Genomic DNA, 72089 nt, shown 5'->3' on the forward strand with positions numbered 1-72089 from the left:
TTCTTGTGTATCCCATGGTGGCCTTAAATTCGCAGAAATCCAGCTGCCTCTGTTTCCCAAATTCTGGGATTAAAGATGCTTGATACCTCTGCTTGGCCTCTAGTGACTTAGTTTTACCTCTGATTATCAGGCGAGTTTTATTTCTAGAACATACATAAAGTGGGAGCGTGGGCACCCTGCAGAAGAGTTGAAGAGAAGGGGAGGGTGAAGGAGGGGAGCAGAGAAAAATGTAGAGCTCAATAAAAATCAATAAAAAAGGTTTGCAGAAATCTAGAACACAAAAGGCACAAATTAGCAGAGACTGGTTGCAGACTATTAATGACTTTCAAAGATGGTTAGGAGACATTTCCAGTCTACAACCAGCTGCTGGGAAAACACCTGATCTTATAATTCATTTAGACATAACCTTAGATGGTGATAAAGACTTGAATAGTCCCAGAGAATTAACAGCTGAAGCAGAAAAGAAATTGACAGCTGTTGAGGAGAAATTACAGGAGGCACATGTGGAATAGGTGAATCCAAGTCTTAATTGTATTTTAATCGCATTGCCTTCCAGAATTTCTGCTACTGGAATTTTAATATAGAGGGATGATATTATCTTAGAATGGATATTTTTAACACATAAACCAAATAAAAAGTAAAAACTTATATTAAGTCAGGTCTCTGAATTAATTATAAAAAAATAAATTGAGACTTTATCAATTAGCAGATATAGACCTAGCAGAGATTATAGTGCCTTTCAATACTGAGGAAATACAAAATTTAGGGGAAGACAATGAACTATGGCAAAGATCTTGAGCCACTGGTCATTAATATCACTTAATATCAATGGACTCAATTCACCTGTAAAAAGGCACAAGTTAAGAGAATGGATACGAAAACGTATTCAACATTCTGCTGTTTACAAGAAACACACCTCAACCGCAAAGAAAGACATTTATTTAGAGTAAAGGGTTGGGAAAAAGTTTATCAATCAAACGAACCTAAAAACAAGCAGGTGTGGCTATACTAATATCTAACAAAAATGACTTCAAATTAAACTCAATTAGAAAAGATGGAGATGGACACTTTATACTCATGACAGGAATAATTAATGGGAGGAAGTCTAAATCCTGAATATCTATGCCCCTTATATAAAAGCACCCACATATGTAAAAGAAATATTAATAGAAATCAAAGCATACATCAAACCCCACACTCTAATAGTGAGATACTTCAACACTCCTTTCTCACCAATGGGCAGGTCAACCAGACAGAAACCTAACAGAAAAATAAGAGAACTAATGGAGGTAATGAATCAAATAGATTTAAGTGACATCTATAAAACATTCCACCCAAATAGGAAAGAATATACGTTCTTCTCAGCATCTCATGGAACCCTCTTGTAAATTGATATCATACTAAATGGCAAAGCAAACTTCCACAGATGAAAAATAAAATTAGTAACCACCTGTGTCTTATCGGATCACCATGGAATAAAGTTATAATTTAACAGCAATTCTACCCCAAAAAAGCCTACAAATTCATGGAAACTGAACAGTCAACTACTGAACCACCCCTGGGTCAGGGAAGAAAAAAAATTAAAGTCTTCCTAGAATTCAACAAAAATAAACACACAACAATCCCAAAACTATGGGACACTATGAAAGCAGTGCGACGAGGAAAGTTCATAGCTCTAAGTGCCCACATTAAAAATCGGAGAAAATTCACATTAAAGACTTAACAGAACAGCTGAAAACTCTAGAACAAAGAAGAAGCAGTCTCAGCCAGGAGGAGTAGAAGACTGGAAATAAGCTGAGGGCTAAAATCAACAAAATAGAAACACAGAAAACAATCCAAAGAATCAATGAAACAAAGAGCTGGTTCTTCGAGAAAGTCAACAAGATTGAAAAATCCCTATCAAACTAATCAAAAGTCAGAGAGAGAAACCACCAGTTAATGAGATCAGAAATGAAAAGGGGGACATAAAAACAGACACTGAGGAAACTCAGAGATTCTTTAGGTCTTACTACAAAAACCTGTATGCCACAAAGTTGGAAAATGTAAAAGAAATGGACTTATTTATAGATAAATACCATATACCAAAATTAAATCGGGACCAGGTGAACAATTTAAATAGACCTATAAGTTGTGAGTAAATAGAAGCTGGCATAAAAAAAAAAAAAACCTCCAAACGAAAAAAAGCCCAGGACAAGATGGGTTTAATGCAGAATTTTACCAGAACTTCTAAGAAGAGCTGAAACCTATATTCCTTAATGTGTTTCACATAATAGAAACAGAAGAGTCATTGCCTACTCTTTTTATGAAGCTACAATTTTTTGGATAAAATTAATAGCAATTATACCAAAAGCAATAGAATTAGCCTTATTCAGGGAACTTCTTGGATGCTTTCATGAATTGTATGTAATGCTCCAATAACTGGAGCCCGTGCATTTCATACTGATGCAAATAAATCAGGGAAGGCAGGATCTAAACCAAAGGGTTACCAAATGAATGAAATCAGACATATGGATGTATTCGACTTTACAGAATAAGGAAAATTAAAATATGTACAACCCACCATTGACACTTATTTTGGTTTTCAGTGGCAAATTCTTTAAGCTCAGAAAAGACTGAGTGAAACTAAAGGCATGCCCCTCCACTGTCCAGCGAAGTCTTAGTCTTTAAGTTACATATGTATTAAGAATTACAGATCAAAATCATCTATGTTTGTCATACTTATTGTAAGACTAACCAGGTTCTTTAGATACATGGAGATTGTATTCTGCATAGATAAGAAATCTTCAACCACTTCAAAGAGCTGTAGAATATGGCCTTTTAATAACTTAGGGTTCTGTTGAAGTGATACATGATTGTTCCTGACAGCACTGATCTATTACCAACAGAATATTGAGCACCAAAGACACTCCACTTGGAGCTTGTTTGCTTCTTGGCAAACTGGCCTTCGGGCAAGGAACTGCCCATGCCTCAACCACTGACAAGGTACATGGTATATAGAAATGGATACGCAGGACTGTCAAATCTTTCCAAGACAGAGTAAGATGGTTTTGAATAATTTCCTGACTCTGAAAATGGTATGTCAGTCACTCTAGGCCTTAGCCAAAGACAGTTGCTTCAAGGTTGCAAATGAGACTTTGGGTGATTGCCAAAGTAGCCAGTTGTCCCTGTCACTTGTTGCACATGTTAGAAATTGCTTGACTGCACTTCCTGATTACTCAAGTAATGTTATTTCCCTTCTCAGATCTTTAATGGGGTTGAAGACTAGATAGTTGTAGTTCTTTCCTCTCATGGCTTGTCCAAGTTATATATTATACAAGTCTTAAACTCATTAGAATAGGACAATTATTGAATATATTTGTTCTTATTATATATAATTTCCTATTAGGCTTAGAACTCTTATTCATTTATTTGTTTGTTTGGTTGGTTAGTTGGTTGGTTGGTTGGTTAGTTGGATTTTCAAGACAGGGTTTCTCTGTGGCTTTGGAGTCTGTCCTTGAACTAACTCTTTTTGACCAGGCTGGCCTCAAACTAACAGACATCCTCCTGCTTCTGCCTCCCAAGTGCTGAGATTAAAGGCATGTGCCACCACTGCCTGACAAATTATCTTATTTAAACAAAAAGGGGAGGTGCTGTAGGAAATCATACAGGAAATATCCCTTAACTTACCCATTCATTGGGGTGAGGCATCTTTACTATTTGTGCCATTATAAAGTATGGATCTACTCTCCTTTCTGGCTGTGGGATTTGGTTGCTCTACACTATCCTAACAGAAGATATTTACTTATGAGTCTACCCTATCCTCAGCACTTTTGATCTCAGCCACTTGGACAGGTGTAAGATGGCATCTCAGAGTCATTTTGATTTGGATTTCTCTGATTGAAGGATGTTGACCAAACCCTGAAATGTCTTTTGGCCATCTGAGATTCTTATGTTGAGCATTCTCTGCTTAGATCTGGACTCATATTGATTGGATTATTTCGTATTTTGACATCCAATTTCTTGAGTTCATTATATATTTTGGAGATCATCCCTCTTCAGATCTGGGATTGATGAAAATATTTTTCTATTCTGTAGGCATACATACACACACACACACACACACACACACACACACACACACACACACACTAAGTCCTTTAGCGTAGAGAAGATTTCCAGTTTCAGAAGGTCCCATTTATTGTTTTTTCCTCTCAGTTTCTGTGTTCTTGGTGCTATATTTAGGAAGTAGTCTCTTGTGCCAATGCATTCATGGTTCATTCCCATTTTCTCTTCTTTCACGTTCTGTGTAACTGGATTTATGTTGAGGTCTTTGATCCACTTGGACTTGAGTTTTGTGCATGGCAATAGTTATGTATCTGTTTGTGATCTTTTACATGACAATATCAAGTTATGCCGGCACTATTTGTGGAGGAAGCTTTCTCTTTTTCATTGTAAATTTTGGTTTCTTTATCAAAAATCAGGTGTTCATAAGTGTAAGGGCTAATATCAGGGAATTTGATTCAATGACTTTGGTCCCTACATCTGTTTTTATGTCAATACAAAGCTGGTTTATCAGCCAGTTGGTGGTGGAACAAGTCTTTAATTCCAGTACTCAGAAGGTAGAGGCAGGCAGATCTCTGTGAATTTGAGGCTAGCCTGGTTTACAAGAGCTAGTTCTATGATAGGCTCCAATGTTAAAGAGAAAACTTGTCTTGAAAAACCAAAATAAAATTACTATAGCTCCATTGTTGAGTTTGAAGTCAGGGATGGCAATGTCCCTGAAAGTTCCTTTCTTGTACAGGATTGTTTTGAAGAATTGCCTAGGGAATATAATGGGAATTGCCTTGATTCTGTGGTAAGATGGCCATTATTATTATGTTGATCTTACCTATCAAAGAGCATGGGAGATCTTTCCATTTTCTGATTTCCTCTATTTCTTTCTTCAAAGACTTAAAGTTCTTGTCAAATAGATCTTTCACTTCCTTGGATAGAGTTACCCCAAGATACTTTTATGCTGTTTGTGACTATTGTGAAAGGTGATGTTTCTCAGATTTCACTCTCTGCTTCTTTGTTGTTTGTGTATAGGAGGGATATTGATTTTTTTTTTAGTTAATCTTGTATTCTGCCACATTTCTGAAGGTGTTTATCAGCTGTGGAACTTCCTTGGTAGAAGTTTTTTGGTCACAAATATATATCTGCAATTAATGAATGTTGGACTGTTTTGATGCTTATTTATGGCATTAATAGAGAATGGATCCCATGATTTTGAATGATAGTTTTCTGTAGAATAGACTCACCTCAATAGCATGGGGACACATCTGCTCAAGGCCCTTAGTACAGAGAATCATGGCATGTACTATCTCCTCAATATTGTTCACCTATTTTATATTACACCCGATATCCATTTATTCATACTGGGTAATACTGAGTGAATCTGATAAACATTTTTTCTTCTACAAGTGAGTGACCAGCCTCCCAGTTGGACAGCCCAGATCACAAAATTTTCACATGTTTATTTTTATTTTATATTTTTATTTATATATTTGTTTTTTGTGTTTCAAGGCAAGATTTCTCTATAGCTTGGGGACAATCATAGAACGAGCTCTTGTAGACCAGGCTGGCCTCAAGCCTACAGAGATCCACTGGCCTCTGCCTCCCAAGAACTGAGATTAAAGGTGTGTACCACCACTCGTGGCCCATGTTTATTTTTAAATATACAATAAGATCTGAGGAGAACACTATTCCTGTTTGCCTCATCTCAAATACTAAATAAGTCATATCACCACCCACAGCAAAACACTTGCCCTAAGTTTCTGCTCTTTCTCTGGAGTCCATTTCCACCAAAAGAGGCTCTCCAGCCCACACTCCCAGAACACTCTCACACTGTTAAAATAAAAACAAAGTAGAATACTAGGAAAATGGTACAAGAAGAATTTACACATAAAGATAGCATCACTTCCCAGTTTCTCTTTGCTTCAAATACACTAAACAAGACTTCTTTATAGGCGCTACTGGATTACATAGTGAGTAAAATAATGCAGGAAATCAGAGAAAAACCAGAAGAAGTGGGTCAAAACACAGTATTGATATGCTTGAACTGGGGATCATGAAGGGAGATCATGTTTAGAAATCTAATACTCAGCTTCTTATTAATAAGGATTGGCTGGGAAGAAGAGTGATAGGTCTTGTGTAGTATTAGTAAAGAGGCATACAGGTCTGGTTTTCTCTCTGATCTTTTGAATACATAAAACTCAACATTCAGTATGGAAATGAACTGCGGTCCTATGATGAGGTGGGTGTTTTGGAGCAGGAGAATTCAGAAAATTTCCGAGGTTGGCTTTTTTATTTGTTTTCAAGACAATGGAAACTCAAGCTTTGGCTCGATATTTTGGACCTGTCAATTGTGTAGAACAGGCCAAACTGTGTGTGCTCTATATTGCTCAATTGCTCTAAGCATGAAACTGCTTTTCCCTGACATGGACTTTATGATATAGTGCCCAGTGTGGAACCATGAATTCTGACTTTCTAAATCCTCCTGAACCAATGATGCATGTTTCACTGTGAATCATCTAACAAAATCCACCAACATCATTTATTTATTTGTTTTTATTGAGCTCTATATATTTTTATGATCCCCTGCCTGCCTCTCCCCTCTCCCCTTCAGTCCTCCTCCAAGGTCCCCATGCTCCCAATTTACTCAGGAGATCTTGTCTTTTTCTACATCCCATGTAAATTAGATCTATGTAAGTCTCTCTTAGTGTCCTCATTGTTGTCTGAGTTCTCTGGGATTGTGGTTTGTAGGCTGGTTTTCTTTGCTTTATGTTTAAAACCCACCTATGAGTGTATACATGTGATAATTGTCTTTCTGTGTCTGGGTTGTCTCACTCAAATAACGTTTTCTAGCTCAATCCACTTGCCAGCAAAATTCAAGATGTCGTTATTTTTGTCTACTGTGTAATACTACATTTACTGTGTAAATGTACCACATTTTCCTCATTGATTCTTCAGTCAAGGGGCTTTAGGTTGTTTCCGGATTCTAGCTATGGCAAACAAACCTGCTATGAACATAGTGGAGCACATGCCCTTGTGTTATGATTGAGCATCTTTTGGATATATACCCAAAAGTGGTATTATTCAGTCTTGAAGAAGGTTGTTTTATAATTTTCTGAGAAATTGCCACACTGACATCCAAAGAGTTTATAACAGCTTGCATTCCCACCAGCAATGCAGAAGTTTTCCCCTTTCCCCACAGCCTCGCCAGCATAAGTTCTCATCAGTGTTTTTGATCTTGGCCACTCTTATAAGTGCAAGATGAAATCTCAGAGTTGTTTTGATTTGCATTTTTCTGATGACTAAGGATTTTAAGCATTTCCTTAAGTGACTTTCAATCATTTTAGATTCATCAGTTGTGAGTTCTCTGTTTAGGTCTGTACTCCATTATTTATTGGATTATGTGGTTTTTTTGGTGACCAATTTCTTGAGTTCTTTGTATATTTTGGAGATTAGATCTCTGTCTGATATGGGGTTAGTGAAGATCTTTTCCCATTCTGTAGGCTGTTGCTTTGTCTTGTTGACAGTGTCCTATGCTATCCTGAAGCTTTTCAGTTTCATGAGGTCCCAGTTATAAATTGTTTTTCTCAGTGTCTAGGCTACTGATGCGATATTTAGAGAGTGGTTTTCTGTGCCAATGTGTTCAAGTGTACTTCTCACTTTCTCTTTTATTAGGTTCAGTGTGGCTGGCTTTATGTTGAGGTCTTTGATCCATTTGGACATGAGTTTTGTGCATGGTGATAGATATGGGTCTATTTTAATTCTTTTACATGTTGAAATCCAGTTATGACAGCACAACTGGTTAAATATGCTTTCTTTTTTCCATTTGATATTTTTGCTTCTTAGTCAAAAATCAGGTGTTCAAAGATGTGTGGATTCATAATCGGGTCTTCTATTCAGTTCCATTGGTCCTCCTGTCTGCTCTTATGCCAGTACCAGGCTGTTTTCAGCACCGTAGTTCTGTTGTAGAATTTGAAGTCAGGGATTGTGATGCTTCCAGAAGTTCTTCTATTGTACAGTATTGTTTTGGCTAACCTGGTTTTTTTCCATATGAAATTGAGTTCTGTTCTTTCAAGATCTGTTGAAGGAGAGAGGGCTCTTTGTTCTGTCCTATCCAGCTAGCTTAACCCTGAAATACCGACACAGAAATTGTATTAATTAAATCACTGCCTGGCCAGTGTCTCAAGCCTCTTATTGGTTAACTCTCACATATTAGTTTACCCATTCTTCATTAATGTGTATCACCACTTGACTGTGACTTACTGGCATGAGTCTAGCCAGCATTCGTCTCTGGCAGGAGAAACATGGCATCTGCCACTCTGCCCTTCTTCCCAGAATTCTGTTCTATCTCCCACACTACCTGAGTTCCATACCATCAACTAGGCCAAGGCAGTTTTTTTTAATAACCAAGGAAAGCAACACAAATACAGAAGGACTTCCTACACCAGAGGTCTGTGAAGAATTTTGCTAGATTTTGATGGGTATTGCATTGCATCTATAGATTGCTATTGGTAAGATTGCAATTTTTACTATGTTAATTCTGCCTACAGAAGAGCATGGGAGATCTTTCCACTTTCTGGTGTCTTCTAAAATTTCTTCTTCAAATATTAAAATTTCTTGTCATACAAGTCTTCCACTTGTTTGGTTAGTTACTCTGAGATATTTTATGTTATTTGCGGCTATTGTGAAAGGTGTTGATTCTCCGATTTATTCTCCAGTCTTTTTATCATGTATTTACAAGAGGGCTACTGATTTTTTAAGTAATCTTGTATCCTGCTACATTAATGAAGGTGCTTATAAGTTGCAGAAGTTCCTTAGTAAAATTTATGGGACTGCTTATGAAAACTATCAAATCATCAGCAAGCAGTGAGAATTTGACTTCTTTTTTTCCAATCACTGACATCATTTCTAAAGGTGTTTACTTAAACACATTGGTAAGGCAATCATGGGACCTAATTTTCAAAACTGGCACAAAAAATGAGTGATATCATAAATACTACCTTAATTGTCCTTGTATATATTTAGAAACAAAATTTCATCCATGTTTTTTGGAAATCAGATGCAGAGCCCCAGGGAAGAAAAAGTCAATGTTTTCTCAATGGATAAGAAAACATCTGCCCACGTTTAAAAAAAAGGATTCGTGAATGCTTTAGTATTTTCTCATTTGGCCACAGAAATAAAAGCAGGAGGCCATACTCAGGTGCCGATTTGATGTGCTGATCCACATGGCCTGTCATAACTCAACTTCCCAGGCTTAGAGCAGAAAAACATGCTGACTTTGGTTTTCTTCTTCTTTCTCCAGAACATTTTATCTCAGGAGGCCAGTTTCATCCATCCCAGGTGCTTTTGGAGAATGAAGCAGAAAGAAGAGTATGATAAAGAATCACGACCACATTGTACCTTTTTAATTCTCCCAGACAATACAACAGATGCTTCTGCGTATTTCCAACTCATTTTGCATGCAATGTAAGTGCCTTTGTATTTTCTATGTAAATGTCATCATGGATATTCCATGAGGGGTCAAGAGGGTGAACATCTGAACAATGCCTTGGATCATCTGCCCTGTTCTCCCAACCTACACACCAATAAACAACACTACATTCTTTTAGAGACTACACGATATTTTTCTACTTTTTATTTTTCCGGAGAATGTTACATTTTTCTCCCAGTTACCCTCCAAATTACCAGACTGGGTGCTATGTGAAGAAGTACTCTATACCTATTCCATCACATATAGCCTGTCTCTTTGCTGCTTCCACAGCACAATAGCAGGTGATGCCTCATCCAAAGATAGTTAGTGTTTGAGATTCACAAGTTCTAATCTCAGATTTCTGTTGCATGTGGCTGAAATTTTCAATGATATAATTTCTGTGTGGTAATAAAGAATATTCTAAAACATTTATTTTGAAAATATATAGATAAATGTCTATTTTCATACAGAAAAACACCACAGTGGTACAGTTTCTAAGTGGTAAAGTGATAGTATTTAATTTTGAATGAATTATTCAAAATAAAAATGTATGTGTGATGTTTACTAGTCAGATGATAGGCAAAGAGTTAGGAGGAAACAGCCATTTTTATTCTTCCCATACACAGAAACACAAATTGGTATCATTTTTTTCCAAATGACTCATGACCCCATTTTATCACATAAAACTGCATAAATATTTTCCATAGTTTACAACTAAGGTCTTCTATTTGGCAAACGTCTAATACTGGCACATACAAATCCCAGTAGAATACCAATGTTGTGTTAGGTTAACTGGAAAGATAATTTCCAGAAGAAAATTTATGCTGGTGGGATACACTCAGTGTGAATATATGGTATACTGGTATAAACATAAAATAGGTGAGCAATATTAGGGAGGAATTACATGCCCTGAATTTCTTCACTCAGGGCCTGGAGCAGGTATAGCCCCATGCCTTTGAGGTGAGTCTAGTCTACAACAAAAAAATCATTCAAAACCATGGAATCCATTTATTATTTATGGCCTAAATGTGCATTAATACTGTCTATGTACACAGATGCATACAGACATACATATTTACAAAATACATCTCTGGTATTTAAATACATTTAAATATATATCTTTAAAATGATTTAATGCCTGAAAAAAGATAATCAAGAAACCAGAAATAAAAAGATGAAGATGTATAGGATGGGATATGTTAAGTATATTGCCCAATGAATATAAATAATTATAAGTAGAAGAGCCAAATATTGCCCGTACTATTTTACACACATCAGACATTTTGACTGCCTTAGCCAATTCAGTTAATTTCACAGAAAATTCAGTAAATCCAATGGTTCACACATCACATGCATTTTTTATTGTTCAATAATTTCAGAATGAAATCATGACCAGGTTTACTCTTTGGTCAAAGCCTGTGGCCTTATCTTTACCTTCTGAGCAAGCACTCAAGAGATGCATAAGGGTCTTTGTAAATGATGACGATGGCACAACTTCTTTTTGGAGTTGCACTATCATAAAATTTTAAAGTTTTTTCAAGCTTCCATCTTCTCATGTCATCTGAACATCACAACGCAGAAGATACCTTTCAAACATTGGGGTGGCAGTGGTTGGGAATACCATTCAGTACAGATAATCCTGTATTGATTGTACATGATTTTCTGTAGATCTCTGTCCTATTAAAATCTTTATCATTTTTGCAGAGAACCAATGGAAAAATATAAGTTTGAATTGGCCTTAAGTTTTTCCTTGGATGAAATCAACAGGGACCTTAATCTTTTAACAAATAATTCACTAATATTCTTCCCTCAGACAAGTCATTGTACGAGTGTGTCACAATCAGAAGATTGCCTTCCAAGTTTGGTCGTCATTCTTGGTAGTTATCCTAATTATAACTGTCAACAAGAGAAGGGATGTTTAGTTTTGATTTCAGGACCAAGCTGGGTAGGATCGTCTAAAAATTCAAAACAACTGGACTTACACATTTCTCAGCAGGTGAGGTTTTGTGTGGTTGTGGGTTTGCAAGAAATCCTGTCTCCATTGGTGCCATTCTCAGTGCTAAGAAAAGTGTGAGGAGGAGACTGGACTTACACTTATGTCAAACTGTGTTGTCCAGGGGTATTATTCAGATACTTTAGGGGCCTTCTGTATTTATTTTTTTGAAATAGAGATGAAGAAAGGAGTAACAGGAAGAGGTTGTTTCAGAACCCTCTGCAGAAAGAGTGTGTTTAACAAGTCCTGAGGAGTGCATGATACCTCACAATGCTCCCTGTTTCCTCTGTTTCCTAGTTCCTTCATCTTACCTTTGGACCCTTCCATCCTATCCTGAATGATCATGAACAATTTCGTTTTCTGTATCAAATGGCCCCTGAGGACACATCTCTACCCCTGGCCATGGTCTCCCTCATACTTCACTTCAGCTGGAACTGGATTGGGCTGACCATCTCAGACAATGATCAGGGTATCCAATTTCTCTCATATTTGAGAACAGAGATGGAAAAAAATACTATCTGCTTTGCCTTTGTTAACATGATTCCGCTCAACATGCATTTGTACGTGTCAGGAGCTGAAGTGTATTATAACCAAATCTTGACATCATCCTCAAATGTTGTTATCATTTATGGTGATACAGATAGTACTCTAGCTGTCAGCTATAGAATGTGGGAATCTCGAGGCATACAGAGAATGTGGGTCACCACCTCACAGTGGGATGTCATTATAAGTAAGAGCGATGTCTCACCTGAATTGTTCCATGGGACTCTGGCATTTGCACACCACCATGCTGATATTTCTGGTTTTAAAAATCTTGTCCAGAGTGTGAACCCTCTCAAATACTCGGATGAACACCTGGCAGGGCTGGAATGGATGAACTTTAACTGTGGAGTCTTGGCTTCTATGTGTAAGTCACTGAGGAACTGCTCATTCAACCGCTCATTGGAATGGCTAATTGCACAAACATTGGACATGGCTTTTAGTGATGACCTTTATGACTTATACAATGCTGTGTATATTACAGCCCATGTCTTCCATGAGACATTTTTTAAGCCACTGGGCAATCAGGAAGTACGCCATTCTAACTGCTTGAAGGTGATATTTTTATTTGATGATATTCATTGTTTCTATATCAGTCTTTACTAGAGTCTTAGCTGTCCCATTCTTGTGGGTTAAGATTTATTTCTCCAAATAGGAAGATTTTTGAACATTTTTCCTTTGAGGAAATAAATTTAGAAATTTGTAAAAATCTCATATGTAAAAGTTGTGGAGTGGGAGACACAGCTTATCAATGAAAAGTCTGTGATTCTGTTACAGAGACCTGAATATCATCACCCCTGCTCTAATGCTGGAAGTGTAAGAGTCTTCTTCATTAATCCTCTCCGTGATAAAAAGATGAACTTTTGTTCCTTAATTGTCAAATATGTGGTAATCAGTGTAAGGGATGGTTTGCACAGGTGTTATAAACTGATTCTGCCCCAACTCTGGGTTCCAGAAAACTTATATATGTTTGAATGCATGGTTCTTATTGTGTAAGGGTAAATATTTGTGTGTTTCTCTATATTTCTGGGTATATCTGTTTTGACGCTAAATATGTGTTTCTATCTATCTGCATATCTTCCTATCTGTATTAGTGAGAATTAATTGGTCTTATGTCAATATCTTTCCCTACGGGTGTGCTTCTGTGTGTCTCTCCCTATGTGTATTTGTCAGTGCATGTGTCTATGTTCCCACGTGTTTGATTTGTCTGTTTTGTGGTTGTGCTTGCTCTTATGCATATCTGTGCTCTGTGTATGTGAGTGTTTTAGTAAATGAGTTGTGCATATGTATATATGTGTTTCTGTTCTTCTGTATGTGTATCTGTCTTTGTGTTTGAGGATAAATTAGTCTGTGTCAATGTCTCCCTGCATGGCTGTTTATATCTGTATATGTCTCCTTGTGCATATTCATCCATGAGTTTGTTAGCATGTGCGTGTGCTTGTATACATTTCTGTGGGTTTCTCTTTCTCTGTTCCTAGTACGTAAGCCTGTCTCTGTGAGTCTGTATGTTCATATTCCTTCTTGGCTTCAGGTGTATGCATGTGTAAATAGTATGTGCCTGTTTTATGTATGTATCTATGTATGCATATGAGTCTGTGTGTATGTATTTGTGAATATTTAATAGTTACAATTGGTGTTTTCATGTATGCCTGTGCTTATGTTTGATAGTTCCTCTGATAGAAGTAAAATTCTAGGACTGTTATTATATTTCCATTTTTCTACTTGCTTTCATTGAGATATCTCACCTAGGCACCTTCAAAGAAGTTGCATTTAAGATGAAATCAGATATATTTTCTGACTTCAAGGAAGGGCACATTCACTAAAGAATGCTGCCTGTCTTTCAGGTGAAGTCCTTACTTAGGAAGACCCACTTCACTAATCTAGTTGGGGACAGAGTGACTATGAACCAGAAAGAAAAACTGCAGCCAGAGTATGACATTTTCCAGATTTGGAATTTCCCAAATGGTCTTGGGCTTAAGGTGAAGATAGGAATGTTTAGCCCATATTTTCCACACAGTCAACAGCTCCATTTATATGAAGACGTTCTAGAGTGGACCACAGGAAGTAGACAGGTAGGTCTGACCTGATGAACTGATTTACATTACACAGCAGTAACCCTGTCACATGAGTCCACCTGTGCTTCCATGTAACTTAGTAAAAGTAGATTGACACTTTAGGAGCCATTTTCTAGCCTCCTATAATGTTTCTTCTTTTTACTTTTTTTTTGAAGTGACATTTATTAATTGTTTCAGGATTTTAGACATGAATACTGTGATTTTTATCATGATAGAACATGTTTGTAGCTTTTAAAATAAATATACAACTGGTGGTTATCACTATTTAATCTTCTCTCCTGCAATTCAGAAATTTTCTGTTGGTCCATTTCTAATTACTACACAGAGGTTTTCCTCTTTTCTGCCGACCCCCTGATACAGATGCTGAAAGACTGAGACTAATTGTAAGGCAGGAGTAAAGTAAACATATACAAATCATTCATTTTTATTATTTAATTTGCTTTAAGTATTTTTGCCAACGGGTTCTAAATTGCCAATGAATTGACATAACATTTTTGACCCATTTAAAAACCTTATGAATTGTAACCTTGTTTTTTTCTTTCTTTCCTTTTCCTTTTCTGTGGGTATGAGTGTTTGTCTGCTTGTATTTCCATGTAGTACTGAAATGTTTGATGCATATGCATGTCAGAAAACTGGACACAGCATGGTGCCACACAGGAGAACTAGAAGTCATGCTTGAGCCTATTCACGAAGAGAAATTTTTATTGACGACTGTGTCATTTTTTCTAGCCCTGATGTTTACCTTGTGTAAGAAATTGCTCACTAGAGGAACATTGCTTGGTCCCATTAATTGTTTCACAGTTCATTCATGCAAACAAGTGTGTATCTAGTTTCCTTATCTGTGTGGGTAGGGTGTCAGAGACCAGCTTCAACAATTATACTACTTCCAGGGTAGGGGTTTGGGGATCAAAAGAGTTAGTAAATAATATAAAGACTTGAGTAAAAGTAATAGAGCAGAAAAAGAGGATAGTATTGGGAGGGAGTTCCAGTGAGTACTGAAAAGCTCTTGCATTTAATTTTCTATACAATTTTATACCCGAGTACAATAGAGGGAAGAAGCGGAAATACTGCTTTAACATGATACAAAGGACAGGTAGAACAGTTACTGGCTTCAATATTTTGAACCATCAAGCAATTGATTCATGAGAAAAATATTCTGTTGTTTAAGCAGTGAATCCATCCTAGATTCACCCAAATATACTGATGGCAGTCACTCCCAAGGTCCAAACCTCCTATTTCAAAAGAGGGAGAAGAAGTATACTTGAATATCCTGATCACTGGTCAGAGTGGAGTGGATCCAACTCTATAAGCCTCCTTAATGACAAAGTACCAAGTAACCACAACCTAGGGTCAGGCTGTGTTGCCCTGGTTGTTGTCAACCATTTTGACCTTCAAACTCTCTGACATTGACATTCAGACAAGGTGGAAATAAGCTCAGATGTCTGGGCCTCAACAATTTCTCCCAGTTTATTAATTTTAATAAAGCCAAAGCTTCTGGTATTGGACAAATGACTGTGCCTGCCTTAGGTGAATGCTTTCCCTATTTCCAGACTTATCCATCTTCGGTACATGGTTACAATCATGCATGCCCATGTCTTAGATGCCTGATGCAGGGAGAGGATCAGACCCATCTCTGTCTGATGTGGGGTTAGTAAAGAAGATAGTTTCCTATTCTGTAGGCTTTTATTTTGTCTTGTTTACCATGTCCTTTGCATTACAAAAGCTTTTCGGTTTCAGGAGGTCCCATTTATTAACTGTTTCTCTCAGTGTCTGCACAAGCACATACCTTAATTTGCTAAATTCTGCAATGTGAATAACATTCATTTGCCATAAATGATTAGGAAGTAGTACTCAGAGATTTACATCCTGATGAGATACAGGGAAATTCTGCGAACATATATCACATTACTTAATGATTTGGCAAGCAGCTTTTCTTGTTAATCTAAATTGTTTTCTTTAACTTCCATTATTTTGAAAATGCAGAGCATATGATTGCTCAGCAAGATCAACCTGAGATAAATTGATTTTGTTTTTGGAAACTTATGATCTAAAGCATTACCTTCAACGAGTGAACCAGGAAGATGTAAATGCACTATAATATACCTTATAAAACATGGCCATTTTCTTTGTTGTACGGAATTTTGAATTTGCTGGATTAGCATTTTAACTGGCTTATTGCTAGTACCAATGCATAGTATGGTTTCTAGGACTTGAAGACCATTAATATATATTGACTGTCAGTCTATACACTAAATGCCTTATCTCCAAATAGCTAAAATGCTATAACAACAACTCCCAGCTCAAGTGTTTGAGTAAAGGCCAGTTCTTTTCATACTACATGTTCTTCTCCATAAGCAACATATGCTACTTTTCCATTGGAAGAACCATCTCTACAAATTAACATAGCATCCTTTAAGGGATCTTTTGCTACAATATTAGGGAAAAGAAAGGAATATAGTTGTGTGAATTGCAGCAATGGATCAGCTGGGAAAATATGATTAATCTGGCATTCAAATTGACCTAACAAAATTGTTCAAGCATCACTACTTTGGAATAGCCAATCAATCTGTTTTTCAGTATAAGGAACTTGATCACAGCAGGTTCTCTGCTAAAACATCTCTTAGATCTTATCCTGCTCTTCTATGCTAAGCAAGCAACTGCTTCAAAAAGGGGGGGTGGGGTTAATACCTTAACTGGTGAAATGAGAATGTGTAGTCATAAAAGCAGATTGTCTTGCCATAATTCTTCTGTTGGGTAAGTTTGTAGGTAATAAACAGTCTTGTCAAGGATTAGCATAATTAATACAACGTGCTTGCTGTTTCTGTATAGCACACTCTATCTGCTTGTGGACCTCTCTGGCAGGTTCTGTAAGCTATTTAGTAGAATTTGGATCATTGATCCCTTTAATACTTTCACTAAGTGATTCAAGGTCTTCCATTGAATATTTTAACTAAGGTCTCAGACATCAGAAGTTTTCCTAAAATTTTGTAAACTGTCTTTCTTTTATTATGGAGGCATTTTATTTTCTATTGATATTATTGAGCGGTACACTTTTTCTCTGCTCCCCTCCCTGCTTCTCTACTCTCCTTCAACCCCCACCCAGGTTCCCCATGCTCCCTATTTACTAAGGAGATCTTGTCCTTTTCTACTTCCCTTGTAGATTATATCTATGCAATGTCTCTCTTAGAGTCCTCATTATTGTCTAGGTTCTCTGGGATTGTGATTTGTGAGCTGGTTTCCTTTGCTTTATGTTTTACAATGACTTATGACTGAGTACATGTGATAACTGCCTTTCTGGCTCTGGGTTACCTCACTCAATATGATGTTTTCTAGCTCCAGCCATTTTCCTGCAAGTTTCAAAATGTCATTCTTTGTCTCTACTGTGTAGTACTCCATTGTGTAAATGTACCACATTTTCCTTATCCATTCTTTGGTCGAGGGGTAGGAAACTTTCTTCCAAGTTCCAAGTCTGCCTGCCTGACAGGCTTAACTTTCCCATTTACATTTTCACACACTTGACTGACTTGAAACTGCAGCTCCCAGAAGCTACTTTTGATGTAGCTATGCTATCAGGGTGGGCACCAGATTTTGAATTCTGATGAAGCTGGGCTGCGTGGCAGAGTACAAGCCATGCTCTCCACTGCTAGGCTGTGTCCCACTTTGACATGTTACCAGAAGGTTCTGGGCTATGATATGCTTTTGTGTCTGGGTGGTGCACAGTCCATGTTCAGTGGTCTTGCCACAGACTGTGGCCAGCTGGCAAATTTAGCTCAGGTTCTCTGATGCCTGCCATTGCAGCAGCTCTGAGACTGCCAAGGAAGATAACATACTTAGGCTGATATATCCATGTAGATTTCTTAATTACCTCGGCCTTTTTATTTTAAAATTAGGAAAATAGTCCTGAATCCTTTCCTCTGTTAAAAGACATAGATTTATGTATTTAGACACCTTGGCTAATGGACCAATTAGCCTCTAGTATTTTCTGCTGACTGACCAGGTTCTGGCATTGACTGTGGGAGGTATATCCCCTCGAATTTTCCGTCTCATGCATATCCTGGCTCCATCACACAGAACAGCATGGGTCAGACTCAGCTGGTTATAGTGTGTGTGTGCGTGGATTGCCCGAATCTCAGGGGTATCCCAGGTCTTTGTTGGGACACGCCATGTATTCCCTTCATTTTTTCCAACTGCTCAGCAGCTGCAGAGGTTGTGGTTCAATAAGCACAGTTTTGCAGCACTGCCTTGGTGGCAAAGGCATGCCTTGTTCCCCGCACATGTTGGATTCTTTCACCACAACAACACTGGTTGCTGGGGCTCCCTGATCACAGCATTGTTATTTGCTGAGGGTAAGTGAGAGCCAACACTTTGGCCTCTTCATTTCCCACAGCAAATCAGACGTGGAGGAAGATATCCACCAGCTGAGTAGAGGAAGTGCATTGTTTAAAATATCTACAAACTCTCAAAATCTCTGCATTTGTTTATGCTTTAGCCCAGCTCCTCTGGCTATCAAAATATAAACAAGTAAGTGTACACACAGTTGAATACAATTTTCTTGTTCCGAATATACAATTATTACTTACAAATTTCACTCCCAATATTTTCCCCAACTTCTCTTCCTTTCTTATCTATTATTACTTATATCTGAGTGCTCATCACTCACCTCTCCCCCTGTAGTGCAATTTTCTTCGTGCATGGTCCTTCATGTACTCCCATGTATGCTGGCCACAATTCTGTGCATTTCAGGCTTCACCTGTTGCCCCACATCTTGGCACCATTTGTCAGAGATCAGCTTTGTCAAAAAATAAAACTTGAAAAGATAGGAACTTGGGGATCAGAAAAGTAAGTAATGAATATGAACACATGAGTAAAAATAATAAAACAGAAAACAGAGAAAAGTGTCAAGAGGGAGTCCCAGTGAATAGTGAAATCCCCCTGCATTTAATTTTACTTACAGTTTTATACCCCAACACAACAAAGGAAAGAAAAAAAAAGACTGCTTTAACACGATACAAATGACAATTAGAACAGTTGCTTGCCATAATACTTTCAGCCATCACACGATTAATCCATGAGAAATCCATTCTGTTGTTTAGGCAGTGGACCCACTCTAGTACAAGTATCCTGAAGGCAGCCAGCCACTCCTAAGGTCAAACTTTCTATTTCAAAAGAAGGAGCAGAAGTATGCTTCAATATCATGATCATTGGTCACACTGGAGTGGATCTGACTGTATGAGCCTTATTAAGGTCAAAAAACCCAAGCATCCATACCCTAGGTATGTGGTGTAGTCAAAACCAACATCTGTAGCCCTGGTTGTTGCCAACAATATTGACCAACCTTAAACTTTCTGACCTTTAGACAATGAAAATAGACTCACAGTTTTGGGCCTCCACAGTGGAGCTATTGTTAGTAAATAAAATGGGTTTTGAAAATTTATGAATGATATGTTCTATTATGGGTTTTAGGAATGTTATAGATAAGAATTCTCCTGTGGGTGGTTTAAGGTGTCTAATTCAAACTTCCTAACTTCAAAGTGGCTTGAATTTTAAAGGAGTTAACGGCAATGGAGACTTCAAGTTGATCTGAAGTTACATCTCAGGTAGCCCAAGGAGTATGAAATTTACAGTTAATATTCTTTCTCAGAGGGATGCAGAAGGTCATTCTCAGGAAAAAGGACATTTGTTCTGAAGGTTTAACTACTCAGATACATAGCCATTCAGAGAGCAGAAGTGAAATTTCACATGTGCTCGAAGCAAGCCTCACTTGAGCATCAAGAAAACATCCACTGGAGGAATATAGAAGGTTATGAACTATGCAACTAGTGCCATACTCCCAAATGTGCTAATTTCAAAGCAGAAACAAATGAGAAGAAAATATGAAGACATCAAAGCAGCACAACTCCTAATGTTTAATCAAGAGTGTGTTCAATGACAAAAATTAAGTAGAAAAACCAGTTTGCGTGCTCTGTAATTTTTGTTCAGAGTGAACAACTCATTCTTCCTCCTAAATTTTCAGCCTTGTGAAGCTACTCCACTTTATATTAAATTGTTTCTACACATTTATATAATTTGTCATTCTATTAAATGCCAAGTGAAAAGCTTATTGATATTTTAACATGGTAATTTTAAATAGTTATGGAAAAAATCGGTAACACTCCTGATATCAGCATGTTTCTAATTTTCCTCAGATGCCGCCCTCTGTGTGCAGTGCTGATTGTGGTCCTGGATTTAAAAAGTTGAGGCAGCAGGGAATGGCAGAATGCTGTTTTGATTGCACTCCCTGCCCAGAAAATGAAGTTTCTAATGAGACAAGTGAGTATTTGCTGCCAAGATACATCCTTCACCTTGATCATCCACTCTAACATACATGGAGATGATCTAAGGGTCTAAAAGTCTGCTGCTCAATCAAATGCATCACTTTTATAAGCTAGATTTATTAGAATGTGATCAATATCAATGTCCCTTTAAGTCACACCATATGCTATTACATATATCTTTGATTCATGGAAAACTCATGGCATACATCAGTTTTTCAAAGAAACAGTTCTGGTAATCAAACTGTACAGTGAGGAAATTCTAAACAAGTTCTTTTCTAGTGATTGTTTAACCTATTTCCATGTATGTGTGTGACCCTACAGACATTATAGGTATCATGCTCATGTAAGAATCTGTAAGGATAAGAGTAAGTCATCAGATTCACTGAACTCTGTTGTGGGTGTGCTAGGAACTAATTGCAAGTCCTCTGCAAAATTAATGAAAACAGGAATAATTGCTTGCACAATTATCAGAAATAGTTGAATATGAGAAAGAAGACTTTAAGCAATATCCACAGACCCATTTTTCAAAGGATCAATGTGATTTGTAACCTAGGGAAATATTGATAAGAACTGACACATGATATAGAACATATGAGGAGTCCCACAACAATATTTTTATATAAAGCACCCATTTAATAATGTTACAATTGTAGGCCAGTTCAGACACCCTCTCCAGTATTTTAAAAGTTTTAGCTGGCATCAACTTTTTGGGTTCCTGGGAGATTCACTCACACCAGGTTTCTCTCTAACCCCATAGTTGCCCCCTCTAACAAGATATCTCTTTCATGACAGTTTCTCTCCATTGTGTCCCTAAATATGACTATCTTGATCCCCATATTCCTATCCCATCATCCTCTCCCTTCTACCCACTTCCCCACTTTTCCCAGGAGATCCCATTGACTTCTTCTTCCCATGGAGATCCCTGTGTCCCTACTAGTGTACTCCTTGGTGCCTAGCTTTTATGGGGATGTGAATTGTTTTCTGATTATTGTTTGTTTTATATTTACTATCCACTGATGAGTGAGAACATTCTGTACTTACATTACTGCATCTAGGTTATCTTACTCAGAATGATTTTTTTCTAGTTCTGTCCATTTGCCTGCAAATTTCATGATGTCATTTTTTTGACCACCGAATAATGTTCCATTGTGTAAATGTATCACATTCTCTTTACTTATTTCATATATGAGGACCATCTAGGTTGTTTTCAGGCTCTGGCTATTATTAATAATGCTACTATGAAAATAGTACAGCAAGTATCCTTATGGCATGATTCCTTTGAGAATATGCCCAAGGATCATATCATTGTGTCTGGAGGTAGATTGATTCTCAATTTTCTGAGAAAGTAATAGATTAATATCCAAAGTGGCTGTACACATTTGTATACATGCAAGGAGTGGTGGAGTGTTCCCCTTATTCCACATTCTCTCCATCGTAGATTGCCATTAACATTTTTTATCTTATTCATTCTGAAAGGTGTAAGATGGCATCACATAGCTGTTTTGATTTTCATTTCCCTGATACCAAGGGTAGTGGAATGGTGCTCATTTGTTTCTCAGCATCCCAGGCCCAAAATAATGACACACACACTATATTAATTGCAACACTGTTTGAGCAATATCTTAAGCTTATTTCTAGCTAATCCTTACATCTTAAATTAATCCATTTCTATTACTTTATATTTTACCACAAGGCTCATGATTTTTCTGGTCAGGTACCAGGGTGTATATCTTCTTTGGCAGCTACATGGCATTATATTTACCTTGCCTTGTTTTCTCCACTATCTCTGCTTGGGATTGACATATTGTTCTATTCTGCCCTATCGTAGGCTAAAGAAGCCTCTTTATTAAGCAATGGTAATAAAACATTTTCAGTATACAGAGCAGAATTCTACATCACCTCCTCTTTTCTGTCTAGTTAAAAAGAAAGGTTTTAACTTTAACATAGTAAAATTACATATAACAAAACAGGTATCAAGTAAGAATTACAGGTACCATAGTTATATCTACCTTATCTTTTATGATAACTAAGGAAAACTATAATTATAACTATCTCTTCTACAACTTCATCAAACACCCCAAAAGGAAGTAATATTACCTAAATTAATAGGAAGTGCATTGTAAGAAACTTTCAAAACTCTAAAATTGACAGAGATAACTGGCTGCCTGGACAGTTACCCAAGTTCTTCAGTAATGGTGCAAAATCGATTTTCAGTATACAGGCTCACATTATCTGGCAGACTTTTCCATTAGGCAGAAAATTTAAATGTCTCTTATGCCTTGTATTGATAAAGTTCATCAGTTTCTTTTTTATGTGTCCTGTAAAATGTCTGGCAGTCTTTTCTATGAAGCAGGAACACTAAAGGATTGTCTCACCTTTTGTTGGTTCATCAGTCATTTTCCTGTGAGTCCTGCAATGCCAGTTCATACAGCATACCATCAAGCAGTCCAGGCAAGAGCAGTTTCTTGCCCAAGTGGCAAACGAACTCCATTAGTAGTCTCTTCAATGCACATAATCCTCTTGAAGTAGATTGGTGTGTCCACAATCAGATGTGTCTCATGGTTGAAAAAAGGCCTAAGTTTGTTAAAACATTTAAATGCTATATTCTATAGGTCTTTGAAATTTGAGAAGAATACCTATTCACATAAAATGTATCTCTATACATCTAGAAAACCTAACTAGCATGAGTACAAGCTTGACTATTATAGATACTATCTATTAAGGTTTATTTTAAATTATATATTACATTTTTAAATGAGCTGTACAAATATGATACTCTTAACAAGAGCAGAAATAAATATAATAAAATTTACCTTAAATTGGTATCAATAAGGCAAGATCCATACCAATGACAAGCATTCATCTCGATATCATATCCCTTTTAAATGTAAACAAACATTTAGGGAATTAGGGTGTGATTTTCTCCAAATTTCATCCTGCCTGCTTTATGTTGGGTAAAGTAATTTTGATGGTTTATGTAGACCTATGATGATGTCTTGGTCCACCAAACTACATTATTCTAGAAGGACTCCACAGGTTCTTATTCTCTATGAAAACAAAAGCAGAACCTCTTTTCCAAAGCAATATATCTTTAGACCCAAATTTTGAAGTCAAAATATCTTTAAAATATATATGTTAGCGTGGCATACCAGCTCATACAATGAAATGTCTCTGTACTTAGCTCATTCACAGTCAAAAATTCAAATAAAATACAATAATATGCCTAATCTGTGCTCTCTGTGTAGATTCCATTTTTATGTGCCTTATTTTTCTTACATTTTTATTTTTTTCTAGAAGTTTACTATTTATTTTTTATCCCTACTCCTTTTATCTATGACTGTCTGTAATCTTATATATTATAACCGTCTATACTCTTCTCTCTCTCTCTCTCTCTCTCTCTCTCTCTCTCTCTCTTGCTCTTGCTCTCTCTCTCTATCTTACCTACATACACTTATCCAATGATTTCACATATTTAGAGGTGTTTTGTTTTCTGGATTTGTCCTTATTGCATAACTGTAATAAAATCCTGATGGATCACATTATAAAATGCTATGTAGCATGCCAATGAATAAGAATGTTTTGCCTTTAAATCTTGCCTGCCCACCATGGTGAAGGTCTGTTTAGCATGACACATAGCCCTATTTTCAGGCATACAAGGGGTCTACGTTGCCATTAAGCAAGTAGCAGTATGATCACAAACCTCACTTAAATGTTCCACAGTTGGAACTCCCAAAAGAGTCAGAGCCACTTGTACTGTTGAAAAAGGAAGCCTACTCCTAAAGAAGCCATGCAGGCTTCCCTGCAACTGCTGAGTCAGGGAGATCTCTCTTAGAGTAACCATGGTGCTCCTGCCTGCTGCAAACAAACAGAGCTCATCTAAATAAAATGTGACTAGAAGAATCGATTTTTTTGTGTGTCTAGAACTCCTATCAAAAGCATGCTCGTGTTTTATATGAATGTAGTAAGCCACATATTGGGCGTCAATCTGTAGAAAGAGACTGCTCATTCATTTTCGGGATGCTCAGAACAGAAATAATCACACAGAAACTGTATTATTTGCAATACCATTTGGCCAATAGCTTAGACATATTTCTAGCTAACGCTTCCATCTTAAATTAACCCATTTCTACTATTTTATATTTTACCACGAGTTTCATGGTTTTACTGGTAAAGTTCTTGGACATCTGTCTCCTTCAGCAGCTACATGGTGTCTCTATGACTCTGTCTTCTTCTCTTCTCTATCTCTGCATGGAATTTCCTCCTTGATCTATTCTGCACTGTCATAGGCTCAAGAAGCCTCTTTATTAACCAATGGTAATAAAATGTATTTCACAACAAATAGAGAAAAATCCCACATCACCAAAGAAGGTTGAAAAATCCCTTAAATGTATCTTGTGCATTTAAGATTCTTCTGCTGAAAATCCTCTGTTTGTATCTGCACTCTATTTTTAAAAGAGATTATTTGATCTTTTGAAGTTTAGCTTCTTGACTATTTATATATTTTATAGGTTATCCTTCTGTTTCATGTGGGGTTGGTAAAGATCTTTTCTATTCTGTACACTGCAATTTTGTCTTATTGATAATGTCCTTAGCTTATAGAAGCTTTTCAGTTTCAAAATGTCCCATTTGTTAATTGGTGATCTCAATGTCTGTGCTACTAGTGTTATATTCAGGAAATAGTGTCCTGTGCCCACGTGTTCAAGGCTACATCTCACCTTCTCTTCTATCAGCTTCAGTGTAATTGAATTAATGTTGAGGTCTTTGATTGACTTGGACTTGAGTTTTCTGCAGTGAAATCGATACATATCTATTTACATTTTTCTACATGTCAATATCTAGTTATAACAGTGATACTTATTGATGATGCTTTCTATTATACTGTATGATTTAGGCTTCTTTGTCAAAAATCAGGCATTTATGGGTGTGTGGATTCATGTCACAGTTTTTGATTCAATTCCATTTATCCACATTTCTGATTTTATGCTAATATCAAACAGTTGATACTATATTTCTAAAGTAGATTTTGAAATCAGGGATGGTCACACCTCCAGAAGCTCCTTTAGATTTCCTGGGTCTGTTGTTCCATACGAATTCAAGTATTGTTCTTGCAAAATCTGTGAAGAATTTTGTTGGGAATTTTGATGGAGATTGAATTGATTCTATAAATTTCTCTTTGTAAAATTCTCAATATAACTATGTTAATCCAACCAATACATTAACAAGGGAGATCTTTCATTTTTTTTCTCTTTCTGTCCCCAGATACTTTATGTTATTTTTGGCTATTGTGTTGGTTCTGTCTTCTCTGATTCATTTATCAGTCCACTTACCATTTGTATAAAGAGAGACTACCATTTTTTTAGTTAACCTTCCATTCAGTCATATTACTTAAGGCCTCATCAGATGAAGGAGTTCCATGATAAAAATATTTGTGGTCACTTGTGTATACAAACATATCATCTGCAAATAGAAAAATTTGACTTCTTCCTTTCCAAGTTTTATCACTTTTAGTTCCTTGTCTTGTCTTATTGCCATAGCTAGAACCTCAAGTATTATATTGAAGAGATGTAGAAAGAGTGGAGAGCCTTGTCTTGTTCCTTATTTTGCTGAAATCACTTTGAGATTCTCTTCTTTTAATTTGATGTTGGCTTTAGCTTTATTTTATTTCATGTTTAATATTTAGGCATGTTCTTTGTATCCCTGATTGCTGTGTGCTCATGTTCCTTGTAAAAATTTGCTCTTTGCATTGGTTTAATAAAATACTAATTGGCCAGTAGTCAGGCTATATATATAGGCAGGGCAACAAGACTAGGAGAATTCTGGGAAGAGGAAAGTCTCAGTCTCTCTTTACCAGTCTTTACCACAAGTGGAAGAAGCAAGATGAGAATGCATCACTGAGTAAAGTACCAAGCCACATGGATAAACATAGATAAGAATTATGGGTTAATTTAAGTTGTACGAGCCACTTAATAATAAACATGAGTTACTACGCCAACCAATTTATATTCATATAAGCCTCTGTGTGTTTTGAATCCCTATGGAACCAGGCAGGACAGAAACATAGCTACACCTGATCTCTCCAGATCTTGTACCATGACAGAGTATTGAATTTCATCACAGGGCTGTTTTAGTATCTAACGAGTTGATCATGTGGTTTTTTTTCTTTACATCTGTTTGTATGGCAAATTACTTTGACAGATTTTCATATGGATTTTTGTTTGTTTGTTTGTTTGTTTTGAGACAGGGTTTCTCTGTGTCTTAGGAGCCTATCCTGGAAATAGCTCTTGTAGACCAGGCTGGTCTTGAACTCACAAAGATCTGCCTGTCTCTGCCTCCCGAGTGCTGGGATTAAAGGCGTGCGCCACCACCGCCTGGCTCAGATTTTCATGTCATCTCTGGAATGAAGGCTACTTGATCACAATGGATGATTTTCTTTTGTGTTCTTGGACTCATTTTGCCAGTAATTTATTAAGTATTTTTGCATCAGTATTGACGAGGAAGCATGATCTCTAATCTAATTTCTTTGTTGCCTCTTTCTTTGGTTGGTTATGAGGGTAACTATGGCCAAATAAAAAGAATTTGCAAAAGTCCTTCTGTTTGTATTGTGTATAACAATTTGAAGAATATTGGTATTAGCTCTTTGGTGAGATTCTTAAAGAATTGTGCATAGAAATCATCCATCCTTGGGGTGTTCTGTGATGGGAGATTTATAATGTCTGTTCCTATTTTCTTATGGTCTTGATTTAATTTTGGTATGTAGTACCTATCAACTAAGGTTTTTTATTTCTTTCAGATTTTCCTATATTTTGCAGTTTAGGTTTTTGAAGTATAATCTAATGGTTCTTCATTTTCATTTCTGACTTTGTTAATGTAGATATTCTATCTCTACCTTTTGGTTTGTATGGATTTGGTTGGTATGGATTGTCTATCTTGTGGATGTTCTCAAAGAAAATACTCTTTGTTTCATTGATTCTTTATATTGTTCTCTTTGTTTAAATTTTATTGATTTCAGCCCCATGTTTGATTATTTTCTGTCATCTACTCCTTCTGCTTGAGTTTGCTTCATTTTATTCCATGATTTTCAGGTGTACTATTAATTTAATAGTGTAAGATTATTTTAAGTTTTTATGTAGCCACTAAGTGCTGTGACGTTTCCTCTTAACACTGCATTCTTAGTGTCCCATAAGTTTGAGTATGTTGTGGGTTCATTTTCATTGAATTCTAGAAAGTCTTTAACTTTTTTATTTCTTCCTTGACTCAGCAGTGGTTCAGTTGATAGTAGTCCAATTTCCATGAGTCTACATATAATTTTCAGTTTGTGTTGCTGTTGAACTCTCACTTTACCCCACAGTGGTATGACGTAATACAAGGTTTATTCCATTTTCTTTGTAGCTGTTGAGATTTTATCACAGCCAACAATGTGTCAATTTTAGAAAATATTTCATGGGGTTCTGAGAAGGGATATTCTTTTGTGTTTTGGTGAAATATTTCATAGTAGTTTACTAAGTTCTTTTTTTGGAACTTGGTGCCTTTTATTTACAAAAAGAAAACCAAAAAAGAAGAGTCTAAAGCTGACCCACTGGAAACACAGTTCTTTTGAGTCAAAACATCTGTTAGTTCCCTTCTTTCCCTGTTAAGATTCTGAGTGACAGTCCATTGGTGAAAATGGGGTGTTGAAGTCTTCCAATATTAACATGTGGGATGTGATGTGTGATTTAAGATTTAAGAATGTTTCTTTTTCAAATGTTGGTGCCTTAGTATTTAGGGGATAGATGTTCAGATTTGACACTTCATCTTGATAGATTTTTCCTGTGATTAAATATGAAATGTTCTTCTTCATATCTTTTGATTAATTTTAGCTTGAATTCTATTTTGTTAGATATTAGGATATATATATATATATATATATATATATATATATATATATATATCAGCTTGCTTCTGACATCCATTTAATTGGAAAAACTTTCCCTAACCCTTTACATCAAGGTAATGCCTATCTTTGAAGTTTAGGTGTGTTTCATGAATGGAGCAGAAGGATGGATCCTACTTTTAAATCCATTCTCTTAGCCTGTTTCTTTTTATTGGCAAATTGAGTCCATTGATATTAAAAGATCTTGATGACCAGTGATTATTAATTCTTGCTATTTTTTGTGTTTGGTGGTGGCAGTAGTGGTGGTAGAGTGTGTATTTCCCTTCTTTGAGTTTTATTAATTGTGAGATACATATATTTCCTGTGTTTTCTTGTAGCTAATTTTCATGGGTTGGTGTTTCTCTTCTAGAACTTTCTGAACTGTTGGAGTTGTAAATAGGTATTATTTAAATCTGATTTTCTTATGAAATATCTTGCTTTCTTCATCTTTGGAGATTGAAATATTTCCTGCGTTTAACAGTTTGGACTGGCATTTGTGATCTATTAATTTTCATAAAACATCTGTTTAGGACCTCTGGCTTTTAGGTCCTCTATTGAGAAGTCAGGTGTAATTCTGATTTGTCTGCATTCATATATTGCTTGGCCTTTTTCATTTCCTTCGCTTAAAATTCCTTCTTTATTCTGTGTACTGTTTGGTTATTATGTGGTTAGGGGACTTTCTTGGTCTAGTTCATTTCATGTTCTGTAAGCTTCCTGTACTTTTATGGTCATGTCCATGTTTAGTTTGGGAATGTTTTCTCCTATAATTTTATTTTCCATATTTCTATGAATATGTTTTCTCTGTCTTTGAGCTGGGATTCTTCTCCTTCTTCTTAGGGCTGATCTTTTCATGCTGTCTCTGATGTCCTGGATGTATTATGTTAGGAATTTATTGGATTTTACATTTTCTTTGACTTAGGAATCCATTTCCTCCATTGGGTCTTTAAAGTCTGTGATTTTCTTTTCTATTCCTTGTATCCTCTAGGTGATTATTAAATCAGTAGTTTCTGTTCATTTACCCAGATTTTCCATTTCCTGAATTCCCTTTCTCTGTATTTTCTTTATTGTTTCTATTTCAATTATCAAGTCTTGAATGGTTTCCTTCACCTGTTTGGTTGCTTTTTCTTTATTTTTGTCTCTTTTAGGATTTATTGACTTCTCCTAATTTTTTGTTTGTTTCTTCTTCAAATTCTTAATGGTAATTTTCATTTTCTCTTTGAGAGCCTTTATCAACTTCATAGTGTTATATTAAGGCTGTTTTCTAGTGTTTCAGCTGTATTGACATGTTCAGATCTTAATGTTGTAGAATCACCGGTGATCCAATATTGCACTTTTAGTTGTTGAGAGAATTCTTGTTCTGGCATTTGCTCATCTCTTCTTCAAACATGTGTGGGTTATGTCCGTGCCAAAATAGTCTGTGTTTCTAACTGGTATAGTTTGTGTTTGTGCCTCTTCTTCCAAATGCTGTGGTTTGCATCTGATTCTCTATAGTCTTGTAGATATAAAGGACACTACTGGCCATTGAGGAGATGTTCAAATACCTGCTTTTCATCTGATGGGGACTGCACCACAGCAGTGAAGTTCTACCAGTGTTAGGGACAGGGTTCAGCTATCTTGCTGATTCTTTTTCCAAAAGACATGGCTTTTAGCTTTGCCTATATAGTGTTCTGGCCTTGCAAAGGAAGGATGCCCATAAGGAGGATGTTCATGGATGTGGGGGTTTGTGGTGGAGTGGGTCTTTCATGGACAGAATATAATGTTTAACAGGAGTTTTGGTGCAGCCCGGAGTCTGGTCTTACATCTGCTTGTCAACTGGTAGGGAGGCACCAAAACAGTGGAGTTCCACCAGTGGTTAGAGCATTGCCAAGGTGCCTTGCTGGTGCTGCAATGGGAATTGGAAAAGCATGTCATATGCCTGGAGTTTTAATTAGGCTGTGAATTTTGAGATGGTCCAACTTGGAGCCTGATCACTTATCTGTTTATTTTTGATGGGTGTGGTTTGCACCTAGGTTGATGTAGACTGTTGTTGACAGAGGTTTTGTGTCATGCCTGATCCCACAGCTGTTCAGTCCCAAAGAAACACACAGATATATACCTGAATAATAAACTAATTAGCCTAGTAGCTCAGGATGTCTTATTAACTAATTCTTCCAACTTATATTAACTAATACTTTTTATTTGTGTTAGCCACATGGCTTGCTACCATTTATCAATGAGATATTTTCCTTGTGCATCCTGTGCTGGGTGTTGACTACAGACATAGCATATCCTCCTCCCAGAATTTTCCTATTCTTATGCCCTGCTTATACTTCCTGCCTGGCCATTGGCCAATTAGCATTTTATGAAACCAATAGAAGTGACAAATTTTTACAAGGTACAAGACTAATGTCCCACAGCAGACCACTGGCATTATGAGAAATGCCTGTATATGGGGAGGATGGTCAGGTGCTTAGGGTTTGGTAAAGAAGTATGTCTTGGAGGGACAGGATTCAGTGGGTGGCCGGATTGGTGGTGCAGCCTGGAGACAGGTCTCTCACCTGCTTGTCAGGTCTTGAGAACTGCTTTGTTGAATAATACTCAGGGGAGCAACAACCATTATGTCAATGATGACAAAACCAAGGGCATATTTATTTAATTGCTTTACATTTGCAAACATCAAAATTATCTTTATATAGCTTTCATTCCTAATTTTCCCATCTAACTTACTCCATATAAGCCAAATTACCCCCATGGTCATGAACTATTTTATTAGGTTACATGTACACACATAGAACTTAATGATTCTGAAGGGAATCTAGCCAGCCTAAGTATTGCAAACATATCTCTAGCAAACCCTGTCCTTCTCTTGCCTTGCTATAAACCATCAGATTACTAAGGTATCTTGACTATAATTTGCCACCATAAGTTCATGGGGAGTGGTCTTCTTAGGAGGATTGGCCTTGTTGGAGATGGTGTCATCTTGTTGCATGAAGAAGTCCAATGTGGAGAGAGTTTGAAGTCTCATATATTCAAACCACAAGCAGTATATCTGTTTACTTCCTGTTGACTATGGTTCAAAAAATATGAATTCAAATCTCCTTCTAACGCACCAGGTACAAGTGCATTCAACCACATCCCACCATAATGATAATAGATTGAACATCTTCGTTATAAGATACTATATTAGATGATTTTCACTGAAGAGTTGCCATGGTTATCATTTCTCTTCAAAGCAGTATAAGACCTAAGATAATGATATTGCTAAAGCTAGCCACCAAGTTCCATTACCTTATTCAGTCACATCAATCTCCTGAGATGGATTATCATTGTCCAGCTATCAATAAATGAAGTCAAACTAGCAAAAATTACCTGGTGACCATCCCAGTTTAACTAATAATAGAATTAAACACTTCATCCTAAAATGGGGTAACCCTTTTACATTTATAAGTTGCCATTTTAATACACTTTGTGCCTGTTTCTATTCTGTCCATAGGAAGATCTTTGCCCTCCCTGCACAGCTGCATAAAAATATCCTCCTCCTCTCCTTTGTTCCTTTCTCTTATCCCTCATCCTCTATCTCCTGAATTTCTGTTACAAATAACTGTGCTTTCTTAGAAACATGAAAAAAAATAGCATCATTAACAAGCGTTTATTAGACAATATAATGATTGTCTGGTTTCATTCCACTAAGAGCAATGAATGCATACTATGGAATGGAAGCATTCCTATGCAGCAATATCTTTAACTACCTCCTGGGGAAAGGTGCAGACATTGCAATGTTTCTCAACAAACATATTTAAAATTTCCTGTCAAGAAAATTCTCAAGCTGCACTAATCATAACCTTTTTCTCCATCAGATGTGGATCAGTGTGTAAAGTGTCCAGAGGACCAGTATGCCAATGAAGAACACATCTATTGCATTGACAAAACTGTGAGCTTTTTGAGCTATGAAGACCCCTTGGGGATGGCTCTGACCTTGATAGCATTGGGCTTCTCTGCACTCACATCTGTGGTTCTTGGGGTCTTCATGAAGAACCATGACACACCACTTGTGAAGGCCAATAACCGGAATCTCAGCTACACCTTGCTCGTCTCACTCATCTTTTGTTTTCTTTGTCCCTTACTTTTTATTGGCTATCCAAACACAGCTATGTGCATCCTGCAGCAAACCACATTTGGAGTGGTATTCACTGTGGCTGTCTCCACTGTGTTGGCCAAAACAGTTACTATCCTTTTGGCTTTCAAAATCACAACACCTGGAAGAAGAATGAGATACTACCTGATTTCAGGGGCACCCAACTTCATCATCGCCATCTTTACCCTCATCCAAATTATTCTCTGTGCAATTTGGCTGGGAGTTGCTACTCCATCAATTGACATCGATGACAAGAATTACCATGGCCACATAATTGTTGTGTGTGACAAGGGCTCAATTATTGCCTTCTACTGTGTCTTGGGATACCATGGCTCCCTTGCATTAGGGAGCTTCATTGTGGCTTTCTTGGCCAGGAATCTCCCTGACACTTTCAATGAAGCCAAGTTTTTGACATTCAGCATGCTGGTGTTCTGCAGTGTCTGGGTCACCTTTCTTCCTGTCTACCATAGCACCAAGGGCAAGGTCATGGTGGCTGTGGAGGTCTTCTCCATCTTGGCCTCCAGTGCAGCCTTGCTGGGATGTATCTTTATCCCCAAGTGCTACATAATTTTGTTAAGACCAGAGAGAAATTCTCTTCAAATGTTAAAGAAGAAAACATCTTACTGAAGTACCATTTCTGAAGTTAAAAGTGACAGCTGTACTTTTGGTTCAAAACCACCTGTTATGATGCAATGGATGCATGAACTAGTGACTTTCACTGTTTCTTCTAATAAGGATGCCTAGAAGTGACATATACACTACTTTTATGTACCTTGTAAGCTCCTCTTGTAAACTTCAACTCAATCAATTAAGTTACAACACCTGGCAATTGGACATTATTGCCAATTCAATACTTTTTCTTTCTCTAATATACAATAAGGTTTGAAATAAACTCATAAGCCTTTTATTGATATCTGAGTGAATGTGTGACTTTGTCAGCCATTAAGTGCTGAGATTAAAGACTCACCTGCTCCATCACTACACTTTCTCCCAAGTAATAGAGGTAGTGCTCCTATTTCCCTTTAGAAAAGTGCAGGTCAAATCTCAAATCTCAAAGGTCAAATCTGAATCTCGAAGTGATTTCAGCAAAATAAGGAACAAGACAAGGCTCTCCACTCTTTCTACATCTCTTCAATATAATACTTGAGGTTCTAGCTATGGCAATAAGACAAGACAAGGAACTAAAAGTGATAAAACTTGGAAAGGAAGAAGTCAAATTTTTCTATTTGCAGATGATATGTTTGTATACACAAGTGACCACAAATATTTTTATCATGGAACTCCTTCATCTGATGAGGCCTTAAGTAATATGACTGAATGGAAGGTTAACTAAAAAAATGGTAGTCTCTCTTTATACAAATGGTAAGTGGACTGATAAATGAATCAGAGAAGACAGAACCAACACAATAGCCAAAAATAATATAAAGTATCTGGGGACAGAAAGAGAAAAAAAATAAAAGATCTCCCTTGTTAATGTATTGGTTGGATTAACATAGTTATATTGAGAATTTTACAAAGAGAAATTTATAGAATCAATTCAATCTCCATCAAAATTCCCAACAAAATTCTTCACAGATTTTGCAAGAACAATACTTGAATTCGTATGGAACAACAGACCCAGGAAATCTAAAGGAGCTTCTGGAGGTGTGACCATCCCTGATTTCAAAATCTACTTTAGAAATATAGTATCAACTGTTTGATATTAGCATAAAATCAGAAATGTGGATAAATGGAATTGAATCAAAAACTGTGACATGAATCCACACACCCATAAATGCCTGATTTTTGACAAAGAAGCCTAAATCATACAGTATAATAGAAAGCATCATCAATAAGTATCACTGTTATAACTAGATATTGACATGTAGAAAAATGTAAATAGATATGTATCGATTTCACTGCAGAAAACTCAAGTCCAAGTCAATCAAAGACCTCAACATTAATTCAATTACACTGAAGCTGATAGAAGAGAAGGTGAGATGTAGCCTTGAACACGTGGGCACAGGACACTATTTCCTGAATATAACACTAGTAGCACAGACATTGAGATCACCAATTAACAAATGGGACATTTTGAAACTGAAAAGCTTCTGTAAGCTAAGGACATTATCAATAAGACAAAATTGCAGTGTACAGAATAGAAAAGATCTTTACCAACCCCACATGAAACAGAAGGATAACCTATAAAATATATAAATAGTCAAGAAGCTAAACTTCAAAAGATCAAATAATCTCTTTTAAAAATAGAGTGCAGATACAAACAGAGGATTTTCAGCAGAAGAATCTTAAATGCACAAGATACATTTAAGGGATTTTTCAACCTTCTTTGGTGATGTGGGATTTTTCTCTATTTGTTGTGAAATACATTTTATTACCATTGGTTAATAAAGAGGCTTCTTGAGCCTATGACAGTGCAGAATAGATCAAGGAGGAAATTCCAAGCAGAGATAGAGAAGAAAAGAAGACAGAGTCATAGAGACACCATGTAGCTGCTGAAGGAGACAGATGTCCAAGAACTTTACCAGTAAAACCATGAAACTCATGGTAAAATATAAAATAGTAGAAATGGGTTAATTTAAGATGGAAGCGTTAGCTAGAAATATGTCTAAGCTATTGGCCAAATGGTATTGCAAATAATACAGTTTCTGTGTGATTATTTCTGTTCTGAGCATCCCGAAAATGAATGAGCAGTCTCCTTCTACAGATTGACGCCCAATATGAGACTGATTACATTCATATAAAACATGAGCAAACTTTTGAAAGGAGTTCTACACAAAATAAAAAACGATTCTTCTAGTCACATTTTTTAGATGAGCTCTGTTTGTTTGCAGCAGGTAGGAGCACCATGGTTACTCTAAGAGAGATCTCCCTGACTCAGCAGTTGCAGGGAAGCCTGCATGGCTTCTTTAGGAGTAGGCTTCCTTTTTCAACAGTACAAGTGGCTCTGACTCTTTTGGGAGTTCCAGCTGTGGAACATTTAAATGAGGTTTGTGATCATACTGCTACTTGCTTAATGGCAACATAGACCCCTTGTATGCCTGAAAATAGGGCTGTGAGTCATGCTAAACAGACCTCCACCATGGTGGACTGGGAAGAATTAAAGGCAAAACATCCTTATTCATTGGCATTCTACATAGCATTTTATAATGTGATCCATCAGGATTTTATTACAGTTATGCAATAAGGACAAATCCAGAAAATAAAACACCTCTAAATATGTGAAATCATTGGATAAGTGTATGCAGGCAAAAAAGAGAGTGAGTGAGAGTGAGAGAGTGAGAGAGAGAGAAGAGTATAGACGGTTATAATATGTTAGAGTACAGACAGTCATAGATAAAAGGAGTAGGGATAAAAAAATAAATAGTAAACTTCTAGAAAAAAATAAAAATGTAAGAAAAATAAGGCACATAAAAATGGAATCTACACAGAGAGCACAGATTAGGCATATTATTGTATTTTATTTGAATTTTTGACTGTGAATGAGCTAAGTACAGAGACATTTCATTGTATGAGCTGCTATGCCACGCTAACATATATATTTTAAAGATATTTTGACTTCAAAATCTGGGTCTAAAGATATATTGCTTTGGAAAAGAGGTTCCGATTTGTTTTCACAGAGTATGAGAACCTGTGGAGTCCTTCCAAATTAATGTGGTTTGATGGACAAAGACATTCTCATAGGTCTCCATAAACCATCAAAATTACTTTGCCCAACAAAAAGCAGGCAGGATGAAATTTGGAGAAAACCACACGCTTATTTTCTAAATGTTTGTTTACATTTAAAGAGGATATGATATCGAGATGAATGCTTTGCATTGGTATGGATCTTGCTTTACTGATACAAATTTAAGGTAAATTTTATTATATTTATTTCTGCTCTTGTTTAGAGTATCATATTTGTGTAGCACATTTAAAAATGTAATATATAATTTAAAATAAACCTTAATAGATAGTATCTATAATAGTCAAGCTTGTACTCATGCTAGTTAGGTTTTCTAGATGTATAGAGATATATTTCATGTGAATAGGTATTCTTTTCAATTTAAAAAACCTATAGAATATAGCATTTAAATGTTTTAACAAACTTAGGCCTTTTTTCAACCATGAGACACATCTGATTCTGGACACACCAATCTACTTCAAGAGGATTATGTGCATTGAAGAGACTACTAATGGAGTTCGTTTGCTACTTGGGCAAGAAACTGCTCTTGCCTGGACTGCTTGATGGTATGCTGTATGAACTGGCATTGCAGGACTCACAGGAAAATGACTGATGAACCAACAAAAGGTGAGACAGTCCTTTAGTGTTCCTGCTTCATAGAAAAGACTGCCAGACTTTTTACAGGACACATAAAAAAGAAACTGATGAACTTTATCAATACAAGGCATAAGAGACATTTAAATTTTCTGCCTGATGGAAAAGTCTGCCAGATAATGTGAGCTTGTAGGCCGAATATCGATTTTGCACCATTACTGAAGAACTTGGGTGACTGTCCTGGCAGCCAGTTATCTCTGTCAATTTTAGAGTTTTGAAAGTTTCTTACAATGCACTTCCTATTAATTTAGGTAATATTACTTCCTTTTGGGGTGTTTGATGAAGTTGTAGAAGAGATAGTTATAATTATAGTTTTCCTTAGTTATCATAAAAGATAAGGTATTTATAACTGTGGTACCTGTAATTCTTACTTGATACCTGTTTTGTTATATGTAATTTTACTACGTTAAAGTTAAAACCTTTCTTTTTAACTAGACAGAAAAGAGGCGGTGATGTAGAATTCTGCTCTGTATACTGAAAATGTTTTATTACCATTGCTTAATAAAGAGGCTTCTTTAGCCTACGATAGGGCAGAATAGAACAATATGTCAATTCCAAGCAGAGATAGTGGAGAAAACAAGGCAAGGTAAATATAATGCCATGTAGCTGCCAAAGAAGATATACACCCTGGTACCTGACCAGAAAAATCATGAAACTTGTGGTAAAATATAAAGTAATAGAAATGGATTAATTTAAGATGTAAGGATTAGCTAGAAATAAGCTTAAGATATTGCTCAAACAGTGTTGCAATTAATATAGTGTGTGTGTCATTATTTTGGGCCTGGGATGCTGAGAAACAAATGAGCACCATTCCACTACACTTAGGTATCAGGGAAATGAAAATCAAAACAGCTATGTGATGCCATCTTACACCTTTCAGAATGAATAAGATAAAAAATGTTAATGGCAATCTACGATGGAGAGAATGTGGAATAAGGGGCATACTCCACCACTGCTTGTGTGTATACAAATGTGTACAGCCACTTTGGATATTAATCTATTACTTTCTCAGAAAATTGAGATCAATCTACCTCCAGACACAATGATACTATCCTTGGGCATATTCTCAAAGGAATCATGCCATAAGAGTACTTGCTGTACTATTTTCATAGTAGCATTATTAATAATAGCCAGAGCCTGAAAACAACCTAGATGGTCCTCATATATGAAATAAGTAAAGAAAATGTGACACATTTACACAATGGAACATTATTCGGTGGTCAAAAAAATGACATCATGAAATTTGCAGGCAAATGGACAGAACTAGAAAAAAATCATTCTGAGTAAGTTAACCTAGATGCAGTAATGTAAGTACAGAATGTTCTCACTCATCAGTGGATAGTAAATATAAAACAAACAATAATCAGAAAACAATTCACATCCCCATAAAAGTTAGGCACCAAGGAGTACACTAGTAGGGACACAGGGATCTCCATGGGAAGAAGAAGTCAATGGGATCTCCTGGGAAAAGTGGGGAAGTGGGTAGAAGAGAGAGGATGATGGGATAGGAATATGGGGATCAAGATAGTCATATTTAGGGACACAATGGAGAGAAATTGTCATGAAAGAGATATCTTGTTAGAGGGGGCAACTATGGGGTTAGAGAGAAACCTGGTGTGAGTGAATCTTCCAGGAACCCAAAAAGTTGATGCCAGCTAAAACTTCTAGAAATACTGGAGAGGGTGTCTGAACTGGCCTATAATTGTAACATTATTAAACGGGTGCTTTATATAAAAATATTATTGTGGTACTCCTCATATGTTTTATATCATGTGTCAGTTCTTATCAATATTCCCCTAGATTACAAATCACATTGATCCTTTGAAAAAGGGGTCTCTGGATATTGCTTAAAGTCTTCTTTCTCATATTCAACTATTTCTGATAATTGTGCAAGCAATTATTCCTGTTTTCATTAATTTTGCAGAGGACTTGCAATTAGTTCCTAGCACACCCACAACAGAGTTCAGTGGATCTGATGACCTACTCTTATCCTTACAGATTCTTACATGAGCATGATACCTATAAATGTCTGTAGGGTCACACACATGCATGGAGATAGGTTAAACAATCACTAGAAAAGAACTTGTTTAGAATTTCCTCACTGTTCAGTTTGATTACCAGAACTGTTTCTTTGAAAAACTGATGTATGCCATGAGTTTTCCTTGAATCAAAGATATATGTAATAGTATATGGTGTGACTTAAAAGGACATTGATATTGATCACATTCCAATAAATCTAACTTACAAAAGTGATGCATTTGATTGAGCAGCAAACTTTTAGACCCTTAGATCATCTCCATGTATGTTAGAGTGGATGATCAAGGTGAAGGATGTATCTTGGCAGCAAATACTCACTTGTCTCATTAGAAACTTCATTTTCTGGGCAGGGAGTGCAATCAAAACAGCATTCTGCCATTCCCTGCTGCCTCAACTTTTTAAATCCAAGACCACAATCAGCACTGCACACAGAGGGCGGCATCTGAGGAAAATTAGAAACATGCTGATATCAGGAGTGTTACCGATTTTTTCCATAACTATTTAAAATTACCATGTTAAAATATCAATAAGCTTTTCACTTGGCATTTAATAGAATGACAAAATATATAAATGTGTAGAAACAATTTAATATAAAGTTGAGTAGCTTCACAAGGCTGAAAATTTAGGAGGAAGAATGAGTTGTTCACTCTGGACAAAAACTACAGAGCATGCAAACTGGTTTTTCTATTTAATTTTTGTCATTGAACACATTCTTGATTAAACATTAGGAGTTGTGCTGCTTTGATGTCTTCATATTTTTTTCTCATTTGTTTCTGCTTTGAAATTAGCACTTTTGGGAGTATGGCACTAGTTCTATAGTTCATAACCTTCTTGTTCCTCCAGTGGATGTTTTCTTGATGCTCAAGTGAGGCTTGCTTCGAGCACATGTGAAATTTCACTGCTGGTCTCTGAATGGCTATGCATCTGAGTAGTGAAACCTTCAGAACAAATGTCCCTTTTCCTGAGAATGACTCTCTGCATTACTCTGAGAAAGAATATTAACTGTAAATTTCATACTCCTTTGGCTACCAGAGATGTAACTTCAGATCAAACTTGAAGTCTCCATTGCAGTTAACTCCTTTAAAATTCAAGCCACTTTGAAGTTAGGAAGTTTGATTTAGACACCTTAAACCACCCACAGGAGAATTCTTATCTATAACATTCCTAAAACCCATAATAGAACATATCATTCATAAATTTTCAAAACCCATTTTATTTACTAACAATAGCTCCACTGTGGAGGCCAAAAAATGTGAGTCTATTTCCATTGTCTAAAGGTCAGAAAGTTTGAGGTTGGTCAATATTGTTGGCAACAGCCAGGCTACAGATGTTGGTTTTGATACCAACCTAGAGTATGGATCTTGGGTTTTTTGACTTTAATAAGGCTCATACAGTCAGATTAACTCCAGTGTGACCAATGGTCAGGATATTGAAGCATACTTCTGCTCCTTCTTTTGAAATAGAAAGTTTGACCTTAGGAGTGGCTGGCTGCCTTCAGGATACTTGTACTGGAGTGGGTCCACTGCCTAAACAACAGAATGGATTTCTCATGGATTAATCGTGTGATGGCTGAAAGTATTATGGCAAGCAACTGTTCTAATTGTCATTTGTATCGTGTTAAAGCAGTCTTTTTTTTCTTTCCTGTGTTGTGTTGGGGTATAATACTGTAAGTAAAATCTCCAAATCTGATCTCCAAAATATACAAAGAACTCAAGAAACTAGACACTAAAATTCTAATTAACACAATTAAAAAATGGTGTACTGAACTGAACAGAGAATTCACAACAGATAACTTCTATACAATATTTTAAATAAAGTCTCAGCTCTCAGACATTTTCCTAAAAGTTTGTAAACTATCTTTCTTTTATAGGGAGGCATTTTCTTTTTTTAAATTAATTTTATTAAGATGTACAACTTTCTCTTTCTCCCTCCCTGCCTCTCCCCTCCCCTTCAGTCCTCTTGCATGGTCCCCATGCTCCCAATTTACTCAGGAGGTCTTGTCTTTCACTACTTTCCATGTGGATTAAATCCACATATATCTCTCTTAAGGTTCTCATTGTAGTCTAGGTTCTCTGGAATTGTGATTTGTGGGCTGGTTTTCTTTGATGTGTGTAGAAGGAGCTGCAGGCTGCTTTTCGTCCTGCCCAGCTCCTGGCCAGCTGGCTAGCTTTGCTCCCCGAAATAATTACATGGAAACTGCATTCTTTTAAACACTGCCTGGCCCATTATCTCTAGAGAGTTAGTTACTGGCTAACTCTCACATTTTGATTAACCCATTTCTAATAATCTGTGTAGCACCACGAGGTGGTGGCTTACCAGGAAATATTGAACATGTCTGACCCGGTGGCTGGCTCCATGGCGCCTGCCTCATTGCCCTCTTCCCAGCATTCTGTTCTGTTTACTCCACCTACCTAATTTTCTGTCATATCAAAGGGCCAAGGCAGTCTCTTTATTAACCAATGAAAACAACACATAGACAGAAAGCCCACCTACATCAGATGTTGTTTTAAAAAACTTATGAGGGAGTACGTATGATAATTTTCTTTCTGTGTCTGGGTTACCTCACTCAATATAATGTTTTCTAGTTTCATCCATTTTTCTGCATATTTCAAGATGTCACTTTTCTCTGCTGTGTAGTTCTCCATTGTATAAATGTACCACATTTTTATTATTCATTCTTCGGTCGAGGGGCAATAAACAATCTTTATAATCCAAGTTGGAAATCTGCTTAGCTGACAAATTTAACTTGTACATTTACATTTTCACAGACACTTGACTGACCTGAAGCTTCAGCTCCCAGAAGCTACTTTTTATGCAGCAAGGCTATCAAGGAAGGCATCAGATTCTGAACTCAATTGATGCTGGGCCACATGGCAGTTTACAAGTCCACTGCTTGGCTGTGTCCTGCTGAGGATTTTTGACCAGAAGGTTCTGGTCAATCATAAGCTTTTGTGTCTGGGTGGGGCACAGGCCGTGTCTTTTTTACACTCTTTCATGCTTTGCAAGGCTATTTAAGTGGAGACCTTGTGTAGTATCTGATATTTGAGGAGTTATTTCCCTGTTTAAGATGTCCATTAGTTCTAGCTTACTACGCTGTTGCTGTGATTAAACAGATCATAAGCAAAATGAGGAGACAGGGTTGATTTATAGTTGAGGAAAAACAAGGCAGGAATTTGAAAACTGTAACTAAAGTATAGACCCTGAGGGAATATTGCTGACTGATTTCTTCTGCTTGATTTCTCATACAGCCCTTACTAGGGACAGCAATGCCCCCAAGGGGCTAAGCACTCCTATATTAAATACCAGTCAATAGAATGTTTTAAAGATATTATGACAGGTTACTCTGATCAAAAGTATTTTTGGTTAAGGTTCCCTCTAAATTTTTAGTGTACTTTGTCTCAGGTTGTCAAAAATTAAGTAGAAAAATCAATTTTCACGTTCTTTAGTGTTTGTCGTATTCTTCTTCCTAAATTTCCAGCATTGTGAAGCTACTTAACTTTATATTAAATTGTTTCTACACATTTATATAATTTGTCATTCTATAAAATGCTAAGTGAAAAGCTTATTGATGTTTTAACATGGTACTTTAAAATAGTTAAGGAAAAAATAGGTAAAAATCCTGATATCAGCATGTTTTCTAATTTTCCTCAGATTCTGTCCTTTGTGTGCAGTGCTGATTGTGGTCCTGGATTCAGAAAGTTCAGGCAGAAGGAAATGGCAGCCTGCTGTTTTGATTGCAGTCCCTGCCCAGAAAATGAAGTTTCTAATGAGACAAGTGAGTATTTGCTAATGAGATAAACCTTCTACATTGATCATCCTTTGTAACATACATGGGGATGATCAAAGGGTTTAAAAGCCCACTGCACAAATCAAATATATCACTTTCGTAAGTTTGATTTATTAAAATGTGACCGATATCAATGTCGCTTAAAATACACCATATAGTATCACATACATTCTTGACTCATAGAAAACTCATGGCTTGTATCAATTTCTCAAAGAAGCAGTTCCAATAATCAAACCACAGTGTGAGAAAATTCTAAACAAGGTCTTTCCTGGTTATTGTTTAATATATTTCCATCTGTTCCTACATAAATGTTCCTACAGACATTTATAGGAACCATGTACATGTAAAAATCAGTGAGGATCAGAATAGGGCATCAGATCACTGAATTCTGTTATGTGGGTTCTTGGAACAAATTGCAAGTTCTCTGTAAGGTTAATGAAAACATGAATAATTACAGGTACAATTATCAGAAACAGTTAAATATAAGAAAAAAAGACTTCAAGCAATATCCAGAGACCCCTTTTTCAAAGGATCAATGTGATTTGTAATCTAGGGAAATATTAATAACTACAGACACATGATATAAAACCTATGAGGAGTCTCACATTCAATATTTTTATACAGCTCCCATTTAATAATGTTACAAACATAAGACTTAAACAAATTTGTATGAAAGTAGCTTTGACACAATGATCTGAATAGTGTTGTATCCTACAAGCCCTTATTAGTCAAATGATTTTTTGCTTATGGTTGGCTATGTACAAATGACAGATATTGATTTTTTTCTATTGTCTCTCACCCTATTTTACTAATAAAAACCTTCAAAGGACACTTATGACCAATAAGATGGCAAAGTAATTGATTTCCTTGCTACTTAACCTGACAATGAGTTCATCCCCAGGACTCATGTATTTCCAAGGGGTAACCAACTCCTAGAAATTGTCTTCTGACCTCTATGTATTCACACACACATAATACACCAAAGTAATAAACAAAGTTTAATGAATTGCCTTTAAATGGAAAAACTTATAAGAGTCAATTGTACTTATATACATAAATACAACAAATGTTAAACAGAAATATTTTATTACTATTTGGTCATGTCTATATATGTGAGATGGGTGAGTATGTGTATAAAATTGCAGGAGCATGTGAGAGGCACCAATGCCCCTGTAGTTAGATTTACTGACAGTTGTGAGACACATGACATGACTGCTGGGGACTGGACACAGGTCTTCTGCAAGAGCACTGCATTCTCTTCAAAACGGAGTCAAATTTCCAGTCTCTTAAACAAATTAACTAATTGCATGTGTTCAAAATGCATTATTATAGACAATATCCTTAATATCTAGAAGCACATCATGACTCTGAATTATTCATTGGTTCAGAGCAATTATAATCACATGTCCTAAACTTGCCAAGCTTGAGATTACAATTTATGAATGGGTACTGTTCCTGGAAACAAGCCTTCTGTGCTACCTCTCTTGCTTGAGTTTTCTTGAGTTATTGTGCTTACGGTGCTATATTAATATCTTCTTCACACTTGAGTACATTCACAGAGTCAGGGTTTCAAAGAGATGGAAGAAGAAAGGAGCTTGTCTGTTCCCAAATTGATGACAACAAGATGTAGGGTTTTCTAGTGCTAACTACGTACAGAGGATTCTCCCTTCAGTGATAGGGTTACTGTTCTTATTTACATTTGCTTTCATCGTTATTCATTTACTAGCTTTTTTAAGTAAACTCATAGGATGGTGATATTTTTTCCATTCATTTATTTGCTTTACATACCAGCCACAGTTTTCCCTATCTACTCTCTTTCTGATCCCTCTCCCACCTCCCTCCTTCCTACCCACACACATCCACTCCTCCATCTCCATTCAGAAAGGGTAAGGCCTTCCATGGGAGCCAACAAAGCATGGCATAACAAGGTAAGGCAGGACTAAGCTCCCACCTTTTGTATCGAGGCTGAGTGAGGGATTCCACCATAGGGAATAGATTCCAAAAAGCCAGTGCATGTGCCAGGGATAGATTATAATCCCAATGATAGGGACCCTATAAACAGACCAACATATGCAACTGTCACACACTTTCAGAGGGCCTAGGAGAGTCCAATGCCAGTTCCGTAGCTGTTGGTACAATTTCCACGAGCTTCCACAAACTCAGGTGAGTTTTCTCTGTGGGTTTACCTGGGATGATTTTGATCCTCCCCTTCCTCATATAATCCTTCATCCCTATCTTTAACTGGACTTGTGGAACTCAGTGCAGTGTTTTGCTGTGGATCTGTGTATCTGCTTCCATTGGTTATTGGATGAAGGATCTATGATGACATTTAGGGTAGTCATCAATCTGACTACAGGGGAAAACCGGTTCAGGCATCCTCTCAAGTATTTCTAGGAGTCTTAGATGGCATCAAGTTTTTGGGTTCATGGGAGATTCACTCACACCAGGTTTCTCCCTAACCCCATGGTGGCCCCCATCTAACAAGATATCTCTTTTGTTACACTCTCTTTCCATCACGTTCCTAAATATGACCATCTTGATCCACATATTCCTATCCTACAATCCTGTCCCTTCTACCCTTTGCCCCAGTTATCCCAGGAGATCCCATATACTTCTTCCTATGGACACTCCTCTTCACCTATTAGGGTGCTTCTTGTTTCCTAGCTTCTGTGGGGCTGTGAATCGTCTGATTATTCTTTGATTTATATCTTCTATCCACTGATGAGTGAGTATATTCTGTGCTTGTATTTCTGCATCTGGGTTACCTTACTCAAGATGATTTTTTTTCTAGTTCCATCCATTTGCCTGCAAATTTCATGATGTCATTGTCTTTTTTAACCACTAAATAATGTTCCATTGTGTAAATGTACCATATTTTCTTTACTAATTTCTCAATTGAGGAGCATCTAGTTTGTTTCCAGGCTCTGACTATTATTAATAATGCTACTATGACCATAGTTCAGCAACTATCCTTATGGCATGATTGAGCATCCTTTGAGAATATGCCCAAGAATGGTATCATTGGGTCTAGAGGTAGATGGATTTCCAATTTTCTGATAAATTGACAGACTAAAATCTAAAGTAGCTGTACACATTTGCACACACACCAGCAGTGGTGGAGTGTTCTCGTTACTCCACATTCTCCCCATCATACATTGTCCTTAACATTTTTAACTTAGTCATTCTGACAGGTGTAAGATGGCATCACAGAATTGTTTTGATTTGCATTTCTCTAATACCTAAGTGTAGTGGGAGGGTATTCATTTATTTCTCAGCTTCCCAGACCCAAAATAATCACATAGAATATATATTAATTGGAACACTATTTGACCAATAGTTTAGGCATATTTTTTAGCTAACCTTTACATCTTATATTAATCCATTTCTATTTTTTCATGTTTTACCACAAGGCTCATGGTTTTCCTTGTCAGGTACCAGGGCATCTGTCTCCTTTGGAAGCTACATGGTGTCTCTCTGACTTTGCCTTCTTTACTCACTCCTCCATATTGTTCCATTCTGCCCTATCATGGCCTCTTTATTAACCAATGGTAATAAAACATTTACGGCATATAGAGCAGAATTCTATATCACCTCCCCTTTTCTGTCTAATTAAAAAGAAAGTAAAATTACATAAAACAAAACAGGTATCAAGTAAGATTTACATTTACCATATTTATATCTACTTTATCATTTATCATAACTAAGAAAAACTATAATTACAACTATCTATTCTTCATCTCCATCAAACATACCAAAAGGATATAATATTACCTAAGTTAACAGGAAGTACACTGTAAGCAATTTCCAAAACTTTAGAATTGTCAGAGATATCTGGCTGCCTGGACAGTCACCCAAGTTCTTCTGTAATGTTGCAACATCCATCTTCAGCCTTCAGGCCCATAGTATCTGGCAGACTTTTCCATGAAGCAGGAAATTAAAATATCTCATATGCCTTGAATTGGCAAAGTTCATCAGCTGCTTTCTTGTGTCCTGAGAAATGTCTGGCAGTCTCTTTTATGAAGCAGGAACACTAAAGGACTGGCTCACCTTTAGGTAAGTTCATCAGTCCTTTTCCTGTGGGTCCTGCAAGTGCAGTTCATACAGCATACCATCAAGCAGTTCAGGCAAGAGCAGTTCTTTGCCCAAATGGCTAACCAACTCCATAAGTAGCCTCTTCAATGACCATTGTTCTCTTAAAATAGATTGGTGCTGTCAGGAGCAGATGTGTCTCATTGTTGAAAGAAGTCCAAAGTTTTAAAACATATAAATGCTATATTCTATAAAGTCTTGGAAAGTTTTAAAGAATACCAATTCACCTGAAATATATCTCCATACATCGAGAAAATATAACTACTATGACTACAAATGGACTATTATAGATGTTATATTATAACCTATAATTTTAATTATACATTATATTTTTAAATGAGATACACAAATATGATACCCTAAATAAGAGCAGAAATACATATAATACAATTGATCTTAAATTTCTATCAATAAACCAAGATCCATACCACTGCAAAACATACATCTCTATATCATATCCCCTTTAAATATAAACAAACATTTAGGAATATTGGCTGTTGTTCTCTCCAAATGTCTTCCTGCCTGATTTTTGTTGGGCAAGTAATTTTAGGGGTTAATGGAGACCTATCAGGGCATGTTGAAACTTCAAACCACATTAGTCTGGAAGGAATCCACAGGTTCTCATCCTCTGTGAAAACAAAAGCAGAACCTCTCTTCCAAAGCAACATATCTTTAGAACCGAAATTTGAAGTCAAGCTATCTTTTAAAAGAACATGTTACTTTGGCTTAGCAGCTTGTATAATAAAATATCTCTCTGTATTTAACTCATTCACACTTAAAAATTCAAAGAAAATATAATAATATGCATGATCTAGGCTCTCTATATATATTCCATATTTATGTGGCTTATTTTTTAACTCTATTACTTTTTTAGTAGTTTAAAACTAATTTTATTGTCTTTACTCCTTTAACAGATGACTGTTTGAACTCTTATTTATTATGACTGTCTATATTCTTTTTCTTTTCACTCTCTCTCAAGTCTTCATACAATGCTGTCACATATTTAGAGGTCTTTTATTATCTATATTGGTCTTTATTGCATAACTGTAATTATATTCTGACCAGGACCACTTTTGAAAAATGCTATCTGGCATGCCTATGACTAAGGTTGTTTTGCCTTTTGACTCTGCCCAGTCCACCATGGCAAAGGTCTGTTTATCAACAGCTCTATGAGCCATGCTCACAGCCCCATTTTCAGGCACACAAGAGATTTATGTTGCCATTATGCAAGTTGGGGCACTCTGCTCACAAACCTCATTTAAATGCTCCATAACTGGAACTCCCAAAAGAGTCAGAGCCTCCTGTACTGGTGAAAGAGGAAGCCTACCCCTAAAGTAGCCATGCAGGCTTCCTTGCAACTGCTGAGTCAGGGAGATCTCTCTTACAGTAATCACGGTGCTCCTGCCTGCTGAAAACAAACAGAGCTCATCTAAAAAAATGTGGCTAGAAGAATCTGTGTTAACCCTGGTTTTTATTTTGTGTCTAGAACTCCTTTCAAAAGCTTGCTCATGTTTTATACAAATTTAGTCAGCCTCATGTTGGGCGTCAATCTGTAGTAGGAGACTACACATTCGTTTCGTGGCTGCTGAGGACAGAAATAATCATACAGAAACTGTACAATTTGTGATATCATTTGGCCCATAGCTTAGGCATATTTCTAGCTAACGCTTCCATCTTAAATTAACCCATTTCTACTATTTTATATTTTACCATGAGGTTCATGGTTTTACTGGTAAAGTTCTTGGACATCTGTCTCCTTCAGCAGCTACATGGTGTCTCTATGACTCTGTCTTCTTTTCTTCTCTATCTCTGCATGGAATTTCCTCCTTGCTCTATTCTGCACTGTCATAGGCCAAAGCAGCCTCTTTATTAACTAATGGAAATAAAATGTATTCGCCACAAATAGAGAAAAATCCCACATCACCAAAGAAGGTTGAAAAATCCCTTAAATGTATCTTGTGCATTTAAGATTCTTCTGCCGAAAACCCTCTGTTTGTATCTGCACCCTATTTTTAAAAGAGATTATTTGGTCTTTTGAGGTTTAGCTTCTTGACTATTTATATATTTTATAGGTTATCCTTCTGTTTCATGTGGGGCTGGTAAAGATCTTTCCTATTCTGTACACTGCAATTTTGTCTTACTGATAGTTTCCTTAGCTTACAGAAGGTTTTCAGTTTCAAGAGGTCCCATTTGTTAATTGGTGATCTCAATGTCTGTGCTACTAGTGTTATATTCAGGAAATAGTGTCCTGTACTCATGTGTTCAGGGCTACATCCCACTTTCTCTTCTATCAGCTTCAGCGTAATTGAATTAATGTTGAGGTCTTTGATTGACTTGGACTTGAGTTTTCTTCAGTGAAATAGATACTTATCTATTTACATTTTTCTACATGTCAATATCTAGTTATACCAGTGCTACTTGTTGATGATGCTTTCTTTTATTGCTGTATAATTTAGGCTTCTTTGTCAAAAATCAGACATTTATGGGTGTGTGGATTCATGTCACGGTTTTTGATTCAATTCCATCTATCCACATTTCTGTTTTTATGCCAATATCAAACAGTTAATACTATAACTGTATAGTAGATTTTGAAATCAGGGATGGTCACACCTCCAGAAGCTCCTTTAGCTTTCCTGGGTCTGTTATTCCATACAAATTCTAGTATTGTTCTTGTAAAGTCTGTGAAGAATTTCGTTGGGAATTTTGATGGAGATGAATTGATTCTATACATTTCTCTTTGTAAAATTCCTAATATAACTTTGTTAATTCCAACCAATCCATTAACATGGGAGATCTTTCAAGTTTTTTCTCTTTCTGCCCCCAAATACTTTATATTATTTGTGGCTATTGTAAAGGGTCTGTCTTCTCTGTTCATTTATCAGCCCACTTACCATTTGTATAAAGAGAGACTACTAATTTTTTTTAGTTAGCCTTGCATTCAGTCATATTACTTAAGGCCTCATCAGATGGAGGAGTTCCATGATAAAATTTTTGTGTTATTTATGTATTAACAAATCATCTTCAAATAGAAAAATTTGACTTCTTCCTTTCCAATTTTTATCACTTTGATTTCATTGTCTTGTCTTATTTCCATAGCTAGAACCTCAAGTACTATATTGAAGAGATGTAGAAAGAGTGGAGAGCCTTGTCTTGTTCCTTATTTTGGTGAAATCACTTTGAGATTCTCTTCTTTTAATTTGATGTTGGCTTTAGCTTCATTTTATTGCATTTTTAATGTTTAGGTATGTTCCTTGTATCCCTGATTGCTGTGTGCTCATGTACCTTGTAAAGATTTGCTGTTTGCTTTGGTTTAATAAAATAATGAGATTCCAGCTTCCATCCAGAGGGCCTCCGGAGTGGTGAGTTGATTCGGGCCCGCGGCAGGGGCCCGGCGAGGGGGAGCTAGGACTCTCCCCGACCCCATAGATTCCCAGGTCAGCCTGCTCTGCTGGCTCCACCCTGCTAGCTTCCCCGCCAGCCATCCCAGCTTCCATCCAGGTACAAATTTCTATATTTCTCCCCTCCCACTGAGGCCATAAAATTTCCCCAGTTGAGCTGCCTTGCACACTGGGCCTGCTCTGTAGGGGCATCCCGGAAAGAGGGAGTGTCTGTGCTTCAATACCCTGCCTGGGGAAAGGTAGGCATTCTATCAGTGAACTCCCTGCCCAACAAGGGAACCTGACCCGATACCAGAAGTTCCAATAGAAAGCATTTGATCGAAGAGATGGGCAGACGCCAAGGCAAGACCTCCTCCAACAATCTGAAAAACAACATGAAAATATCAGATCCCAACGACCCTACAACAGAAGGATTTGAACACTCTAACCCAGATGAAGTGGAAAAAAGTGCCATTATGAAAACAATAGAGTCCCTTAAACAGGATATGAATAACTCCCTTAAGGAACTGGTCGAGAAGTATAACAAAAAGTTTGAAGAAATGAGTATAGAAATGGATGAGAAATATAACAAAAAGTTTGAAGAAATAAGTAAATCCGTGAGTGATACCCTGAGAAACCAAGAAAAAACAATCAAACAAGTAAAGGAAACAGTCCAAGAATTGAAAACTGAAATGGAGGCAATGAAGAAAACACAAAACGAGAACCGGCTGGATATGGAAAACCTAGGTAAACGAGCAGAGACTACAGAATCAAGCATAACCAATAGAATACAAGAGATAGAAGAACGAATCTCAGATTCTGAAGATACCATAGAGAAAATAAATGCTCTGGTCAGAGAAAACGGCAAATCCAACAAATTCTCTTCACAAAACATTCAGGAAATCTGGGACATAATAAAAAAACCAAATCTAAGAATAATAGGGATTGAAGAAGGAGAAGAACTGCAGATCAAAGGCCCAGAAAATATATTCAACAAAATTATAGAAGAAAACTTTCCCAACCTAAAGAACGATATTCCTATGAAGGTTCAAGAAGCATACAGAACACCGAATAGATGGGATCAGAAAAAAACATCCCCGCGCCATATAATAATCAAAACACAAAACATAAATATTAAAGAAAAAATTTTAAGAGCTGCAAAGGAAAAAGGTCAAGTAACTTATAAAGGTAAACCTATCAGGCTTACACCGGATTTCTCCATGGAAACCATGAAAGCCAGAAGATCCTGGATAGAGGTACTGCAGAAACTAAGAGACCATGGATGCAAACCCAGACTAATATACCCAGCCAAGCTATTGTTCACTATCAACGGAGAAAACAAAATATTCCAGGATAAAAACAAATTTAAACAATACGTAGCTACTAATCCAGCCTTACAGAGAATATTAGAAGGAAAATCACTACCGAAGGAATCCAACATTCCCAACACGACCTACAATAACTCGAACATCTAGCGACCATTCACAAGCACAAATCAAAGAAGAAAAACACACTCTACTACCTAAAAAAAAAAAAAAATGACCGGAATCAACAACCACTGGTCATTAATATCACTTAATATCAATGGACTGAATTCACCTATAAAGAGGCACAGACTTAGAGATTGGATACGAAAACAGGATCCAACATTCTGCTGTTTACAAGAAACACACCTCAACCACAAAGACAGACACTTACTCAGAGTAAAGGGTTGGGGAAAGGTTTTCCAAGCAAATGGACCTAAGAAACAAGCGGGCGTGGCCATTCTAATATCTAACAAAATCGACTTCAAACTAAAATCAATCAGAAGAAATGGAGATGGACATTTCATACTCATAACTGGAACAATTCATCAGGAGGAAGTCTCAATCCTGAATATCTATGCTCCTAATATAAAGGCACCCACATATGTAAAAGAAACTCTTCTAGAACTCAAGGCGGTCATCAAACCACACACACTAATAGAAGGAGACTTCAACACTCCTCTCTCACCAATGGACAGGTCAATCAGACAGAAACCAAACAGAGAATTGAGAGACCTATTGGAGGTATTGAATCAAATGGACTTAACAGACATCTATAGAACACTCCACCCAAATAGGAAAGAATATACCTTTTTCTCTGCAGCTCGTGGAACCTTCTCGAAAATTGACCACATACTCGGTAACAAAGCAAACTTCCACAGATACAAAAAAATATTAGTAACTACCTGTGTCTTGTCAGATCACCATGGACTAAAATTAGAACTCAACAACAGTGCTCCCCCCAGGAAGCCAACAAACTCATGGAAACTGAACAGTCAACTACTAAATCACCCCTGGGTCAAGGAAGAAATAAAGAAAGAAATTAAACTCTTCCTTGAATTTAATGAAAACAAAGACACAACATACTCAAACCTATGGGACACTATGAAAGCAGTGCTAAGAGGAAAGTTCATAGCACTAAGTGCGCAATTAAAGAAAGCGGAGAAAGCACACATTGGAGACTTAACAGCACACTTGAAAGATCTAGAAAAAAAAAGCTGATTCACCCAGGAGGTCTAGAAGACTGGAAATAATCAAACTGAGGGCTGAAATCAACAAAATAGAAACAGAGAAAACAATCCAAAGAATCAATGAATCAAAAAGCTGGTTCTTGGAGAAAATCAACAAGATTAACAAACCCCTATCCAAGTTAATCAAACGGCAGAGAAAGAACATGCAAATTAATAAGATCAGAAATGAAAAGGGGGACATAACCACAGACACAGAGGAAATTCAGAGAATCATTAGATCTTACTATGAAAGTTTATATGCCACAAAGTTGGAAAATGTAAAAGAAATGGACATTTTTTTAGATAAGTACCATATACCAAAGTTGAACCAAGAACAGGTGAACAATCTAAATAGACCTGTTAGTCGCGAAGAATTAGAAGCTGTTATCAAAAATCTCCCTACCAGAAAAAGCCCAGGACCAGATGGTTTCAATGCAGAATTCTACCAGAACTTCCAGGAAGAGCTAATACCTATACTCCTTAACGTATTCCACAATATAGAAACAGAAGAGTCACTGCTTAACTCCTTTTATGAAGCTACAGTTACCCTAATACCAAAACCACACAAAGACACAACCAAGAAAGAGAATTACAGGCCAATCTCACTCATGAACTTCGACGCGAAAATTCTCAATAAAATTCTGGCAAACTGAATCCAAGAGCACATTAGAAAAATTATCCATTATGATCAAGTTGGCTTCATTCCAGAGATGCAGGGCTGGTTCAACATACGCAAATCTATCAATGTAATCCATCATATAAATAAACTGAAAGAAAAAAACCATATGATCATCTCACTAGATGCTGAAAAAGCATTTGACAAAATTCAACACCCATTTATGATAAAGGTGTTGGAGAGACTGGGGATACAAGGATCATACCTAAATATAATAAAAGCAATATACAGCAAGCCGACAGCTAACATCAAACTGAATGGAGAGAAACTCAAAGCCTTTCCACTAAAATCAGGAACGCGACAAGGCTGTCCACTCTCTCCATACCTCTTCAATATAGTACTTGAAGTTCTAGCAATAGCAATAAGACAACATAAGGAGATCAAGGGGATTCATATTGGAAAGGATGAAGTTAAACTTTCGTTATTTGCTGACGATATGATAGTTTACATAAGTGACCCCAAAAACTCTACCAAAGAACTCCTACAGCTGATAAACACCTTTAGTAACGTGGCAGGATACAAGATCAACTCCAAAAAATCAGTGGCCCTCCTATACACAAAGGATAAAGAAGCAGAGAGGGAAATCAGAGAAGCATCACCTTTCATGATAGCCACAAATAGCATAAAATATCTTGGGGTTACTCTAACCAAGGAAGTGAAAGACCTATTTGACAAAAACTTTAAGTCTTTGAAGAAAGAAATTGAGGAGGATACCAGAAAATGGAAAGACCTCCCCTGCTCTTGGATTGGGAGAATCAACATAGTAAAAATGGCAATTCTACCAAAAGCAATCTATAGATTCAATGCAATCCCCATCAAAATCCCATCAAACTTCTTCACAGACCTTGAGAGAACAATAATCAAGTTTATATGGAAAAACAAAAAACCCAGGATAGCCAAAACAATCTTATACAATAAAAGAACTTCTGGAGGCATTACCATCCCTGACTTCAAACTCTATTATAGAGCTACAGTATTGAAAACAGCTTGGTATTGGCATAAGAACAGAGAAGTCGACCTATGGAATCGAATAGAAGACCCAGATATTAACCCACAAACTTATGAACACCTAATTTTCGACAAGGGAGCTAAAGGTATACAATGGAAGATGGAAAGCATCTTTAACAAATGGTGCTGGTATAACTGGATGTCAACCTCTAGAAGGATGAAAGTAGATCCATATCTATCACCATGCACAAAAATCAAGTCCAAATGGATTAAAGACATCAACATTAATCCGTCCACTTTGAACCTGATAGAAGAGAAAGTGGGAAGTAGTCTACAAGATTTAGGCACAGGAGGCCTCTTCCTAAGTAGGACCCCAGCAGCACAGACAATAAGAGAAACAATGAATAAATGGGATCTACTGAAACTGGGAAGCTTCTGTAAAGCAAAGGACACTGCCAGTAGGACAAAAAGGCTGCCTTCTGACTGGGAGAAGATCTTCACCAACCCCTCATCAGACAAAGGTCTGATCTCCAAAATATACAAAGAACTCAAGAAACTAGACACTAAAACTCTAATTAACCCAATTAAAAAATGGGGTACTGAACTTAACAGAGAATTCACAACAGATGAACTTCGAATGGCCAGAAGACACTTAAGGTCATGCTCAACCTCCCTAGCGATCAGGGAAATGCAAATCAAAACCACTTTGAGATACCATCTTACACCTGTCAGAATAGCTAAAGTCAAAAACACCAACGATAGCCTATACTGGAGAGGATGTGGGATGAGGGGAACACTCATCCATTGTTGGTGGGAATGCAAACTTGTGCAGCCACTGTGGAAACCAGTGTGGCGGTTTCTCAGGAAACTGGGAGTCAACCTCCCTCAGGACCCAGCAATTCCACTCTTGGGAATATACCCTAGAGATTTCCTAACATACTACAAAAGCATTTGTTCTACTATGTTCATAGCAGCACTATTTGTAATACCCAGAACCTGGAAACAGCCTAGGTGCCCCTCAATAGAAGAATGGTTAAAAAAGGTGTGGAACATATACACATTAGAGTTTTACTCAGCGGTAAAAAACAATGACATCTTGAATTTTGCATGCAAATGGATGGAAATAGAAAACGCTTTACTGAGTGAGGTAAGCCAGACCCAAAAAGAGGAACATGGTATGTATTCACTCATGAGTGGATTCTAACCATAATTAAAGGTCTTTGAGCCTATTATTCGTGATCCTAGAGAAGCTAAATAAGAAGATGAACCTGATGAAGATTATTTAGCTATCCGCCAGGAGGTAGGAAATAGACAAGAGTCCCAGGTAACCTCGGGTGCATGGGGGCGTGGGAGGGTTGTCGGAGAGGGAGAGGGTTAGAGAGAAGGGAGTAGGGGAAGATTGGGGAAAGATCAGGGGACTGGGATGGGGGGAGGGAGGAAGGATGGATATGGGATCAGGCAAGTATATACCTCAACTAAGGGAATCATTTTAGGGTTTACAAGAGACTTGATTATAAAGGGGATCCCCGGTCCAAGGAGAGATCCCCAGATGGTTCTCTGGACAGAGGAGAGGGTGCCTGAACCGGCCTTGGCCCACAACCATACTGATGAATATTTTGCATGTCTCCATAGAACCCTCATCTGGCGATGGATGGAGATGGAGGCGGAGAACCATGTTGGAACACTGGACCTAGCTCCCTAGGTCCAAATGAGAGGCAGAGGGAAGGAGATCGTGAGCAAAGAAGGCAAGGGCACAGGAAACCTTCATTCGACGTTGTATGGCAATACGGATGGAGACCCATATTGGAACACCGAACTGAGCACTCCACAGTCCAAATGGGGAGCAGAATGATGAAGAAAATTAAAAAAGTAATCAGGACTGCGAGGGATGCGAGCACCCACTGATACAGGGGGACTGATATAATGGGAGTTCACCAAGGCCTGTTGGACTGGGACTGAGCGAGGACGTGATCCAGCCAGATTCTCTAAATATGGCTGGCCCAGAGCCTTTTTGAAGGGCCGTTGACAATGACACTGGGACTTGCTTCCTCTGCATATACTGGATTTTGGCGCTCCAGTCTGTTTGGACTCTCACCTTCCCTGGACCTGGAGGGAGGGGGGAGGAGCTTGGGCTTCCCACAGGGCAGGAAACCCTGGCTGCTCTGGGGGATGGAGAGGGAGGAGGAGAGGGAGTGGGGGTGGTGGGGAGGTGGTAGGAGGAGGGGCTGAAATGGAAACTTTTATAATTTAATAAAAAAAAAATAATGATTGGCCAGTAGCCAGGCTGTATGTATAGGCAGGGCAACAAGACTAGGAGAATTCTGGGAAGCAGAAAGGCTCAGTCTCTCGTTACCAGTCACAAGCAGAAGAAGCAAGATGAGAATGCCTCACTGAGTAAGGTACCAAGCCACATGGGTAAACATAGATAAGAATTATGGATTAATTTAAATTGTAAGAGCTACTTAATAATAAACATGAGTTACTATGCCAATCAGTTTATAATTAATATAAGCCTCTGTTTGTTTCTTGGGACTGAATCGCTATGGAACCAGGCAGGACAGAAACTTATATCTACACCTGATCTCTCCAGATCTTGTATCATGAAAGAGTATTGAATTTCATCACAGTGCTTTTTTTGATTGTTTGTTTGTTTTTTAAAATTTATTTATTTATTTATTTTTTAAACCTCCTCCCCGCCTCCCTTTTCCCTTCCTTTCCCTACCTACCCCTCCCTCTCTAGTGCTAAGAGCAGTCAGGGTTCCCTTCCCCGTGGGAAGTCCAAGGTCCTCCCTCCTCCATCCAGGTCTATAAAGGTGAGCATCCAAACAAACCAGGCTCCCACAAAGTCAGTCCATTCAGTAGAATCAAAACCCAGTGCCATTGTCCTTGGCTTCTCAGTCAGCCTTCATTGCCAGCCACGTTTAAAGACATTTTGATCACATGCTCCATCACTCCCAGTCCAGCTGGCCTTGGTGAGCTCCCATTAGATCAGTCCTACCGTCTCAGTGGGTGGACGCATCCCTTGTGATCCTGACTTCCTTGATCATGTTCTCCCTTCTTCTGCTCCTCATTTGGACCTTGGGAGCTAAGTCCAGTGCTCCAATGTTGGTCTCTGTCTCTATCTCCATCCATCGCCAGATGAAGGTTCTATGGTGATATGCAAGATATTCATCAATGTGGCTATGGAACAAGGCCAGTTCAGGCACCCTCTCCCCTGCTGCCCAAGGAACAATCTGGGGACCTCTCCTTGGACCTGGGAACCCCTCTAGAGTCAAGTCTTTTGCAAACCCTAAAATGGCTCCCTTAATTAAGATATTTACTTCCCTGCTCCCATATCCACCCTTCCTCCATCCCACCCATTCCATTCCTCCAAGCTCTCCCCAGTCCTCCCTTTCTCCCTTCTCTCTATGATCACTGGGCTTTTTTAGTATCTAACGAGTTGATCATGTGATTTTTTTTCTTTACGTCTGTTTGTATGGTCGATTACATTGACAGAATTTCATATGTTGAACCACCTCTACATCTCTGGAATGAAGGCTACTCGATCACAGTGGATGATTTTTTGCATGTTCTTGGACTCATTTTGCCAGTAATTTATTGAGTACTTTTGCATCAGTATTGACGAGGAAGCATGATCTCTAATTCAATTTCTTTGTTGCCTCTTTCTTTGGTTGGTTATGAGGGTAACTATGGCCAAAAAAAATTGCAATAGTCTTTCTGTTTGTATTGTACATAACTATTTGAAGAATGTTGGTATTTGCTCTTTGATGAGATTCTTAAAGAATTGTGCATAGAAATCATCTGTCCTTGGGGTGTTTTGTGATGGGAGATTTATAATGTCTGTTGCTATTTTCTAACGGTCTTGATTTAATTTTGGTATGTGGTACCTATCAACTAAGGTTTTTTATTTCTTTTAGATTTTCCTATATTTTGCAATAAATGTTTTTGAAGTATAATCTAATAATTCTCCATTTTCATTTCTGACTTTGTTAATGTAGATATTCTATCTCTACCTTTTGGTTGGTATGGATTAGGGTTTGTCTATCTTGTGGATTTTCTCAAAGAGAAAACTCTTTGTTTCATTGATTCTTTATATTGTTCTTTTTGTTTAAATTTTGTTGATTTCAATCCCAGGTTTGATTATTTTCTGTCATCTACTCCTTCTGCTTGAGTTTATTTCATTTAGTTCTATAATTATCAGGTGTACTATTAAGTTGATAGTGTAAGATTATTTTAAATTTTTATAGAGCTACTAAGCGCTGTGAAGTTTCCTCTTAGCACTGCATTCTTAGTGTCCCATAAGTTTGAGTATGTTGTGGATTCATTTTCATTGAATTCTAGAAAGTCTTTAACTTTTTTATTTCTTCCTTGACCCAGCAGTGATTCAGTTGAGAGTAGTTCAATTTCCATGAGTCTGTATATATTTTTCAGTTTGTGTGTCTGTTGAACTCTCACTTTACCCCACAGTGGTCTGATATAATACAAGGTTTATTCCACTTTCTTTGTATCTGTTGAGATTTTATCACAATCAACCATGTGTCAATTTTAGAAAAGATTTCATGGGGTTCTGAGAAGGAATATTCTTTTGTGTTTTGGTGAAATATTTCAGAGTAGTTTACTAAGTTCTTTTGAGTCAAAACATCTGTTAGTTCCCTTCTTTCCCTGTTAAGATTCTGTGTGACAGTCCATTGGTGAGAATGGGGTGTTGAAGTCATCCAATATTAATATGTGGGATCTGATGTGTGATTTAAGCTTCAGTAATGTTTCTTTTTCAAATATCTGTGCCCTAGTATTTAGTGGATAGATGTTCAGATTTGACACTTCATCTTGATAGATTTTTCCTGTGATATATAAGAAATGTTCTTCTCCATATCTTTTGGTTAATTATAGCTTGAATTCTAATTTTGTTAAATATTAGGATATTTACATCAGCTTGCTTCTGACATCCATTTGATTGGAGAAACTTTTCCCAACCCTTTATATCAAGGTAATGTCTATCTTTGAAGTTTAGGTGTGTTTCATGTATGGAGCAGAAGGATAGATCCAATTTTTAAATTCATTCTGTTATCCTGTCCCTTTTTATTTGCAAATTGAGTCCATTAATATTGAAAGATGTTGATGACCAGGGATTATTAATTCTTGCTATTTTTTGGTTTGGTGGTGGTAGTAGTGGTGGTAGAGTGTGTATTTCCCTTCTTTGAGCTTTATTAATTGTGAGATTATATATTACCTGTGTTTTCTTGTAGCTAACTTTCTTGGGTTGGAGTTTCTCTTCTAGCACTTTCTGTACTGTTGGAGTTGTAATTAAGTATTATTTAAATCTGATTTTCTCATGAAATATCTTGCTTTCTTCATCTTTGGAGACTGAAATTTTTCCTAGGTTTAACAGTTTGGGCTGGCATTTGTGGTCTCTTTATTTTCATAAAACATCTGTTTAGGACCTCTGGCTTTTAGGGTCTCTATTGAGAAGTCAGGTATAATTCTCATAGATCTGCATACATATATTGCTTAGCCTCTTAATTTCCATCACTTAAAATTCTTTCTTCATTCTGTGTACTGTTTGATTATTATGTGGTTAGGGGACTTTCTTGGTCTAGTTCATTTCATGTTCTGTAAGCTTCTTGTACCTTTACAGTCATGTCCTTGTTTAGTTTGGGAATGTTTTCTCCTATGATTTTATTTTCTACATTTATATAAATATGTTTTCTCTGTTTTTGAGCTGGGATTCTTCTCCTTCTTCTTTGGGCTGATCTTTTCATGCGGTCTCTGATTTCCTGGATGCTTTGTGTTAGGGGTTTATTAGATTTAACATTTTCTTTGACTTATAAATCTATTTCCTCTACTGTGTCTTAAAAGTCTGTGATTCTCTTTTCCATTTCTTGCCTCCTGTAGGTGATTATTAAATCCATAGTTTCTGTTCACTTATCTAAATTTTTCAATTCCTGAATTCCCTTTCTGTTTTTCTTTATTGTTTCTATTTCAATTTTCTAGTGTGAACTGCTTTCTTCACTTGTTTGATTGCTTTTTCCTTTATTTTTTGTCTCTTTTAGGATTTATTGACTTCTAGTTTTTTGTTTGTCTTTCCTTCAAATTCTTTTTTTTAATGAGAAAGTAATTTGATTAAATTATAAAAGTTTCTATTTCCGCCCCTCCTCCCAACACCCTCCCACTCCCCCCACTCCCTTTCCTCCTCCCTCTCCATCCCTAAGAGCAGTCAGGGTTTCCTGCCCTGTGGGAAGTTCAAGTTCCTCTCCCATCCCTCCAGGTCCAGGAAGGTGAGTGTCCAGACAGACTGGATCCCCAAAATCCAGTATATGCAGAGGAAACAAGTCCCATTGTCATTGTCAATGGCTTTTCAGAAAGACTCCGGGCCAGCCACATTCAGAGAATCTGATTGGATTGTGTCCTCATACAGTCCCAGTCTGACTGGCCTTGGTGAACTCTCAATAGATCCGTCCACTTGTATCAGTGGGTGATCGCATCCCTCACAGTCCTGATTTCCTTTTTCATTTTCTTCCTCCTTCTGCTCCTCATTTGGACCTTCGGGGGCTCCAATGTGGGTCTCTGTCTGTATCGCCATCCATCGTCGGATGAAGGTTCCCTTTGGTCTTGCCTTCTTTGCTCACCTTCTCTTTCCTTAGGCTTCTCGTTTGGACCTAAGGAGTTAATTCCAGTGTTCCAATGTGGGTCTCTGTCTCTGTCTCCATCCATCGCCAGATGAAGTTTCTCTGGTGATAAGCAAAATATTCATCAGTATGGTTATGGGCCAAGGACAGTTCAGGCACCCTCTCCTCTGTCCAGACAACAATCTGGGTATCACTCCTTGGACCTGGTATCCCATTTATAATCAAGTCTCCTGTAAACCCTAAAATGACTCCTTTAGTTGAAATATATTCTTCCCTGATCCCATATCCATCCTTCCTCCCTCCCCTACATCCCAGTACACCGAGGTTACCCCATTCCTCCCCTACTCCCTTCTATCTAACCCTCTCCCCTTCCAACAACCCTCCTACCCCCCCCCATGTCCCCAGAGGTTACCTGGGACTCTTGTCTATTTCCCATCTCCAGGAGGATAGCTACATGATTTTCATCAGGTTCACCTTCTTATTTAGCTTCTCTAGGATCACGAATAATAGACTCAAAGACCTTTAATTATGGTTAGAATCCACTTATGAGTGAATACATACCATATTCCTCTTTTTGGGTCTGGCTTACCTCACTCAGTAAAGCGTTTTCTATTTCCATCCATTTGCATGCAAAATTCAAGATGTCATTGTTTTTTACCGCTGAGTAAAACGCTAATGTGTATATGTTCCACACCATTTTTTAACCATTCTTCTATTGAGGGGCACCTAGGTTGTTTCCAGGTTCTGGCTATTACAAATATTGCTGCTATGAACATAGTTGAACAAATGCTTTTGTAGTATGTTAGGGCATCTCTTGGGTATATTCCCAAGAGTGGAATTGCTGGGTTCTGAGGGAGGTTGACTCCCAGATTCCTGAGAAACCGCCACACTGATTTCCACAGTGGCTGCACTTGTTTGCATTCCCACCAACAATGGATGAGTGTTCCCCTCACCCCACATCCTCTCCAGCATAGGCTATCTTTGGTGTTTTTGACTTTAGCTATTCTGACAGGAGTAAGATGATATCTCAAAGTTGTTTTGATTTGCATTTCCTTGATCGCTAAGGAGGTTGAGCATGACCTTAAGTGCCTTTTGGCCATTCGAAGTTCATCTGTTGTGAATTCTCTGTTCAGGTCATTACCCCATTTTTTAATTGGGTTAATTAGAGTTTTAGTGTCTAGTTTCTTGAGTTCTTTGTATATTTTGGAGATCAGACCTTTGTCTGATGAGGGGTTTGTGAAGATCTTCTCCCAGTAGGAAGGTAGCCTTTTTGTCTTACTGATGGTGTCCTTTGCTTTGCAGAAGCTTCTCAGTTTCAGTAGGTGCCATTTATTCATTGTTTCTCTTATTGTCTGCACTCCTGGGGTTCTGCTTAGGAAGTGGTCTCCTGTGCCTATATCTTGTAGACTACTTCCCACTTTCTCTTCTATCAGGTACAAAGTGGTTGGATTAATGTTGATGTCTTTAATCCATTTGGACCTGAGTTTTGTGCATGGTGATAGATATGGATCTATTTTCATTCTTCTACAGGTTGACATCCAATTATGCCAGCCCCATTTGTTAAAGATGCTTTCCTTCTTCCATTGTATACCTTTAGCTCCCTTGTCAAAAATCGGATGTTCATAGGTTTGTGGGTTAATACTCGGGTCTTCTATTCAATTCCATAGGTCGACTTCTCTGTTGTTATGACAATACCAAGCTGTTTTCAATACTGTTGCTCTGTAATAGAGTTTGAAGTCAGGGATGGTAATGCCTCCAGAAGTTCCTTTATTGTATAAGATTGTTTTGGCTAGCCTGGGTTTTTTGTTTTGCCATATAAACTTGATTATTGTTCTCTCAAGGTCTGTGAAGAAGTTTGATGGGGTTTTGATGGGGATTGCATTGAATCTATAGATTGCTTTTGGTAGAATTGCCATTTTTACTATGTTGATTCTCCCAATCCAAGAGCAGGGGAGGTCTTTCCATTTTCTGGTATCCTCCTCAATTTCTTTCTTCAAGGACTTAAAGTTCTTGTCAAATAGGTCTTTCACTTCCTTGTTAGAGTTACCCAAAGATATTTTATGCTATTTGTGGCTATCATGAAAGGTGATGTTTCTCTGATTTCCCTCTCTGCTTCTTTATCCTTTGTGTATAGGAGGGCAATCGATTTTTTGGAGTTGATCTTGTATCCTGCCTCATTACTAAAGGGGTTTATCAACTGTAGGAGTTCTTTGGTATAGTTTTTGGAGTCGCTTATGCACACTATCATATCATCTGCAAATAACGAAAGTTTAACTTCATCCTTTCCAATTCGAATCGCCTTGATCCCCTTATGTTGTCTTATTGCTATTGCTAGAACTTCAAGCACTATATTGAAGAGGTATGGAGAGAGTGGACAGCCTTGTTGTGTTCCTGATTTTAGTGGAATGGCTTTGAGTTTCTCTCCATTCAATTTGATGTTAGCTGTCGGCTTGCTATAAATTGCTTTTATTATATTAGGTATGATCCTCGTATACCTAATCTCTCCAACACCTTTATCATAAATGGGTGTTGAATTTTGTCAAATGCTTTTTCAGCATCCAATGAAATGATCATATAATTTTTTTCTTTCTGTTTATTTATATGATGGATTACATTGATAGATTTGCGGATGTTGAACCAGCCCTGCATCTCTGGGAAGAAGCCCACTTGATCATAATGGATAATTTTTCTAATGTATTCTTGGATTCAGTTTGCCAGTATTTTATTGAGTATTTTTGCGTCGATGTTCATGTGTGAGATTGGTCTGTAATTCTCTTTCTTGGTTGTGTCTTTGTGTGGTTTTGGTATCAGGTTAACTGTAGCTTCATAAAAAGAGTTTGACAATGATTCTTCTGTTTCTATATTGTGAAATGCATTAAGGAGTATAGGTATCAGCTCTTCCTGGAAGTTCTGGTAGAATTCTGCATTGAAACCATCTGGACCTGGTCTTTTTTAGGTAGGGAGATTTTTGATAACAGCTTCCAGTTCTTCACGACTGACAGGTCTGTTTAGTTTGTTCACCCAGTCTTGCTTCAACTTTGGTATATGGTACTTATCTATAAAGATGTCCATTTCTTTTACATTTTCCAGCTTTGTGGTATATAAACTTTCGTAGTAAGATCTAATGATTCTCTGAATTTCCTCTGTGTCTGTGGTTATGTCCCCCTTTTCATTTCTGATCTTATTAATTTGCATGGTCTTTTGTAGTGAGGGGCTGTGGGCAGGACTGCTTTTCATCCTGCCCAGCTCCCGCACGGCTAGCTTAGCCCCAGAAATAATAACACATAAGTTGTATTCATTTAAATACTGCCTGGCCCATTATCTCTAGAGAGTTAGTTACTGGCTAACTCTCACATCTTGATTAACACATTTCTAATAATCTGTATAGCACCACAAGGTGTTTCTTACCGGGAAAGATTCAGCATGTCTGACCTGGTGTCTGGCTCCATGGCGTCTGCCTCATATCCCTCTTCCCAGCATTCTGTTCTGTTTTCTCCGCCTACCTAATTTTCTGTCCTATCAAGGGGCCAAGGCAGTCTCTTTATTGACCAATGAAAATAACACAATAGACAGATAACCTTCCTCCATCAGTCTCTCTCTGCCGTTTGATTAATTTGGATAGGGGTTTGTCAATCTTGTTGATTTTCTCCAAGAACCAGCTTTTTGATTCATTGATTCTTTGGATTGGTTTCTGTGTTTCTGTTTTGTTGATTTCAGCCCTCACTTTGATTATTTCCAGTCTTCTAGACCTCCTGGGTGAATCAGCTTCCTTTTTTCTAGAGCTTTCAAGTGTGCTGTTAAGTCTCCAATGTGTGCTTTCTCCGTTTTCTTTCATTGGGCACTTAGTGCTATGAACTTTCCTCTTAGCACTGCTTTCATAGTGTTCCATAGGATTGAGTATGTTGTGTCTTTATTTTCATTAAATTCAAGGAAGACTTTAATTTCTTTATTTCTTCCTTGACCCAGGGATGATTTAGTAGTTGACGGTTCAGCGTTAAAAAACAATGACGTCTTGAATTATGCATGCAAATGGATGGAAATAGAAAACGTTTTACTGAGTGAGGTAACCCAGACCCAAAAAGAGGAATATGGTATGTACTCACTCATAAGTGGATTCTAGCCATAGTTAAAGGACTTTGAGCCTCTAATTCGTGATCCTAGAGAAGGTAAATAAGAAGGTGAATTGAAAAAAATCATATAGTAATCCTCCTGGATACTGGAAGTAGACAAGATTGCCAGGCAATCATGGGTTCTCGGGGTTTGGGGTGGAATTAAGGGGAGATGGTTAGAGAGAAGGGAGAGGGGGAGGATTGGGGATGGCTTGGGGGAATGTGATTGGGGGGAGGAAGGATGGATATGGGTGCAGGGAAGTATGTATCTCAACAAAGAGAGCCATTTTAGGGTTTGCAAGAGACTTGATTCTGGAGGGGTACCCAGGCCCAAGGAGAGGTCCCCAGATTGCTCCCTGGGCAGCAGAGGAGGGGGTGCCTGTATTGGCCTTGGCCCATAACCATACTGATGAATATTTTGCATATCACCATAGAACCTTGATCCGATGATGGATGGAGATAGAGACAGAGACCCACATTGGAGCACTGGACTGAGCCCCCAAGGTCCAAATGAGGAGCAGAAGGAGGGAGAACATGAACAAGGAAATCAGGACCGTGAGGGGTGCGTTCACCCACTGATACAAGGGGACTGATCAAATCAGAGCTCACTAAGGCCAGCTCGACTGGGGCTGAATGTGCATGTGATCAAACTGGATTTTCTGAATGTAGCTGACATGGGGGCTGACTGAGAAGCCATTCACAATGGCACTGGGTCTTGTTTCGTCTGCATGTACTGGCTTTTTGGGATCCTAGTCTGTTTAGATGCTCACCTTCCTAGACCTGGAGGGATAGGGGAGGAACTTCAACTTCCCACAGGGCAGGAAACCCTGACTGTTCTTAGGACTGGAGAGGGAGGAGGAGACGGAGTGGGGGAATGGGAGGGTACAGGGAGGAGGGGAGGAAGTGGAAATTTTTATAAATAAATAAATAAATAAGTAAAATTTAAAAAGTTAAAGATGAAATCATCTTACTGAAGTACCGTTTCTGAAATTAAAAGTGACAGCTGTAATTTGGTTCAAAACCATCTATTATGATGCATTGAAAGATGTATGCATGAACTAGTGACTCTCACTGTTTCTTCTAAGGAGGATGCCTAGAGTGACATATGCACTACTTTTATGTTCGTTGTCTCTTGTAAACTTCAGCTCAACCAATTTAGTTACAACACCTGGATATTGGACATTACTGCCAAGTCAATACTTTTTCTTTCTCTAATATACAAAAATATTTGAAATAAACTCATAATCCTTTTATTGATATCTGAGTGAATGTGTGACTTTTTCAGCCATTGAGTGCTGATATTAAAGACTCACCTGCCCCATCACTACACTTTCTCCCAAGTAATAGGGGTAATGCTTCTATTACTCTTTAGAAAAGTGCAGTTCTCCAAGAGACAACCAGCATACAGAGAAAATTATAGAGTGAGACAAGGCAAAAGGTCATCTCATTAAGTGTTTCTCAGCCATTTGAAATTTTCCTTTTGATTATTCTTGGTTTATTTCTTGGCCCAATTTTATAATTGTATTATTTGTTTCTTGACACATAGTCTCTTGGTTTCTTCTTACACTTTTGGATATTTGTCCTCTGTAACATTTGCAGTTGGTAAAAACAATTTCACATTATGTAGTCTGCCTTATCAGAGCTTTTCAGTTTTGTGAGACTTTATTAATTCTCAGTCTTAGTCTGTACACTACCAATGAACTTTTCAGAAATTTTTCTCCCAGTTCAATGATTATGAGAATCTTTCTCACTTTATTTACTACTAGGTTAAGTTTATTTGGTTTTTTTTTTCAATGTAGTAAAAAGGCAGCTTGCTTTATTCTTGGAATGTATGTAGGGAATGGGGGTTTCCTGTAGCCTCCCAATATGAGCTTCACCAAGACTGAGAAACCAAACAAGTGACACATTTGAAAGTTGCATCACTGGAAGAGGTTCTAGGCATCTCTCACTCAGCCCATCTTCCTTTCTCACTGGGTCCAGGCCTCCCAACTCCTACCAGATCTCTAGACTAGGTGAGGTCTACCCTGTTGCCCATTGGATTTGGCTTCTCAAAAGCCTGAACATCTTAGCTCCTTGCTCTGGTCACCAAAAGTGGCTCTGCTCCAGGTGGCATAGGCCAGGGGTCAACTAATTCTTTTTGGATGGATACTGTACTCACAATTCCTGTGATTTCACTCTCAGTTACCGGGAAAGAGGTGGGCCCATGGGTGCTCCATGAAAGCCAACTCAGATCTTCCCTGCCATTCCTCAGAGTAGAGACCACCAGGATAGCTGCTTCCTATTCTTCCCTATACTCTTCCTTTCCCTCCCAAAAAAAACCCTCCCTTTTTACCTTCGCCCAACCTCCTACCCAGCCAGCATTTGGTGAAGTCCACTTTTATCAGGCTGCCTGAAGGATCTGCCAATCCCCAAAGCAGGTCCACATAAAAAAGGAAGAAAAAAAAGAAGGAAAATCACAACCCAAGGAATCCAACATTCCCAACACTGCCTAAAATAACTCAGACATCTAGCGACACTTCACATGCACAACTCAGAAAAGGAAAACACATACACTCTACTACCCAAAAAAATGACCGGAGTCATCAATCACTGGTCATTAATATCACTTAATATCATTCAACTCACCTCACCTATAAAGAGGCACAGACTTAGAGATTGAATACAAAAACAGGATCCAACATTCTGCTGTTTACAAGAAACACACCTCAACCACAAAGACAGACACTTACTCAGAGTAAAGGGTTGGAAAAAGGTTTTCCAAGCAAACGGACCTAAGAAACAAGCAGGTGTGGCCATTCTAATATCTAACAAAATTGACTTCAAACTAAAATCAATCCCCATCAAAATCCCATCAAACTTCTTCACAGACCTTGAGAGAACAATAATCAAGTTTATATGGAAAAACAAAAAACCCAGGATAGCCAAAACAATCTTATACAATAAAGGAACTTCTGGAGGCATTACTATCCCTGACTTCAAACTCTATTACAGAGCTACAGTATTGAAAACAGCTTGGTATTGGCATAAGAACAGAGAAGTCGACCTATGGAATCGAATAGAAGACCCAGATACTAACCCTCAAACCTACGAACACCTAATTTTTGACAAGGGAGCTAAAGGTATACAATGGAAGAAGGAAAGCGTCTTTAACAAATGGTGCTGGCATAACTGGATGACAACCTGTAGAAGAATGAAAATAGATCCATATCTATCACCATGCACAAAACTCAAGTCCAAATGGATTAAAGACATCAACATCAATCTGTCCACTTTGAACCTGATAGAAGAGAAAGTGGGAAGTAGTCTACAAGATATAGGCACAGGAGGCCACTTCCTAAGTAGGACCCCAGCAGCACAGACAATAAGAGAAACAATGAATAAATGGGACCTGCTGAAACTGAGAAGCTTCTGTAAAGCTAAGGACACTGTCAGTAAGACAAAAAGGCTGCCTTCTGACTGGGAGAAGATCTTCACCAACCCCTCATCAGACAAAGGTCTGATCTCCAGAATATACAAAGAACTCAAGAAACTAGACACTAAAACTCTAATTAACCCAATTAAAAAATGGGGTACTGATCTGAACAGAGAATTCACAACAGATGAACTTCGAATGGCCAAAAGACACTTAAGGTCATGCTCAACCTCCTTAGCGATCAGGGAAATGCAAATCAAAACCACTTTGAGATACCATCTTACACCTGTCAGAATAGCTAAAGTTAAAAACACCAATGATAACCTATTCTGGAGGGGATGTGGAATGAGGGGAACACTCATCCATTGTTGGTGGGAATGCAAACTTGTGCAGCCACTGTGGAAATCAGTGTGGCGGTTTCTCAGGAAACTGGGAGTCAACCTCCCTCAGGACCCAGCAATTCCTCTCTTGGGAATATACCCTAGAGATGCCCAAACATACTACAAAAGCGTTTGTTCAACCATGTTCATAGCAGCACTATTTGTAATAGCCAGAACCTGGAAACAGCCTAGGTGCCCCTCAATAGAAGAATGGTTAAAAAAGGTGTGGAACATATACACATTAGAGTTTTACTCAGCGGTAAAAAATAATGACATCTTGAATTTTGCATGCAAATGGATGGACATAGAAAACGCTTTACTGAGTGAGGTAAGCCAGACCCAAAAAGAGGAACACGGTATGTATTCACTCATAAGTGGATTCTAACCATAATTAAAGGTCTTTGAGCCTATTATTCGTGATCCTAGAGAAGCTAAATAAGAAGACGAACCTGATGAAGATTATTTACCTATCCGCCAGGAGGTAGGAAATAGTCAAGAGTCCCAGGTAACCTTGGGTGCATGGTGGGGGGGTGGTGGGAGGGTTGTTGGAAGGGGAGAGGGTTAGAGAGAAGGGAGTAGGGGAGGAATGTTGAAAGCTCGGTTGACCGGGATGGGGGGAAGGGAGGAAGGATGAATGTGGGATCAGGGAAGAATATATTTCAACTAAGGGAGTCATATTAGAGTTTACAGGAAACTTGATTATATATGGGATCCCAGGTCCAAGGAGAGATCCCCAGATTGTTCTCTGGACAGAGGAGGGGGTGCCTGAACCAGCCTTGGCCCGTGACCATACTGATGAATATTTTGCTTATCACCATAGATCCCTCACCTGGCGTTGGATGACGATACAGATGGAGGCCCGCGTTGGAGCACCGAACTGAGCCCCCCAAGTTCCAAACGAGGAGCAAAAGGAGGAAGAAAATGACGAAGGACTGCGAGGGATACTATCACCCACTGATACAAGGGGTCGGATCTAATGAGAGTTTACCAAGGCCAGATGGACCGTGACTGAAAGAGCATGTGATCCAACCAGATTCTCTGAATGTGGTTGGATTTTCTGAATGTGGCTGGCCTGCAGTCTTTCCGAGAAGCCATTGACAATGACACTGGGACTGGTTTCCTCTGCATATACTGGATTTTTGGGATCCAGTCTGTTTGGATGCTCACCTTCCTGGACCTGGAGTGAGGGGGGAGGAACTTGGACTTCCCACAGGGCAGGAGACCCTGACTTCCCTTGGGGACAAAGAGGGAGGAGGAGAGGGAGGGGGGGAGTGGGAGGGCGTTGGGAGGAGGGGCGTAAATGGAAACTTTTTATAATTTAATAAAATTACTAAAAGAAAAAAAATAAATGTAAGTATGAAATTGGGTGTTACCACAGTTTAATCTTATTTCCTACAATTGAGAAATATTCTCTTGGTACCATTGTGATTACTACAGAGTGATTTTACTCTACTCTGTTAAACCTCTCACACAGATGCTGAAAGATTAAGGATAACGGTAATGGAGGAGTAAAGGAAACAAATGTAAATAATCCATTTTTATTATATAGTTTGCTTTAAGACTTTTTAGAAACAGATTCTAAATTGCCAACATCTCTAGCTATGCATTACCGTACCCTTTTCCTGATGCCATTTAGATACTCTGTATATTATACCCTTGTCCTTTCTTTCTTTCTTTCTTTCTTTCTTTCTTTCTTTCTTTCTTTCATTCTTTCTTTTTTTCTATGGGAAGGAGTGCTTTGTCTGCATGTATTTCTGTGCAGTACTGAAATATGTGGTGCATAATCATGTCAGAACAATGATTTGAGAAAATGGAGACAGGTTGTTGCTACACAGAAGTAACTAGAAATCCAGCTGGATTCTGTTCATGGAGAGAAATTTCTATTGACAGCTGTGCCATTTCTCTAGCCCTGATGTTTATCCTGTAAAAAAAAAATTGCTCACTAGAGGACCATTGCTTGGTCCCATTAATTTTTTCACAGTTCATTCAAGCAAACACATGTGTATCTAGTATTCTTATCTATGTGGGTAGGGTATTGGAGATCAGCTTTGACAAAAATACCACTTCCAGTGTAGGGGTTTGAGGATCAGAAAAGTTAGTAAAGAATATGAAGACATGAGTAAAAATAATAAAATAGAAAACAGAGGATATTACTGAGAGGGAGTTCCAGTGAATACTGAAATTCCCCTGCATTTAATTTTCAATACACTTTTATACCCCAATACAACAGAGGGAAGAAGACAAAAGACTGCTTTAACACAATACAAAGAACAATTAGTATAGTTACTTGCTTCAATATTTTGAGCCATCAAGCAATTAATTCATGAGAAAAACATTCTGTTTTTTAGGCAGCAAATCCACTCTAGACCAAGCATACTGAAGGCACCCACTACCATGGTCAAATCTGCCATTTCAAAAGAGGGAGCAGAAGTATACTTGAATATCCTGACCATTGGACAGGGTGGAGTGGATCCAACTCTATGAGACATCTGAATGTCAAAGAACTAAGTAACCACACCCTAGGTCAGGATGTGTTGCCCTGTTGATTTTGTCAACAATTTTGAGTGTTCTCAAACTCTATGACCTTCAGACAAGGTTCACATTTTGGGGCATTCACAATTCCTCCCTGTTTACTAATTTTAATAAAGTTTGAGCTTCTGCTATGGGACAAATTATTGTGTCTCCCTTAGGTGAACACTTTCACATTTTCTAGACTTACTAATCTTCGGTACATGCATTCTAATCATGCATGTCCATGTCTTAGATTCCTGTGACAGGGTAAGGATCAAACCCATCTTTGACTGCTGACCACTGTAAACAAAAGGGTTAAGGGAGAAAGCATCTGTTGGTGTCCTGTCCCTTTGAGCTAACTATTTAACAAAAGAATTTACCAGTAATGAGATAAACATGTGCAAGCAGATAATGATTTGCAATACACAAGCTTCTATGGCTCCAGTATGTCCTTATTAAAGAAGAATAGGATCACCAGGGATGGTAATGCCCACCTGAATTGATCTAGAGTGTTTCTTAAAAGTTTTCAGCTCTATCAAAATCTAAATCTGTTTTATCAAACATGTTAAATCCAAGAATTTATTGGAAATGTCAAACTTCTCTTAGACAAGTCTTAATCCTTTTCTAACCATTAACATCTTATAGTGAACTAAAGCAGTTACAAACATTAACAGGCCAATACCATAACTCTAGTGTGGAAATTCACAACAAACACCCAATTTGTCAAGTCACAATTCTGTTAAATCCATTCTGTTCAAAAGACAAGAAAAGGATTTTGTGATGGGGGAGAATCAAATTGCAATGCTGCTTTTAAGTAAGTGTACCAGTCTCAAAGCAGCAGCAAA

The 72089-nt window shown here is 37.7% G+C and overlaps 1 protein-coding gene across 1 annotated transcript; it reads left to right on the top strand.

Moving 5' to 3' along the window:
• The first annotated feature begins 9298 nt into the window (after positions 1-9298).
• On the top strand, positions 9299-33071 carry LOC148121615 (vomeronasal type-2 receptor 116-like). Its single transcript, XM_087906750.1, has 6 exons — positions 9299-9495; positions 11204-11495; positions 11790-12587; positions 13877-14104; positions 20293-20416; positions 32167-33071. Exons 1-6 carry the CDS (start codon positions 9299-9301, stop codon positions 33069-33071), a joined length of 2544 nt encoding a protein of 847 aa, XP_087762876.1.
• Positions 33072-72089: the final 39018 nt, after the last annotated feature.

This window comes from Myodes glareolus, chromosome 6, assembly GCF_982192425.1.
Source record: "Myodes glareolus chromosome 6, mMyoGla1.1, whole genome shotgun sequence".
Taxonomy (NCBI): Eukaryota; Metazoa; Chordata; class Mammalia; order Rodentia; family Cricetidae; genus Myodes; species Myodes glareolus.

What these genes read in the sequence shown, in the direction of transcription:
- LOC148121615 (XM_087906750.1), top strand. Translation starts at nt 9,299, where the DNA reads ATGCTGACTTTGGTTTTCTTCTTCTTTCTCCAGAACATTTTATCTCAG. An exon ending in CAACTCATTTTGCATGCAAT is followed by an intron (nt 9,496 to 11,203) that starts GTAAGTGCCTTT and finishes TCATTTTTGCAG; the next exon opens with AGAACCAATGGAAAAATATA. An exon ending in TGAAGTTTCTAATGAGACAA is followed by an intron (nt 20,417 to 32,166) that starts GTGAGTATTTGC and finishes TTTCTCCATCAG; the next exon opens with ATGTGGATCAGTGTGTAAAG.